This window comes from Equus quagga, chromosome 10 (genome assembly GCF_021613505.1).
Source record: "Equus quagga isolate Etosha38 chromosome 10, UCLA_HA_Equagga_1.0, whole genome shotgun sequence".
In the NCBI taxonomy this organism is placed as follows: domain Eukaryota; kingdom Metazoa; phylum Chordata; class Mammalia; order Perissodactyla; family Equidae; genus Equus; species Equus quagga.
In genome coordinates, this window is record NC_060276.1 from 83,260,911 (window position 1) to 83,329,595 (window position 68,685).

General features: G+C 49.8%; 4 protein-coding genes across 16 annotated transcripts; 3 read left to right on the plus strand and 1 right to left on the minus strand.

Annotated features, from left to right (window-relative positions):
- The first annotated feature begins 9,092 nt into the window (after positions 1-9,092).
- Positions 9,093-14,361, plus strand: WDR45 (WD repeat domain 45). 6 transcript variants are annotated; one of them, XM_046673869.1, is made up of 11 exons: positions 9,093-9,235; positions 10,564-10,757; positions 10,868-10,965; positions 11,055-11,159; positions 12,042-12,150; positions 12,269-12,363; positions 12,845-12,924; positions 13,037-13,245; positions 13,325-13,426; positions 13,510-13,655; positions 13,894-14,361. In XM_046673869.1, exons 3-11 carry the CDS (start codon positions 10,908-10,910, stop codon positions 14,001-14,003), a joined length of 1,014 nt encoding a protein of 337 aa, XP_046529825.1. In that variant the 5' UTR covers positions 9,093-9,235; positions 10,564-10,757; positions 10,868-10,907; the 3' UTR covers positions 14,004-14,361. The 6 variants fall into 6 exon arrangements, with proteins under 6 accessions (XP_046529825.1, XP_046529822.1, XP_046529824.1 ...); XM_046673866.1 differs by having other exon boundaries at positions 9,094-9,235; positions 10,891-10,965; XM_046673868.1 differs by having other exon boundaries at positions 9,094-9,235; positions 10,891-10,965; positions 12,045-12,150.
- A 152-nt stretch (positions 14,362-14,513) lies between these two features.
- On the plus strand, positions 14,514-17,711 carry PRAF2 (PRA1 domain family member 2). The gene is made up of 3 exons (XM_046673872.1): positions 14,514-15,015; positions 16,225-16,442; positions 16,866-17,711. Exons 1-3 carry the CDS (start codon positions 14,837-14,839, stop codon positions 17,003-17,005), a joined length of 537 nt encoding a protein of 178 aa, XP_046529828.1. The 5' UTR covers positions 14,514-14,836; the 3' UTR covers positions 17,006-17,711.
- Positions 17,712-18,140: 429 nt separating this feature from the next.
- Positions 18,141-33,324, minus strand: CCDC120 (coiled-coil domain containing 120). 7 transcript variants are annotated; one of them, XM_046673498.1, is made up of 11 exons: positions 27,790-30,446; positions 24,899-24,998; positions 24,677-24,731; positions 24,364-24,497; positions 23,597-23,737; positions 22,925-23,204; positions 22,510-22,572; positions 22,032-22,206; positions 21,809-21,907; positions 19,785-20,699; positions 18,141-19,288 (listed from the first exon to the last, which is right to left on the minus strand). In XM_046673498.1, the coding sequence occupies exons 3-11, from the start codon at positions 24,687-24,689 to the stop codon at positions 19,174-19,176; spliced, it is 1,935 nt and encodes a 644-aa protein (XP_046529454.1). In that variant the 5' UTR covers positions 24,690-24,731; positions 24,899-24,998; positions 27,790-30,446; the 3' UTR covers positions 18,141-19,173. The 7 variants fall into 7 exon arrangements, with proteins under 7 accessions (XP_046529454.1, XP_046529452.1, XP_046529448.1 ...); XM_046673496.1 differs by lacking the exon at positions 27,790-30,446 and adding an exon at positions 32,961-33,324 and having other exon boundaries at positions 18,141-20,699; positions 24,641-24,731; positions 24,956-24,998; XM_046673492.1 differs by lacking the exon at positions 27,790-30,446 and adding an exon at positions 32,961-33,324 and having other exon boundaries at positions 18,141-20,699; positions 24,641-24,731.
- A 7,917-nt stretch (positions 33,325-41,241) lies between these two features.
- On the plus strand, positions 41,242-53,125 carry TFE3 (transcription factor binding to IGHM enhancer 3). Of its 2 annotated transcripts, none has more exons than XM_046673584.1 (10): positions 41,242-41,555; positions 43,900-44,013; positions 45,067-45,370; positions 46,021-46,266; positions 46,348-46,452; positions 47,913-48,030; positions 48,386-48,442; positions 48,602-48,677; positions 49,838-49,985; positions 50,446-53,124. In XM_046673584.1, exons 1-10 carry the CDS (start codon positions 41,440-41,442, stop codon positions 50,887-50,889), a joined length of 1,728 nt encoding a protein of 575 aa, XP_046529540.1. In that variant the 5' UTR covers positions 41,242-41,439; the 3' UTR covers positions 50,890-53,124. The 2 variants fall into 2 exon arrangements, with proteins under 2 accessions (XP_046529540.1, XP_046529542.1); XM_046673586.1 differs by having other exon boundaries at positions 41,528-41,555; positions 45,132-45,370; positions 50,446-53,125.
- Positions 53,126-68,685: the final 15,560 nt, after the last annotated feature.

The following is a 68,685-nucleotide window of genomic DNA, read 5'->3' on the forward strand; positions in this document are numbered from 1 at the left end:
TTCTGTTTGATTCTTTTATAATTTCTGTGTCTTTATTGATACTCTCTATTTGGTGAGATAGTGTTATTATACTTCCCTTTAGTTCTTTAGACATGGTTTCCTTTAGTTCTTTGAGCATATTTATACTAGCAATTTAAAATCTTTGTCTAGTTTGTCCAATGTCTGGGGTTCCTTAGAGACAGTTTATATTTACAACTTTTTTTTCCTGCATATGTTCCATACTTTCTAGTTTCTTTGCAATTTTTTAATCCAGACATTTTAAATGATGTGGCAACTCTGGAATTCAGATTCTCTCCTCCCCAGGCTCTGTTGTGGCAGCTGTTTGTTGTTTTTGTTGCTGTTGTTCATTTAGTTACTTTTCTGAACTAATTCTGTAAAGTCTGTATTCTTTGTTGTGTGTGCTCACCAAAGTCTCTGTTTCATTAGCTTAGTGGTCAGCTAATGGTTAGGCAGAGATTTCCTTAAATGTTTTGAACCAATAAGTTTTCAGCCTTTGCCTAGAGTTTCTGTGTGTATGTTGGAACAGGCCTTGAACACTCCAGCAGGTAGTTTACAACTCTGCCTTAGCCTTCACTTTTGCTCACACAGAGCCTCAAGGTCACCCAGAGGTGAGGGCTTAGGGCCTTCTCAGTTATTTCACAGGTATTCTCACAGCCCTGTGCATGCACATGCATGTGACCTTCCAGATTCCCAGGAATATGTCAGAGCTTTTCAAAGCCCCCTTTGGACAACTCATTCCACAGCTTTTCCTTTCATGTTTTTGGGTCAACTTTTTTTTCCTCCAAGTGTTATCACCACCTCAGGCATCTGTAATGTTAAACAACTGACATCGATTGTTTTTGAAAGGCTATTCAAACTGAGAAAGCTCTGAGTCAGGTCAAACAAACACAAGCCCTGTAAGTGGGGGTTTCCAGGGAACTTCCATACAAGTCAAGAATGACAATTCTCTGGGCCTCACACCCATTAGGATGGCTACAATTTAAAAAAAGGAAAATAACAAGTGTTGGTGACGATGTAGAGAAATTGGAATCCTTGTGCACTATTGGTAGAAATGTAAAATGGTGCAGCTGCTATGGAAAAGAGTATGGCAGTTTCCAAAGAAATTAAAAACAAAATTACCATGTGATCCAGAAATTCCACCTCTGGATATATAACCAAGAGAACTGAAAGCACGGTATTGAAGAGATTTTGCACACCCATATTCATAGCAGCATTATTCACAAATAGCCAAAATGTGGAAGCAATCCAAGTGTCCATTGATGAATTAATTAATATGCAAAATGTAGTATATACATACAATGGAATATTATTCAGCCTTTTCTTTCTTTCTTCTTTTGAGGAAGATTGGCTCTGAGCTAACATCTATGCCCATCTTCCTCCATTTTATATGTGTGACACCTGCCACAGCATGGCTTGATAAGCAATGCACAGGTCCATGCCTGGGATCCAAACTGGCAAACCCCCAGCCACGGAAGTGGAACACATCAACCTAACCACTGCACCACCAGGCCAGACCCTTATTCAGCCTTAAAAAGGAAGGAAATTCTGACACATGCTACAACATGGATGAACCTTGAAAGCATTATGCTAAGTAAAATAAGCCCATGACAAAAAGACAGATATTGTATGATTTCACTTATATGAGGTATCTAGAGTAGTCAAGTTCATGGAAACAGAAAGTAGAACAGTGGTTGCCAGGGGCTAGGGGGAGAGGGAAATGAAGAGTTGTTGTTTGATGGTTATGGAGTTGCAGTTTTGCACAATGAAAATGTTTTGGAGGTCTGTTTCACAACTATGTGAATTTACTTAACACTACTGTACATTTAACAATGGTTAAGATGGTGAATTTTATGTTATGTTTTTTAACCATAATAAAAAAATTAACATAAAGTTAAGATGGCAGATTTTATGTCATGTGTATGTTACTACAATGAAAAGTATAAGAACGCCTACTATGTGCCTGGCCTTCTGGTTCATCTTTGTATGACCAGTGCCTGCACAGAGTGGGTGCTCCTCATCTTTCCCTCTCAGCAACATTTGGCAGCTGATGACTTCCTTCTTGAAATGCTTTTTCATTTGTCTTCCAGGAATCCTTTCTTTGTTCTCCTCCTGCCTCACTGGCTGTTCCTGCTCAGTCTTTGGTGGGTTCCTCCTCATTCCCCTGACCTCTGCACCTTGGAAAGGCCCAAGAGCCTAGGCCTCTGACCTCTTCATCTACATTCACTTCCTAGGTGATTTCCTCCAGTCTCATGGCTTTAAATAGCATTGACATTTTGATGGCTACTAAGTTTGTATCTCTAGCTTGTACCTCTCTCCTGCTTTTCAGTGTCTCTAACCACCTACTCAACATTTTTATGTGATATATGTAAGCATTTCAGACTTCAAAAAACAGAACCAAACTCCCAGTTTCCCCTCTCAAATCTGCTCCTCCCGCTGACTCACATCTTAATTCAAACCTTTTGAATCATTCTTAACTCCTATCTTTCTCACACCTTACATCTAATCCATCAACATATCCCTTCAGCTCTACCTTCAAAATAATTCCAGAATACCTCTTATCTCCTCCCAGTGTCCAAGCCACCAAACCCATTGCCCGATTTACTGCAATAGCCTCCTAACTGCCCTCCTTGCTTCCACTCCCCTGCTCCCTCCTTGGTCAATGCCTAGCGGCCAGAGCTCTTTTGAAAAGGCAAGTCTGGTCATGTCTCTCTCCTCTGCTCCAACCCCCCAAATGGCTCTCTAGCTCTCTCAAAATAAGGGCCAAACCCTTTCAAATGGCCTACAAGTTCCTGCAGGATCTGCCCCTACCCCATGCCTCTGTGCCCTCACCAACTCGAACTGCATTGCTATCCTTGTTGATCCTTCTGCCTGCAACACTTTTCCCCCAGATTTCCACATGACTCCCCGCCACCCCCCCTTCCCCCGCCCCCGTCTTCCTTCAGGTCTCTGCTCAAGTGTCACCTTATCACGGAAGCTTCTCTGACCGCCCCAAATAAAACGGCAACTCCTACCTCTACCTCAGTCCTTCCTCTCTGCTAATCCTTTTTCTCTTCATAGAAGTCTTAAATGTGTTCATCGCCTTTCTCCTCTGAGGACAAGGATACTGCCCTGCTTACTGTTCCATTCTGCACTTAGGACTGTGCGCCTCATGATGTGCTGTAGGTGCTCAATCAATGTTGAATAAATGAATGAATGAATGTCCAATGATTCGTTGTTAAATGAAGGTACATGGAAATCAGGATGCTACTTTTCAAAACATCAGAGTCAAACAATTCCTCAATTCACAAACAAGCCATTTTCCAGGATGCATTAGAGAAAGGAGATTCATTCAGGAGTCACACCCACAAGAGAAGGGGAAACCTTCCAAGGAGGGACTCTAATATTAAAGTTGGCCCAACTGGGTCTGAGCAGTTATGTTTAGCTTCAAGATTCATGCTTTGAGAGAGATTTTGACCGAGATGTAGATACTTACAACTCATTTCCACAAATCTGGAATGCCTGAACATTCATTCAATGTTCACATTTCTTTAACACATTACTTACTCATTGGAAATTGGTCCTTTTCAATCCTGACACTCTTCCTCATAACAACTTTGTATGACAAGAATGTGCACCATTCTTCATTCTCAGGCGACTGTCATTTTTTCGAGGAAGATTAGCCCTGAGCTAACATCTACTGCCAATCCTTCTCTTTTCTGCTGAGGAAGACTGGCCCTGAGCTAACATCCATGCCCATCTTCCTCTACTTTATATGTGGGACGCCTACCACAGCATGGCTTGCCAAGTGGTGCCATGTCCACACCCGGGATCCGAACCGGTGAACCCTGGGCCGCCGAAGCGGAACGTGCGCACTTAACCGCTGTGCCACTGGGTCGGCCCCTCAGGTGACTATCTTATTAATAGACAGCATTAAGTAAATAACCAGACCACTGGCTTGACAAGCAAGTTAAAAAGGATTTAAAGACTTAGGAACCCATCTTAATTCACATAAGCTGTTAAGCCCTACTTACTCCAGTGTAAAGTTGAGGTAAAACACTCATTGTGGAGGTGAGGGCAGGGTGGCACTTCCACAACCAGAAGCTTTAACAACTTTGATTAGTAGTTCTGAGTGTGGCCCAGGATCCCTGGGGGTCCCCAAGGCCCAAAGGGTCTGGAGGCCAGAAGTATTTTCACGATACTAAGACATGATCTGCCTTTTTCACACTCATTTTCTCACAGTGTACAGTAGAGTTTTCCAGAGGCGACATGACAACATGTGACATCACAAGAGATTGAATGCAGGAGCAGATATGAGAACCTACCTGTCTTCTATTAAACCAAACATTAAAGAGATTAGCAGAAATGTAAAACAATGCCACTCTTCTCACTAAATACTTTTTGTTTGTTTTGGGAAAATGTTATCATGTAATTAAAAAAAGCGAATGACAATGCTCTAGGAATGGAGCTTTTGGGGCAACTCCAAGTCCATTTTCCTCCCTCCATCCTGCAAGACTGTTGGTTTTCATTGGTACCAGGGAGATGGGGCATGCAGGATAGGAACAAGGCACACTAAAATGCCACAAAGCTCATTCTTACTGAGATTCAGCCATTTTTCGCAAGTAAATGCTCCTCGGATCGTTGCAGGCATTTGGCTAATTTCTAAAGTTCTCAAAAAGTTGATTTGGGCCCCCTGTTTTTTGGGGGGGTTTTGGGCCAGTGTTCTCATTGCTTTCATGTATGGAGGAATGGATTTTTGAAGTCCTTTACTCGGCTGTTCAGAAAATGTCATCCTCTTTCAGCACTTTAAAGATGTTGCTTTAGGGGCTGGCCCCGTGCCCCAGTGGTTAACTTCGCACACTCCACTTCAGCGGCCCAGGGTTTAGCTGGTTTGGATCCCGGGTGCGGACGTGGCACCGCTTGTCAGGCCACGTTGAGGCGGCGTCCCACATGCCACAACTAGAAGGACCCACAACTACAATATACACCTATGTACTGGGGGGACTTGGGGAGAAAAAGCAGAAAAAAAATAAAACATAAAAATAAAGATGTAGGGCCGGCCTGGTGGCACAGTGGATAACTTCGCATGTTCCACTTTGGTGGCCCAGGGTTCGCCAGTTCAGATCCCAGGTGTGGACATGGCACCACTTGTCAAGCCATGCTGTGGTAGGCATCCCACACATAAAACAGAGGAAGATGGGCGTGGATGTTAGCTCAGGGCCAGTCTTCCTCAGCAAAAAGAGGAGGATTGGCAGATGTTAGCTCAGGCCTAGTCTTCTTCAAAAAAAAAAAAAGAAAGAATAAAGATGTTGCTTTACTATCTTCTTGTTTGCATTGTTTTTGACAAGAAATCTGATGTCCTTCTTCTCTTTTTCTTCTTTATGTAACATGTCTTTTTTCTCTGGTTGCTTTTAACATTTTCTCTGTATTTTTGGTTTTGAGAAATTTTATTACAATGTGCCTTTGTGTAGTATTTTCCATGTTTCTTGTGCTGGGGTTCATTGAACTTCTTGAATCTTTGGGTTTATGGTTTTCGTTAATTTTGGAAAGCTTTAGGACCTTATTTCTTCATATACTTTTTCTGCCCCCTCTCCTCTCCTTTGGAGATTCTATTTCCCTGCATATTAGGGCTACTGGAAAGTGTCCCACAGCTCATTTATGCTCTTTTTATTTTTTATGTTTCTGATGTTTTCCTCTGTTTCATTTTGTTAGTTTCTATTGCTATGACTTCAAGTCACTAACGTTTTCTTCCACAGTGCCTAGTCCTTAATCCCAACCAGTGTGTCTTTCCTCTCAGACTCTCTATTTTTCATCTTTAGAAATTCAATTTGGGTATTTTTATAGCTTCCATGTCTCTGCTTAACTTTTTTAACATATGGAGTACAGTTTTAATAGGTTTTTCGGCATCATTCTCTCCTAATTCTAACATCTGTGTCCATTCTGGATCAGTTTCCATTGATTGATTATTATGGGTCATGTTTTCCTGCTTTTTAAAAAAATAACACCTTTATTGAGATATAATTCACATACCACATAATTTACCATCTAAAGTACACAATTCAGTGTTCTTTTTAGTATAGCTACAGAGTTGTCCAACCATCACCACAGTTTCAGAACTCATCTCCCCAAAAAGAAACCCCCTACCCCTTAGCAGTCACTGCCCTTTTCTCCCCAAGCACCTCCTCCCCGCCCCAGCCCTAGGCAACCACTAAGCTACTTTCTGTCTCTGTGGACTTGCCCATTCTGTACATCTCCTATATATGTCATCATACAACATGCGGTCCTTTATGACTGACTTCTTTCACTTAGCACATTATTTTCAACATTCTTCCATGTTGTAGTATGTACAACATACTGCTTCTTTTAATGCCTGGTCATCTTTGTTTGAGTAACAGACATTGGGTAAACAGACATGTTTAGGTGCTGGAGTTTTTATTATTATTATTATTCCTATAAATTTTCCTGACCTTTGTACTGAGATAGTTACTTGGAAGGTTTGATCTTTCAGGGTCTCCCTTTTATGATTTGTTAAGTAGATGTGGAGCAGTACTAAGTCTAGGGCTAATTATTTCCCACAACTGAGGCAAGACTTTCCTGTGTATTCTACGCCCTGTGAACTATGAGTTTTTCCAGTCTGGCTGGGGGGGTGCAGGCATTATCCGCTGCCTGTGTTCCGGGCCCTGTCCCTTCTAATCCGTTTGGTTGGCTGTTTCCCTGGCCTTGGGTAGTTTCCTCATTTGCACGCTCTGATCAGTACTCTGCTGAACCCTCGGGGGGGCCCTCTGCAGCTCTCTGTGGTTCTCTCTCTGTGTAGCTCTCTCCTAATACTCTGTCCTTTGAACTCTAGCTGCCCGTGTCTCTCTGGACTATCTCAATTTAGGGAGGCCACCATGCTCTGCCTCAGTCTCCCCTTCCTGTGCCATAGCATGGAAACTCTCCAAGCAGTAGACTGGGCAATTGTAGGGCTCATCTTGTTTCCCATCTCTCAGAGATCACTATCCTTCATTGCCTGATGTCTACGTCTTGAAAAACACCGTTTCATGTATTTTGTCTGGCCTTTGTTTTGGGGGGGGAGGGGTTGGTTGTTTCATGTGGGAGGGCAAATTTGGTCCCTGTTACTCCATCTTGGCTGAAAGTGCATGACTGAGGGGTTGTATTTGTGACACCTTTTGACAGTGGGACCAACAGAGTTTGCCAATGATAACGGAGAAGAACCAGCATGAAATATCTACTCTTTGACAGTGACAGACTGGGTATTACGGTGCCATTGGTTGAGGATGCGGGAGACAGGAGGGTTTTTGAGCCAGGGAAATTTGAGAGAATGAACATGTCAAACAGGCCATAACATATATGAATCTGGTGTTTAGGAAAGAGGTCAAAGTAGAGGCCTAAATTAGTGGATCTTTCAAATATTTGCAATAATGCAGGCTATAAGACAAGATGAAGTCATCTTTGTTGTTAGTGCCATCAAGTTGATTCCGACTCCTAGCGACCCTGCGTGCAGCAGAGTGGAACCATGCTCAGCCTTTTTGCACCATCCTCTCATCTTCCAGCGCTATATCAGACAATGCTCTGCTGCTACTCATAGGGTTTTCATGGACAATTTTTAAGTGGGCAGCCAGGTTCTTCTTCCTAGTCTGTCTTAGTCTGGAAGTTCCACTGAAACCTGTCCACATGGGTGACCCTGCTGATATTCGAAATATTGGTGGCACAGCTTTTCAGCATCACAGCAACATGCAGTGTCCACAGTATGACAACCGACAGATGGGTGATGTGGTTCCCTGACTAGGACATAGGTGGGCAGCAGCAGTGAGAGCGCCAAATCTTAACCGTTAAACCCCCAGTCACCTAGAGAGAGAATATTGGCTACAAAAGTAAAGGGGCCAGGATCATCAGGGGCCAAAGATACTCCAATATTTTGAAACTGAATAAAATTGGAGTAGACAGAGATGTAGGAGAAAAGGAAGAGTGTGACAGCAAGAAACTGTGGAATGTCGTGGGTGGTCATATGAGAGGGTAGAGAAGTGACTGCTGGTTTGGCAAGATTATTATTCATCAGTGATCCGGTTAAGAGCAGTCTCAGAGAGATGGGGTTGACAGAAGCCAAACTGAATTAAGTTAAATATGGTATAGGACATAAGGAAGTAGAGACTGAAGAAAGCCAGAAGATTGGCTTTACTGAGGAGCATAGCAATGGAGTCACGCCTAGAGCAATATATGGGGCCAAAATTCACAACTAAATATGTCCATGGATGTTGACAACATGAAACAACCTAGATGGCCATCACTAGGGGAACAGCTTAAAAACGCAACATTTATTCCACAGAATACCGTGAATCAGTTAAAAAGGATAAATTAAACAGATGTCCATTATATATCAATACATTTCTTTAGAGGCATCAAAAACAATACTTGAAAAAGGGTAAAGGATGGGTGGATTGCATCAACGTCAATATCCTGAATGCAATATTTTACTTTAGTTTCACAACGTTACCTTTGGGGAAAACCGTTAAAGTACATGGGATTTCTTTGTATTATTCCTCAAAACTACATGTGAATTCACAATTATTTCCAAATTTAAAGTTGAATTAAAAAATATTTCCAGTATGTACCTAAGTGGGGTCATTTTTTTCCCACAGTAAAACATTTATCCCTCTTGCCGTCAAAAAAACATTTTTCATTTTGTAAATAAAACAAAGAGGGGCGGGGGGGATTCCCACCCCTAGCTTCCCCTGGCCAAGAGGACAGTCTCGGCTGTCAAGCTCTCCAGGTCAGGCCCCGCCCCGAGGCTCCTCGGTCGCCTCTCCAGAAGTCTGGGAGGACTACGTATTGCTAACAAGGGCGGCCACTCTAGCCCACCTCGGAGGTCCAAGTCTTGTTAGCCCAGAAGGTTAACGCCCCCAGCTCTGCACGCAGAACCGAGTTGGGGAATCCTCGGCCCGTTTCCGCTCAGCGACGGGGAAGGCTCTCTCGCGCCCACCCGGCCGCAATTCCGTCAGTCATGCCTTTGCGGAACCCCTCCGCCCTGTCAGGATACCGGTGTCGCTCGCGTTTGCTCCCAAGGGCCGCAACCCGGGCGAGGAGGGCTGCGGCCGGGTCTTCCGGCCTGGATGAGTCATTTCCGGTCACAGGCTCCCTCCCCCGGAAGTGAGACCTGATGTAAACACCGGAGCCGGGCGTCAAGGCCCGCGAGGTCAGAAAGCCGGGCCGCGGGCGGCACCGAGAACCTGGGCGGAGATCCGGGACGCGCGGAGGTCAGGTGAGTGCGGGCGGCGCGGACTGGGGCATGATCCCAGAATTGGTTGGGATTTGGAGGAGGGTAGGAGGTCTTTTGAGCAGGAGTCTTGGTGGATGGGTGATCTAGGTCAGGGATCTTGAGTGGGTGCTGGCGTTGGGAGGAGTATGAGGGCGGTCTTGGACATGAGGAAGTGGCGGAGGGGGGCGGTCTGTGAGGCATCCCGGGGCAGGGCTCTTGGGTGGCGTGGGTCTTTGGAATGGGGGCGTGGGGTCCCATAAAAGGGATCTTGGGAGGTGGAGCTGTCTAAAGAATGGGGTCTTTGGGGAGTGAAGCGGTCCGGTGGAGGTGGTAGGAGGTTTGGCACTTGGAGGATGGGGCGGGGGTGTGCCTGGGCAAAGGTCTTGGAGAGATGGGGGTTTGAAGGAAGTGTGGAGGCTCTAGGACAGGAGTCTTAGAGGGGTCTGGCGCAGGCACCTTGGGGGAGTTGAGTTGTCCCAGGTAGGGGTTTGGGGAGTGTGTGTCTTGGGCAAGGTTCCTGAGGGGCTAGGGGCACCATGGGACAGGGTCTTGGGGAGAGGATGGGTGTTCTGGAGGAGGAATCTTAGGGGGATGGGATTCCTGGAGGTAGGTCCAAGCCAGCCCATGTTGGAAGCAGGGACAGCAGAGCACGTGGAAGGGGATGTCCCAGGGGTGGGGGATTTGGAGTGATAAGGGAATCTTGAGGTGGGGTCTACAGGGCATAAGGGGACCTGGGGGAGTGTCCAGGCGGGCCTTGGTTGGGCAGAAGTTAGCATGGCATGAGGAGGGGTCGTCCTGAGGTAGGCATGGGATCCTGAAGGGATTGGGGTAATCCTGTGAGGAGGGAAGGTGTGAGAGGGCTCTGAGGTGGTGGAATAGGTTGGGAGTGTCAGAAGCCGGTGAGGAAGGGAGTTCCTGTGGGGGATGCACCAGCCATAGCAGGTCTCGGGGCCAGGTCAGGGAGATGCAGGAAGAGGCGGGTGTCCTAGCCCCCTTTCCTCACTTATTGACGGGTGGAGTTGGGTGCTAGGTCCAAGTGTGAAGATGAGAAGTGGGTGGGGAGTGGTTTCAGGGTATGTTGGGCATTGGGGCCAGGATTGGCTGGGGGTAGGGAGGAGATATCACTGGGGTACCCCCTACCCCATTACCCCCTGACAAGCAGTCTGAGGGTCAGGGAGTAAGGAGGAGGTGGGGGGTCCAGGCCAGGGTAGGCCCGGAGCTGGGGTCAGCCAAGTGTGAGAAGATAGAGAGGTTCTTGGCCATGCTGTTTGAGGTCTTGGGAGCTTAGAGTGGGGACCCCAGGACTCTCCCTGTGTTTGTCTTCTTTGCAGTCCTGCTGGGGTTGGTAGGTAGCATTGTGAGGAGGAAGAAGAAATCAGTTGGGGACAGGAGTTCTAGGACTTGGAGGACAGACCCCAGGACTCTTTCCAGCTCTACCCCCATTTGCGTCCAGGAAAGCAATCCTGGACCATGACTCAGCAGCCACTTCGAGGAGTGACCAGCCTGCGTTTCAACCAAGACCAAAGTGAGAGACACTTTTGCCTGTACCCTCGTGGGAGGAAGGGAGGGAGGGAGTGAAAGGCCAGGGGTGGGTGTTGAGCCCTCAGCTTCCCACCTGGGCACCCTTTGAGGCAGCCCGGATTCCTCCCATCCCCCAGGCTGCTTCTGCTGTGCCATGGAGACAGGTGTGCGCATCTACAACGTGGAGCCGTTGATGGAGAAGGGGCATCTGGGTGAGCCGTCAGTCGGGGAGAGGCAATGGGGAGAAAGGATGGGCTAGGCATTGGCTCCCACCCCCAGTGACACCTTGGTCTTTGTCCAGACCATGAGCAGGTGGGCAGCATGGGCCTGGTGGAAATGCTGCACCGCTCCAACCTGCTGGCCCTGGTGGGCGGTGGTAGCAGCCCCAAGTTCTCAGAGATCTCAGGTAAGTGCCCTCATCCCATCCTGCCCTTGGCCTAGATTCCCTGGAATCCTGGCCTCTCGTAGGCACCTCAAGACACTGGCAGATGAAGATGTCAGAGCACCTCAGAGTCGCACAGCGAGGCCTACAGCTTGGAAGTCATGGATCTTACAGCTTGAGAAGCTTGGTGTTTTGTCTTCATTTAACAAACATTAATTGCATGCCTCCTGTATGCCATGTCTTTACCTATGGACCACTTGCTGTGAGCCTGGTACTGTTTAAGCACCTTGCATGTATTAACTTATTTAACCCTCTTAGTGACTCTGTATAGTAGGAAGTATCATTATCCTCATTTTTACAAATGAAGAAACAAAGGCCCAGAGAGGTTAAGTGACTTATCCAAGGTCACACAACCAATAGGTTCTAAAATCTTCGAGCTGTCTCTCCACCGCCATCTTGTTTTAAGAGTTTTTGTTGGTCCCATTGGGACTTGGCAAGAGACGCCATAGGCGAGTCACAGAGCCCTAGGATTCTGCTCAGAAATCTTCTGGGGGTATGGACTGGGGGTATGGACTTCTGCCTGGAGGAAGAAGTAGTTACTGACAGGAAGTTACAGGCCTGGGTGTGAGTCTCTACTTAATTGCTGATGGACTGTGAAGTCCTTGGCCAGATACTTAACCCCTTCAAGCCTCAGTTTCCTCATTATAAATGAGTATAACATTTCTAGAACCTCTTCTCTCAGGAATCATGTCCACAAGTGCTCATGGTCTGTGAGGCTCACATTAGGTGTTAGTAAAAGGTCAAGCGAGTGGGTTGAGGTCCTCTGGGGAATAGGGGTAGGTCTTGTGTCACCAGGGCTGCCCCTCACCCTAAACCTTGGCACCGACAACACACCCACCTGCCCAGCAGTGCTGATCTGGGACGATGCCCGGGAGGGCAAGGACTCCAAGGACAAGCTGGTGCTGGAGTTCACCTTCACCAAGCCAGTGCTGGCTGTGCGCATGCGCCATGACAAGTGAGCCTGAGGACTGGGGGTGGGGGAGGTAGGAGGTCCCCACAGCAGGCAAGAGGGTTAGTTCCGCCTGCGCATCCTGCCCTCCCCTCATGGCCATCCTGTGTTGTGATGCCCACAGAATCGTGATCGTGCTGAGGAACCGCATCTATGTGTACTCCTTCCCCAACAGTCCCCGAAAGCTGTTTGAGTTTGACACCCGGGACAACCCCAAGGGTGAGAGGACCCAGATATGCAGGTGTCAGGGCAGGAGGCAGTGGACGGGGCAGAGGGGCAGAAATGAGGAGAGGATGAAAGGGGCACACACAGAATCGGGAAGGAGGCAGGGAGACAGGCTTTGCAGAGAGATGCTCAGAAGGGCTGAGAGATGCTCCTATTCCCAGTCTAAGCATCTTTCCATCCCTTAGCCAGTTCTCTCTGCCCACCTTCGACCTCCCCAACTCCTGAGTAAGGACATGGGTGGGTATGTAAGGGATCCCTGGGGCCTCCTGGGGCTGCCGCAGCTGCATAGGGAGCAAGGGAATCTGCCTCGCTGGTGGGGAGCACAGCCAAGGACAAGCCCCCTGAGAGTTCTGTGGGTAACATGCATCATGGAAGGTCGAAATCTGGCCCTTATCCAGCCCCGTCCATTCTGAAACCCTGCCTGGCCCCTGCCTCCCCTTCACCAGCCTACTCCTGCTTCGTCCTAACACCCTAGGGCTCTGTGACCTCTGCCCCAGCCTGGAGAAGCAACTGCTAGTGTTCCCAGGACACAAGTGCGGGAGTCTGCAACTTGTGGTGAGCCATCCAGTGGTCAAAGAAGGGTAGGTGGGTGGGCTGGCTCCCCCTGTGGACTCTTGGCCCCTGCCCTCCATACTACCCCAAGCCCAAACTGCTCCTTCTACCGAAGGACCTGGCGAGCACAAAGCCCGGAACTTCATCTGCTCCGTTCACCATCAACGCACATCAGAGCGACGTGGCCTGCGTGTCTCTGAACCAGCCAGGCACTGTAGTGGCCTCGGCCTCCCAGAAGGGCACCCTTATTCGCCTTTTTGATACGCAGTCCAAGGAGAAACTGGTGGAACTGCGCAGAGGCACTGACCCCGCCACCCTCTACTGGTGAGTACAGGGTATGTGTGGCAGGCTGGTGACCCTATGCCTCGTGACATGTGGACATCACTGCTGGTCTGTCTTCCAGCATCAACTTCAGCCATGATTCCTCCTTCCTGTGCGCTTCCAGTGATAAGGGCACGGTCCATATCTTTGCTCTCAAGGATACCCGCCTCAACCGCCGCTCCGCGTGAGTACTCCCCGCCCCACCCTGCCGCATCCCCAGTCCCCTGCCCATGTACCACACCTGGGCTTAGCCAGTATTGCCTGCAGGCTGGCTCGTGTAGGCAAGGTGGGGCCTATGATTGGGCAGTACGTGGACTCTCAGTGGAGCCTGGCAAGCTTCACCGTGCCTGCTGAGTCAGCCTGCATCTGCGCCTTCGGTCGCAATACTTCCAAGAACGTCAACTCGGTCATTGGTGAGTGGGACTGGCCCTTGACTGGGTACTGCATAGGCAAAGGCCTGCGAGTTGGACCTGAAAAAATTTTAGGGCATGAGAAGCCTTCAGGAGCCAGAATGGGTAGCTCAGCTCCATCATCAGTAAGTGGGAGGGCACGTGGGCAAAAGCCTGGAGGTAGACCCTAGGCCATGGGACACCTGAGAGAACTGGAGTGTGTGGCTTCTAACCTCTTATGGATCCTCTCCCCCTCCTCCAGCCATCTGTGTAGATGGGACCTTCCACAAGTACGTCTTCACTCCTGATGGAAACTGCAACAGAGAGGCTTTCGATGTGTACCTTGACATCTGTGATGACGATGACTTTTAAGGACCCTGTGGGTTGTGCCAGGAGCCTGCAGTGGCAGATTGCAAAGCCTTTAGGGGGTTGGGAGTGCTGTGGAAGCCACTAGCCAGCAAGCATTAATGGGGCAGGTGCCCACTTTCTACTCAGCAGAGAGTGCCTAAACAGCTCTCTTCCCTCAAGCACTTCGTGAAGACTGTGTACCAGTAAGGCCAGGCCATGGACCCTGGACGGCAGCAGACCCCCTGAGGCTCCCAGCCTGGAGAAGACTGCTAGGCACCCAAAGGGAGTGCCCTAATCCAACCTGTGTGGGGGGGATTAAAAAACTTCCCTGAAAGAGACGATCTTTGATGTGATGAACATGAATAAAAGGCCCTTAATGGTGTTTATGGCTGGACCTCGGGGGGTCGGGTCTGGAGGAGGTGAGGCTGAAAAGGCCCTGCAGGAGTTTCCAGGAAAGGTGTGACGCTCTTGGTCCCTGACGGGATCCTGCTCGGACCCCTCTGACAGACCCTGCTGTCATCTCTGCATGTCCTCCAATGTCTGGGTACTGTGTGCATGAGCCAGCAGCTCGCCCGGAGTAGTCGCCGATGGCGCCCCCGCCCGGGAGCGGGTGGGACCGCCTCTCACCGCATCCGAGACTTGATTTCCCGGCAGCCCTTGCTGCCTTATAGTTCCGGCGTCTTGTTGGCGTTTCCTGTCACGTGTGTTGCTGCGCCTGCGCAGTCCACCTAGGTGGGAAGGGAAGCGTCCGCACGGCTCGGACTCCGTTTCCCAGTGTTCCCCGCGGTGGTGCGGGGGGTAACGGGTGTTGTAGTCCGGCCTCTCTTCTGGCTGGTCCAGCTACATCGACTGGCAGGATGTCGGAGGTGCGGCTGCCCCCGCTACGCGCCCTGGATGACTTCGTTTTGGGATCGGCGCGTCTGGCGGCCCCGGATCCATGCGACCCGCAGCGATGGTGCCACCGCGTCATCAACAACCTCCTCTACTACCAGACCAACTACCTTGTCTGCTTCGGCTTCGGTCTTGCTCTGGCCGGGTGAGGGAGGGCGGGAGGCGCTTGTTGGTCGGGGATGCCTGCAGGGCATGGAGGGTAGACCCGTGGGATTTTGAGGACCGGGAGGGGTAACCTGAGGGGAATGCAAGGCCTGGAAGGGCGAATTCAGTAGAGATGGAAAGCCTAAGGGGCATGGGAGGGGGCACTTGAAGGAAGTGGAACCTGGTTAGGAGGAGGGCCTGGGGCAGGATAGACCTAGGCTGAGGGGGCCCTGATGGGGATGGAAGGTGTGAAGGGAAGACCTGGGGAGGATGGAGAAAGTGTGGAACTGATGGGGAAACTGTGGGCAGGGAGGTGGACCTGGAGATAAGGAGGGTCTGAAAGTGGGACCTGAGTGTGCCCGGGGGGTGGCGGGGCGATGTGAGTGATGGGGCCAGATTAAGGCGGCCCTGGACGACTTAGGACGGGGACAGGGGCGTGGTCAAGTTGAAGGGTGTGGAGGGTAGACTTGTGGAGAATCTGTGCTTGTAGGGAAGCCTGGCTATGACTGGAACGCCCAGGAGCAGGTACCTGTTGGGGAACTTGAGCCAAGAGGGACGACGCAGAGATGGAAGGCCTGAGACAGGAGATGGATAGAGAACCTGGAGGAGGGACTTGGGCGGGGTTGGAAGTTAAGAGTGGGACCGAAAGCCTGGAAGGGGTTCTAGCAATGATGGAGGGGGAATCTATAGGGACATTGGAACCTGGAGGGGCAATTTGAAGGGGAGGAAGCCTGGAAGGAAGTCCTATAAGGACCCTGGCCTGGGGAGAGGGAAATGTATAGCGACAGAAGGCTTGGAAGAGGAATCGCAAGGGCTGGGCTTAAAGGGTGGGTTTGGGGGCAGATTCGGGGGGCGGGGGAGGCTGGAGAGGGGCCCCGCCCGGTAGGGTCGGAAGGAAAGGGCTGGGAGCCTGGGGGCATAGCGGGATGGGAGGGCCTGAAGCAGGAAATCTCAGGGAGATGGGACTGTAGGACTGATGAGAAAGAAATGAGGCTCCACGGAGAAGTGCAGGGCTCCTGGAGCTGGAAGCCCTGGAGGGTAGACTTGTTGGAGACAGGGCTGGTGGGAGTATTTGCCGGGCTGGAGTGTCCGGAGAGGGAGGACCAAAGCTCTTGGGGCCGGGGATCGGGTGGGCGGTGGTCCGGAATGCTCGGAGGCCGGGCGGCCCTCTCCCGCCTGCGCTGCTAGCTTAGTTCCATTGTCCTCGCAGGTACATGCGTCCGTTGCACACCCTCCTAAGCGCGCTGGTAGTGGCGGTGGCCCTTGGCGTACTGGTGTGGGCGGCTGAGACTCGCGCAGCCGTGCGCCGCTGCCGCCGCAGCCACCCTGCCGCCTGCCTGGCCGCAGTGCTGGCCGTCGGCCTCCTTGTTCTCTGGGCCGTGGGCGGCGCTGGGACTTTCCTGCTCAGCATCGCCGGGCCCGTTCTTGGTGAGTCTCCACTATCCTCAGATGGCCGGGGAAAAGGCCAGCGCGTGCGCACGGAGCCAGGCCTGCCCTGGTTCCCGGCCGAGAGGGGGCTGGGACACCCGGCGGGCCTGGCCACACCTCCTTTACAAAGCGCCTTCCCTGGCTTCACTCCCCTCTTCTGGGAATGCCTCGCTTACTACCGCCTTTCCAGGCCTCACTCGGTATTAAGTGCCTTCCACCAGCCACGTCCCCCTTACTGCACCCGCTCTAGCCACGGCCCTGTTGCAAAGCGTATTACTCAGCCGCACTTTCAGGATTAAAGGCGTCCTGGCCACTGACCACTCCATTGCCTGCCTGTGCTCCAGTTCCCCTGTGTGGGCCCCCATTGGTTAAAGGTTGATGTCCCATCTCACTGACCCCCCCTCCTCTCCGTATTGCCCACAGTGATCCTGGTGCACGCCTCGCTGCGCCTGCGCAACCTCAAGAACAAGATTGAGAACAAGATCGAGAGCATTGGTCTCAAGCGGACGCCAATGGGGCTGCTACTGGAGGCGCTGGGACAAGAGCAGGAGGCTGGGTCCTAGGGACCTGGGATCTGTACCCAAGACCTGGAGAATGCCATCCCCACCCTGGCCCGTACCCGGAACCCAGAGCCCTTTCCCAGCCCTTAAAATAGGAGCCCCTTCCCCAGTTCAAAAAGCAGGACATCTGTGACCCTCCCCCCAGGTCCAAAACTGGGCTATCCTTCATACCCAGCCCCCATCACCTAGAGGACACTCCAGTCCTGAACTTGGGACCCAGAGCCACCCACATCAGGCCAAAGCTGGGGCTTGGAGACCAGAGCATCCATGGCCACCTCAAACTCTGGGCCCAGATATTCCCCCCAACCCCAGGCTGGGACCCACCTGTCCCCCATGCTCAGCTCCAAAGCTGGGGTCTGGGACCAAGGCATTCTCCAATCTTGAACCCTGGACCAAGGCTTTTCCAGACCCCACCCCAGCTTTGAACCCAGGTCAAGGCATTGCCAAATCTTGAACCCAGGACCCAAGTGTTCCCAGCCCCCATCAGGGCAGAGGATTCAGGGATCCTGACCCTGTTGAACCCTTGCTCGCAGGTGACCCCACCACTCACCAGTCCCACTTGCCCCGCCCCCCCCTTAGGGATTCTTCCCCTCCCCCACCAAAGTTCCACAGTGGCGAGGACCAAAGGGTGGGGACAGCTCCAACTGGGAATGGGGCATATATATCAGTGTTGCTGCAACAATAAAAGCTGTTGCATCATTCAAGCCAATTTGGGTCTCCTGGGTCAAGTCTGCATGTTTCAATGGCCAGAAGTAGCCTTGTGCTTTTCAGTTCTGCTAGAGACTCTTGACTGGGTCTCTCTGTCAAATGCGTGGACTGAAGTGGTGAGCTCTCAGTTCCTTCCTTGAACCTGTTACCTCTGGAGCAACATTAATGCAGAAGGTAGTTAAGGGCACGGAGTATTTCCTACTCTTTGTGTTACTTAGGGCTCTTGTTCAGGGTTGGCTAGGAATTTGAACACAGACGGGCAAAGAACTTACCCCACATCATAAAGCAAGTAAAGCCAAAGCAGATGACATTATCACAGGCTGTTTCCACAATGCTCTACTGTTTATAAAATGGTGTTATAAAAATATATGTGGTCTTAACTATAGGTGTGGGCTCCTATGGCAAAGCAGATAGAAGAGCAACACATGGGTTCAGTTTACACATTTATTATAGAAATCCCCTTCCAGTGTGGGTAGTGTCTTGGGCCCAGATCCATTGGTACAAAAAAAAGTTTAACACCAGGTAAAGGGGGCAGGGGAACCCCCAGCTCCAGAAAGTCACAGACAGGTATCATAGAAAACACAGGTTGTGTGGATTTGTTTAAAAAGTGGTGGATGGAAAGAAAGCCAAGGAAGACGTGACGTAGCCCATGGCCAGACGTCACCTGAGGATTTTACTGGCATCTACCAGACGCCAGGTTCCACCACCGCAGCATCCCAGGACACAACACATCCGATGGCTCTGCCCTTTGGCCCTCCTGCGGGGCCTCCTGATCGGGGATAGACAGGGCGGAGGCTGCCGCCAAAGGCTGGGCTATCTCACCCTGTGGGCAGAGGCAGCGGGCACAGACAGGCAGACAGGGACTGGGGCTCCTTCAGGCACCCCTGAGGGTGGGAAAATGAACCCAAGCCCCCCACCCAGACTTCAGTCCTTCCAAATGTGGGCAGAGAGCCCACCTCCCCAAGAACTGCCCTGGCGAGGGGTGGCAGGGAGTTCTGTTCACACCGGAGTATCCTGGCTGCCCCAAACAGGGCCCTGAGACCCTATGTGGTCCATTTTGTGGAGGGGGTTCCTAAATGGAACAGGCTGGGCACGGGGACGGGAATGAACCCAACCAGGACGAGATCACAGTTTCCCTTTCATAAAACGTCTAGTGTTGGGGGAAGACAGTGAATACCTAAGTCACAACTGTAAACAGAAATGGAGGAAGGGGCTTGGAGTCCCCATTACACCATCCCCCCCTCTTTTAAGCTAGCTGAGGGCCCTCAGTCCCCAGCACAGTGTGAGAGAAGCAGGGTGTCAGACACCTTCATGGACCCACAGGGAGCTAGGGGCCTTGGAAGATCTGATTGGCGCCCCGACCCAGGACTGAGAACAACCCCACCCCAGGGCTCAGCGAGGTCAGCTGTGTGCTCCCCAGACTGGAGTCATGCCCAGACCAACGAGGGGCATATCAGAAGGGGTCAGACCAGTGTCCCTGGGGTCTGGGGGTCAGAACTGGAGGACTGCTCCCCCTCTAGCGTCAGGTCACTTAAACGAGCGCTCAGCTCCGGGGGGTACAGGAAGTCCGCGTAGTATCTTTAGAAGGGGTAGCAGGAGTCCGGAGGACAGGGCGGGAAGACAGAGAAGAGAGGAAAAGACAGACAAGACACAGAAAGAGAGGAAAAGAGGCTCGTTAAAGAGGCGGAGGCAGGCACAGGACAGCACCTTTAGGCTCGCAAGGGTGGGGCATGGTGAAAAGAGGAAGAGAAAGGCAAGGCACACGGGATGTCCCTTCCTGCCAGCACCCTGGTTTCAAGGCTCATTTTCAGCTGACATGCACTGGCTGTTAAAATATTAAAATTCTTCTATAGCTTTGTAAAAAACTACTGCTACCAGGGCCCAAGATACCCCTCCACCGAGACCCCGTGGACTAAGGCAGCTCAGGCAGGGCCCAGAGACCCTGGGCCAAGGCTGCAGCTAGTTCTCTTGTGGTCCAAGTCATTAGCTATCACGACCAGCTGCTCTCTGGCCTGGATGCCTTTGCCATATGCCTCAAGAGACCCCTACCCATCAGTAAAAGCACCCCCCATACCTGCCGGAGACAGGGGGCGCCGTGAAACTCCTTGAGTGTGGGAGCGGCGCCTGGCTGGGGGCCCCATACAGCGCCTGGCCCACCTCATAGCAGCGGGCATGGAGGAAGGGTGGGTGTTGCGGGCCCATGTGGGGGAGCACAGGCCGGCGCTGGGGCCCCGAGGCCAGTCCCGAGTTCCGGATGTACCAGTCCCGCAGCCCCTCCAGGGCAAGGTTCTTGTGGCCGCTGCGCTCACCAGCTGGGGGGATACGGGTGGGCGGCGGCATCCACAGCAGAGGGTTTGGATGCACCTCTGGACCCTCAGTGGCCTCCAGGGGCAGGCCACAGGGCTTGGTGCGGGTGGCACGGGTGTGGGGGTCCTTGCTGCGGAGGAGGGGGCTGCTGCCGTCAGCTGCATACACAGGTGGTGGGCCTGGGAGCATGGCGAGGAGCCCATCCCGGCGGGAGAGGGGTCCTGGGACCTCAGCTGCGGGCAGCAGCTCCCCCCAGCCTGCCCCGCCGCCACCACGGGGCAGGCCCCGGTCCAGGGAGTAGTCCAAGAGGAAGTCTCCGCACACAGGTGGGAGCCGGGGGGCCCCGCGGGAGGCAGGGGCTGCTGAGCTAGGCCGGGCAGCCCGGGGAGGGTCTGGGGGGCCTGTTGTGCGGGAGGAGAAGGCAGGGGTTGGTTGGGGGCGCTCATACAGCACCTCACTGCTCTTACAGACCGGGGGGCCAGTGGCAGGGGGAACCAGAGGTGCAGGTGGGGAGCTGGCTCCCCCACCACCTGCCCGGTCCACTAGCAGGGCCTCGGAGCTGTTGCTGCGGCGGGTGCGAGCTGCAAAGAGGGAGGCGCGGTCGGAGGCAGGGTCCGCCCGTGGGAAGCCCATCTGGGAGTCCTGGCTGCCGGACCACTGGCGAGAATGGAGGCCTTCGGGTCTAGGGGCGCAGAGGCGGGGGTAATGGGAGGAGGGTCAGAAATATCAGGCAGACGGGCTGAGTGCCCTCCCTACCCCACCTCTTTCCAAGCCTTCGCTTCCACATCTCCAAAAGGGGCCCAGGATTAGCAACTGTGTGTATAAAGGTGTCAGGTGGTGGCATGTAAAGGACAGCAGAGGTTCTGTCCCTGCCTGGGGGGCCCAGGGCTTGAAAAGGAATGGGAGGGCCTGGGGCTGTCAGCTCCGAGGGAGAGGTGAGTGTGTGCGGGGCTGAAGCGGAAACGCCAGCAGAGGAGGGGCCCAGCAGAGGGCTCTTCCTAACACCCGGACCCCTCACCCCTGCTAAGGCACTTCTCACAGCTCCCCACCTCCTCCACCATGAGGCCCTAACCCTCAGGCCTGGAATTCAAGACCCTTCCTGAAGTCTCCGAGGCCCCGTGCGTATGAACCACCCAAAACTATCATTCCAACAGCCCCATTCACAGGACACAGTGCCGCAAGGATGGGGACTTTGTGTTGTTCACAGTCCAGGAAAAGGGGGCACCCAGGGAGTGTTTGTTTAAGCAGCAGTAAGGTACAGTGACTAAAAGCACCAACTCTGGAGTCGCACTTGCCTGGGTTCAAATACCAGGTCTTCAGTTTACTAACAAGTCACTTGACCTCTCTGGGCCTCAGTTTCCTCATCTATAAAATGGGACTAACTGTAGCACCTACCTCACAGGGATCTTGTGACAATTAAATGGGTTGACACCAGGCAAAGCCCTGATTCCTAGCAGGCAGCAGGCACTCAGTGCATGTCAACCAGAACTTATTATGCCTACAGTGTCTCTCAGAGGCACGTATTATGATGCCCATTTCACAAATGAGGAGACAAAGATTCAGAGAAGGGAAATGACTTGTCTAAAATGCACAGAAAAGCCCACACTCAAATTCTGATGCTTCTGCCCCAAATTCCCACCCCCTTCTTCTCCACCAAGACAAATCCTATTCACCTTTCAAAACCCAGCCTCTCACGTCCCACACCCTTTGAGAATGCTCTCCCCAACACCCCCAGTTAGAACTGACGGTTCCCTCCTCTGGTCCTCAAAGCCACCCTCAGAGTCCCCTTACTTGCAAAGCTGGGGGCCAGCGCCCCGGGTGAGGACAGGGGTGGCAGGCACACTTCGCCCCTCAAAACTGGAGGCACTCCTGGGCAGCGAGCGTGTGGGGCTAGACAGAGACGAGCAGGCCCAGGTGGGGGTCCAGGTTAGAGACCGTACCCACTAGGAGGCCCTCCTGCCAGCCCAGGCTCAAGATCCCGCTCCTGGCTCCTGGAGAAGGGGCTCACCCTCACCTGGTGGGGCTAGCCACAGAGTTCCGCCGGCTCTTCAGATCCCCATAAAGATCTGATGGGGGTGGTTTCCACGGGGTTCGTCGCTCAGGGCTGCCCCCAGACACCGCCCGCAGCTGGTCCCAGGCTTTGGGTGGCGAGGGACGCTCGGCCAAAGGGAAGCAGCCACGGGGCTCCTCTGGGTGGAAGGGAGAAAGTGGGGGAGAATTCAATGAGAGGGTCGCAACAGGTTGTAGGCAAAGCAAAGGGCAGGGGCTAGGGAGGCAGGGAGGGGCAGAGGGCTGGGCAGGGCTGAGCCAGCTGAGGAAGAGCTAAGAGATGAGGCAGGAACTGAGGCAAGAACTGGGGCAGGCGGGGTGGGGTGAGTCGAAGAAGATGAGGAAGCCACAGGAGGATGGGGCGTGGCTGAGGAGGAGCTAAAGAGGGAGAGGAGGGGCTGAGCCCCAAAGGATGGGTGGGTTTGGGGGATAGGGGTCCTCACCATTATCATGGCTGGCCCCAGACTCTGAGAGGGAGCTGCTCTCCGAGTGCAGAACTACATCCTCTAGGGGCAAGAAGGGGGAGACCGGGGCCTATCAATGCACGGCCTGGGTGCTGTCCCCTTACACCACTGGACAGCCTCCTCCTCACCCTGCTCCCTTCCCCAGAGCCCACCTTTACCTGGATTCAAGACCACCAGAGGCTTGGCTCCTCACTTTCCCGGAGCCTCGTGGTCAGTTCCCAGTGGCCTCACCCTTGCCCAGCCAATTTATCACAACTTCCCTTAGTGGTCGGTCCTTTAAGTTCTGTCTGCCTCCCACTTTTCACTGCCTGTTCGCCCACCCCACCCCTCCCACGTCCCCTAGCCAGTGCCCACTCTCCCACTTTCACTGGTGAGGTGATGGGGCCTGGCTCACCTTGGCTGAGCTGAGCGAGGCGCGTGCCCAGGCACACTCCCTGGGTGGTGATAACTGGCCCCGTGGACAGTGGCGGGAGCACTGGGAGGCCAAGGCGGGCCCGGACGTCCCCGAGCTGCTCCTCCAGCTCATGCAGCCTCCGCAGCGCGTCTGCCTGCACCTGGCGCCGGCGTCGGCGCTGCTCGGCACTCAGCTCAGGGGCCAAGGCCAGGCGGCGGGCAGCGGCCGCAATCTGCTGCTGCACTGACACCTCACGCTCCAGGGCCTCAAGAGCCAGCTCCTACAGGGCCCACCCAACAGGGGCGGACAGGACCAAATGTTGGAAGTGGCACAGGGACCAGGCCACCGGTGGCAGAGCTACACTGGAGACGGGGCCTGCTCTTCCTGGGGACAGCCTATTCCGGGGTGGACCTTATTCCTTCTGGGAGCAGGGTCTGTCTTGATTAGGAGCTGGGCCTATTCATCCTCCAGAGGGTGAGAGGCTTATCCTGATGGTTAGGGACCAGCATCCTCCCTCAGACCCAGAACCCACCTCCCTCCAGCCCGGTCCCTTCTCACCTTAGCCTCTCCTTCCCCTGGACGCAACCCCCACTCTGCCCACGGCTTCCTCCAGGCTCCTCCTCCTCTGGACCCATCTCGCCCCCATCTTGCTCTCCATGCCCATCTGCTCACCTCAGTAGGGCACAAGGAGTGGTGTGCTGGGTTGGGGTGCAGTGGAGGGTAGGCTCGGGCTGCAGGGGGCCGCCGGCGGACCAACTGAGGCCGTTCACCTGGCTCCAGTGGGCACTCAGGGGGCAGTTGGCCAGTCAGCTCCTGGGCGGTGGGAGGCAGGGATCAGAGACCACCAAGCGTTAGTTGGAGGGATGGGGCAAAGCAGTAATGACCCAGAAGCTAGAGAAGCCCTCTGAGGAGCCCAGTGCTGCTGAGCGCCCATGCCTATTAGTTCTCTTTCTCCTCCCAATTCTCCACTGGGCAGATGCGCAGCCCCCCGATGGCCCAAATCCCCAGGGCGGTGGCCATGGGAGGCAGGGGGGGGCATATAAAGGTGACACAGTCTATGCGCTGCATATTCTATAACACTCCCTTCAGGGCCTGGGGCTGCAGGCTCTGAACCACATTATTATTTCTGGCAAACTGTGGACATTTACACCAAGAGGGGAAAATCAAAACCATAAATCACCTCATGTCAGTTCAGGTCTGGTTTTACTGCCGAATTTTGGAACTAACTATTGTTTTTTGAGGTTTTTTTGCATTTCCAATTGTTGATAGGGGATTGTGGACCTGCCCTGCCATATTTTATTGATTCCAAGACATCTAGTTGAGCTGTGAGGAGCTGGAGGGTGACAGGGAGTCCACAGCTCAGCACCCCCCGCCAGGCTGCCTGCCTAGGGGCCCCGGCTCCTCACCCCCTCCCCGAGGCTCTAAGGGCCAGGCCTCACCGCCTCCTGGAGACACACTTTGCGCAGCTCCTGAAGTTTCAGGCTCAGGGCCTCCTGCAGGGCCCGCTGCCGGTCAAGCAGCCCCCGCAGACGCTCTGACTTCACCTGGGGGGCGGCCTCTCCAAACAGGGCAGCTGGACACACAGGGAGTAAAGATCAATGGAGCAGCCAGGACATCCTGGAGCAGCTGTGAAGCCAGGGGCCAACCCTTCCCAAACGGACATGCGGTGACTCAGAGCAGAGGAGGAGGCAGCGGGAGGGGAAAGCAGCCACCGACCTGAGGCATTGAAGGTGGGAGAGCTGATCAGCTGACCTTTGACTTCCATCCTGGTGCTGTCAAGAGGCCGGGGCTGATGGCTGGACAAGGCCTGGTAGCGATGCACGGGAGCCATTAAGGAAGCACATCCCTCAACCGCCCCCCTTACCCAGCTTCCCACACCCCGGCTGGGAATACGGGGTACCCTGACCCCACCCGCCTGCTTGGCCTGTCCTCTCAGAATCGGTGCCAATGTCTGGACCCACTTGGCCCTGGTACCTTGGTTCCCTTCCCATTGAGTGGGAGTACAGCAAGTGGGAAGCCGGGCGGACTTACAACGCCTCCTCAGAGGCCCATGGGTCACCGTCAGGAGTCTTGCCTGGGGAGGGAGAAGTAATGGTACAGATTCATCCAAGTATAACAACAGTGGGCATTTATTAAGCACCTGGCTGCCTGGAACAGTCACCTTCTATGCCATATTGAATCCTCACGACCACCCTGTGACAGGTCTGTGATGATTATTACCCCCATTTTAGAGATGAGGAGAACAAGGCTCAGAGAGGGGAGGGAGCCTGCACACCACTAAGGATGCAGCCCGGGCCGCCCCTTTGGTCCAACACTCTCCCTCACTAGAGCTGCTCCAACTCCCACAATTCCTCAGGAGCGCCCAGGCCTCAGGGCCTTTGCCCAGGCTGTGGCTGCTGACTGGAGTGCTCTTTTCCCCTCTCACCACTCCAGTCCCTGGTTCTCACTCTGGGGCTTAAATGTCACTTCCAGAGGGGGCTCCAGCATTACATCCCCTCATAACTGCTGTCCAACAAGAGACTGTGCCTTCTTCATACATTCACAAGGACAGGAAATGCATCTGTCCCGTTTTCATCAGTATTTCTGGCACTTCTAACACTTCTGTGCACATAGCACGTGCTCAATGAACGTCTGCTAGGTGCATGAAAGAATGACAAGGGAGGGCCGGCGCGGTGGCACAGCGGTTAAGTTTGCACGTTACGCTTCGGTGGCCTGGGTTTCGCTGGTTCGGATCCCAGGTGCAGACATGGCACCACTTGGCAAGCCATGCTGTGGTAGGCGTCCCACATATAAAGCAGAGGAAGATGGGCAAGGATGTTAGCTCAGGGCTAGTCTTCCTCAGCAAAAAGAAAGAGGAGGATTGGCCACAGATATTAGCTCAGGGCTAATCTTCCCCCCCCAAAAAAAAGAATGACAAGGGAGCTGAGCCAGGGATCAAGCCCAGATCCGTGGGTCTGTTATCCCAACTCCAGCCTGTGGTCCTGTGCGGCAGGGAGACTGTTCCCTTGGCCCCGGACCCTTCTGGCCCCTCAGGACCCAAGCCTCAGCACCCCAGGGAAGTCACCCTGCCGGGACTGTGAGTGGCAAAGTCCGCAGCTACAGATAACAAGCTGCCTGCCTTCTGCATCCTTCTCTGCCCCCAGACGCCCTGGCTGACCATGGAGCCTGCCTTGGCTGGCCGCCAGCCCTGCCCTCGTCCCCTCCTCTGGAGTTTGCTCCTGCCCTCCTACATCCTGCTCGGTCCCCAGCTGGGCCACCAGGTGACATCACCTCCCGCCACCTGGCCTGACTTCAGTAGCAGGCAACAAGGAAGGCCTCATGAGGCTACAGAGGTCCCAGTCTCACCTACCTTGAAATCCCCAGTTTGTCATGTCACGGTGGCTAGGTGTGGGGAAGACCCAGGCAACCGAGGATGCACGGGTTCAAGCCCCGTCCCCATCTATACATTGGGGATGTGGCCAAGCAGCCAATATGCTGCTACCAGTTTCTCGGCAGTCCTCCTACCCGTCCCACAGGGCCTGAACCGCCCCCGCAAAGCAGTGGCTCCCCGTCCTCAACATCAGGGCTGGAGACCAGTCCAAGCCCTTGCACACGCCCAGGCAGCAGTGTGGGCTTTGCAGAGGCACTCACACGCCCACCCTCCAAAGTCTGACAGTGCCCAGTGTGGCAGGGTTTACTCGAGGACCCAGCTCAGCCTCCTCTGCCCCTCGGCTCCTGGGGCCCCTTCTTCCCCAGTCCCCATTTTGGTTTGAGGAACTCTCCCAGGGCTCCCCTAAACCTTCCTCTGCCCCCACAGGAACCTCAACTCTGCCCTAGGGGGCCCGTTCACCAGGAGTGGTCCCATATCCAGCACTGGGCTGCCTTGAGCCTTCCTTCTCTGGGAGCTCACGGCATCCTGGAAGTCAACACGGGGTCCAAACAGGAACCCCGACTCCACCCTGGCAGTCTGACCTCGGGGACATAGCTAGGGCCTGAGTCATGGGGTCACTGGGCAGGCTAGACACAGGGTCAACGCCCCACACCCCCACACTCGGCTCCCAAATCTGCCTCCGCTCAGCTGCCCTCTGCACATTTGCCCTGGGGCCTGGGGCTGCCCCATCCCCACCTGGAGATGGTGAGAAGGGGGACCCCAGCAGCCCCCTGCCCAACACACCCCCACACGAGCCCCTGGGGCTCCCCACTGGTGACCCTGTGCCCTGTCCTGTCCCAGGATGGGCTGCAGCAGGAGAGCTGTGGAGGGCACCCCCCACACCCAGAGGCGGGCCCAGCAGGTTTTTCAGGTCTGCCCTTCTGACACCACAGCCGAGAAAGAAATTCCTGGCTGTAATGACTGTTTACAACCAAGACGCTTCACCTGGGTGGCACCCCAACACCCTCAGTGGGACCCCCATTTCCACATCCTGCCATGGTTTGAGCAAATGCAAACTCCCCCTGTCTGGGATGCTTCCCTACGCTGCCCTAGAGGCCCCCTGCCCCCACTCTAGGTGAACAGGTCGGAGGCTGGCAGGCAGGTACTGGCAAGTAGTTTCTCCATAGCCCAGTCTGGGCTCTCCTGGGGACTGGGCTGAGGGAGGGCAGAGGCTATTCATGCAGGGGAGGACGGAGGAGAGGAAGGGCGGGGAACAGAGAAGGGGGATTCTGGCTTCTCTTTTCCCCCATCCCTTCTCCTCGTCCATTTCCGGCAAGAAATCAGCTTCATGCCAGGAAAGGAAATGGGATGTTTTGGGCTTCACCCCTCTCCTCGGGGCCCCCTTCCTTGCTGTCCCTCTTCATAGACCTGGCTCTCTCCTGCAGGGAACTTCAGTATACCCTAGCCCCTCCTCCCACACCCCCCGCCCCTGGACCCACTGCTCCCAGGTGCTCACCAATGCCAGAGACGTGCTGTGGGGTGGCCTTGGGTACCTCAAAAAAACAGTTGTCTTGACCAGGCCCTGCTCCGGCTGGTAGTGGCAGTGAGCGGGGAGTGCAGTGGCGGATGCCTAGGCCGCCTCCCACTAGGCAATGGCCCAGCCTACCTGGCCAGGGACTGGGCAGGCCCATACCTTTTAACCCTTGCCTGCCTGCCTGCCACCAGGGCTCGGGCTACCCTCAGGGGCAGTCTGGAAGCCAGGTCCCCTCAGGGTGTCCAACATGGCCAAGACCTGGACCTCCCCCCTCACTGCCTAGCAGAGGACTGAGGAAGAAGGGCTAAGGGTCGTGGCAGCGGCAGCTGACTCTGGTGCCGCTCAAGTTCCCAGATCAGACTTGGCCCAGCCAAGGGTACTACCTAGGAGCTGGGGGACAGAGAGCCGGGGAGCTGCTAGGCACACAGGAGGTCTTGGGTGTAAATTGGGTGTGTGTCTCTTGGCAGCACACATCACATTCCTGAGGCCCCTACCCTTCCCTCCCGGGGCAAGGCAGGGCTGGGAGAAGGTCTTAGGTCTTAGAGCAAGTCCCACCCTCACTGGGATGATTATTGCCCAAGTTGGGAGAGAGGGGGTCAACTTTTCTAAGGAGAGACCAGGTCTCAAGACTCTACCACCTTCTGCAGCTCCAGAAGAAATCATCCTAGCAAACCAACAACACACACATGTGGTTCAAGCCCTCCAGATCCCTACAAACCTGGGAGGAAGGCACCAACCCAGCTCCTCAGAGCCAGCCTGTAGATGTGGAAGCTGCGGCTCGGGGAGGTGAAGAGGCCTGATTCTGATCACAGAGGCATAAGAGCAGGTAGAAGCAGAAGTCGGGGGGCTGGCTCCTGCGGTGGAGGCCGACAGAGGCTCCTCCCGCAAGGGAGGAGGAGTGGGAAAGGGGGCTCACGCTTCTTCACGACCAGGCTGGGTCTCCCCCATCCACCCCCCTGCCCCGAGGCATTTCTGGACAGATGCCAAGGAAACTGAGGGCTCTGAGTCCCCCTGAGGTACTGTCTTCCCCACACCGCCACCCGAGCTCTGGGCCTGTCCCGGCATACACCACACAGCCTGTACTCCATTTGGGACCATCTACTTTGTGACCTCAGGGCCCAAGCCCAAGCCAGGCCCCTGCGGCAGCCCACGCCATGATGTGAAAGCAGAGTGAGGAAAGCTCCCTCTCTGCTTGGCAGGCGGGCCAAGTCCGGAGAGGAGCTCACTGGATCAGCAACGCCCCACATACACGCTATTGTGGCCTCCCGCCACCCTGCCCACCTTTCTTCCTGGGTGTGAGATTTCTGGCATGGGACACAAAGGCCCCTTTCATCACCCCCCTTCTCCCCCCGCTTCACTGCCTGGGGCTGGTGGAGGCGGTAGCCATAAGGTGGGCAGCTGGGTGTTGGTGGGGAGTGTCCTCTCAGCCATGGCCTCTCCTGCCTCCTGTGGGACACCAAGGATGTTGGGAAGAGGGATGTTTATAAAATCAGAGCCGAGAGGGACAAGGGCATCAGGCTGGCAATGAAGATTAAGTCTCAAGTTTTCTTCATCTGTAAAACGGGTACACGGTGGTTTCAGAGTGGTTTCAGAGCCGACAGAGGCGAAAGGAACTTTGGAAGGCATTTCAAAGTGCATGGTAACTCGCACCACGTCATTAATGACTGTTAATGACGACAATAATAAACTCACGCAGGTGGAGGGCGCGGGAGTGAGGAGAGGAGAGTAAGGGCCCCTCGGGCCAGGCAGACAGATGGGGCAGAGGCACCCACACACACCACTGCCCTGGCCCACGACTTTTAACAGCCTAGAAGACAGCCAACCTCTAAGCCCCACCCCAGCCAGGACCTGAGCCTCACCCGGCCTCATGTAGGGGTAGCAAGTGGTGGGTCAGGGATTCAACCTAGCTCTGCCACCTACTGGCTGTGTGACTGCTTGGACAAATCACTTAACCTCTGTGCCTGAATGTCCGCATCTGTAAAATGGGGGTGACGATAAGAATATGTACCTCACAGAGCTGCTGTGAGCATGAGTTAATACATTTAAAGCTTGCTTAGGACCATGCCTGGCCTGCAGTAAATGCTCAGTATGTACTGGCTTTCATAATTACAAATATTTCTCCATATGTATATGTATATTTTTGAGAGACAGCTGGTATCCCTCAGCCTCCAAACCCTCCCTACTTGCTACCCAGACATGGAACCCTCCCTACTCGTCAAACCAAACATATTTGAAACAAGGCTGTTTTCCCTCATTATCCAACCTCTCCCTACTCAACATCAAAAACATGGGAACCTGGGGCTGGCCTGGCGGCATGGTGGTTACGTTCACAGGCTCTGCTTCAGTGGCCTGGGGTTCACAGGTCCGGATCCCGGGCGCCGACCTACACACTGCTCATCAAGCCATACTGCTGTGGTGTCCCACACACAAAACAGAGGAAGACTGGCATAGACGTTGGCTCAGCGACAATCTTCCTCACCAAAAATAAAATGCAGGAACCAAATATATTCAGGTAAATTGTCCAAACTCTCACTATCCAAATACAGAAACTGAATGGATTTGGATACATTTTTGAGGAAGAACTGTATCCCTCACTCTCTGAGCTTTCCTTACTCACCAGGCAAAATGCAGAAACCAAATCTGTTTACACAACACAGTACCCTTACTATCTCAACTCTTGCCACTGGAGCTCAGGAGAATGAGTAGATTTGAATATATATATATATATATATATATATATATATGTATATATATTTTTTTTAAGAAAGATTAACCCTGAGCTAACATCTGCTGTCAATCCTCCTTTTTTTTTTTTTTTTTTTTGCTGAGGAAGACTGGCCCTGAGCTAACATCTGTGCCCATCCTCCTCTACTTTACATGTGGGACACCTGTGACAGGATGGCTTGATAAGCAGTACATAGATCTGCACCTGGGATCCAAACCAGCGAACCCTGGGCCACCAAAGCAGAACATGCGAACTTAACCACTGCACCACCAGGCCGGCCCTAAATACATTTTTGAGTTACAGCCATTATCCCTCATTATCTGAACTCTCCCTACTCACTGTGTAAAATGCAAAATCAAAATACCTTCAGATAACTTGGTATCTTTCACCGTCTGAACTATCTGAACTCTCCTACTCAGAACTTGGGTACCAAATACATTGTGACAGTGAGGGATGCTTGTGTTGTTATTAATAGATTTGGATAAATGTTTTAGATAAATGAGACAGGTCTGGGATCTCATTATTCAAACTCTCACTACTCTCTATGAGAAATGCAGGAACAAAACATAATTGAATAATGTGTTTCCTCCTCGCTAGTCAAATTCTCCCTGTCCACCTCAGAATCAAGGAGATTCAGACAGTGAGACAATCTCGTATTATCCTTGTTGTTGTTATTGTCACTACTGGATGGGCGTGATTCTTACATGCAGTGACACTCCCCCTCCCCCCGACCCCAGATCTGTCCCACAGAGGCGGGATGGACTTAACACCAAGATTTGTATTGCTTCCTGCTGAGAGAAGGGGGATAAACCTCGCCCCCATCCCACCCCACCAAGCCCTGAAGTCTCCAGCCTAGAATGGGGTTTTTCCAGGCCAGGAAAGCAGGGAGCACGCACCCAGGATCAAGAGCAGGAGATGGGGGTAACGTGACCTAGAAGATTCACACGTAGCCGAGTCCCCCACCCCCACATATTTGCTCACCACCCCCGCACCCGGGACATGGGGTAGCCCCCAACCTAGCGAGGCGGAAACATGACCCAGACCTCACAGACTCCCAGGGAGTCACTGAATAATTTAGGGTGTTCTTTCACACCCGGGGAGGGCGGGGGGCACAAGAACAGCTCCATGCCCTCCTGGGGCAGGGAGAGACATGCAGGCTCTGTGTGAGATCACCGAGGGGGGGGCGGGGCAGGGGGAACACACAAAAAACCCTCAGCTACACAGGGCCCATAAAGCTACTCGCTCTTGCTCATGCTAAGAGCAGCATTTAGAATGAACTTCAGAGATAATGAGAACAGCGGAACCGCCAAATTCAGGGGCAGGGTACAACGGGACCCCTGTCCTTCTGGGCTCAGAGGAGATGGAAAGTGGGCGTTAGGAAGGAGGGAACTCTGAACAGAGTGGGGGGATATGGTAAGGAGTAGGACAGGGGCCTGGGGTTGGGACGGAACGAAGGGACAGGACAGGAAGGAGTGTAGGGGACAAGACAGTGTCAGACTTGTCGTAGGATGGAGGTCAGGAGGCAGGACAGAGAAGGAGCCAGGACACTGGCCAGGGGATGGGATGGAGTGAGGTTCGGGACAAGAGTCAGAGAAAAAGTAGGGGACAGCAGAGGACAAAAGAGCAGGGCAGGGGTCAGGGTCAGTATAGAACAGTAGTCAGAACATGTGACCCAGAACAGGTCAAGACAGGGGTCAAGGGAGGGGATAGGGAAAAGAGCAGGTTCAGGATGGAGGTAAGGCACAGGAAAAGATAGGGACAGAATGAGGATAGAAATGAGGACAGTGATGGGACAAGAGAAGATGGGGAAACAGCACAGAGTTGGGGGCAGGAGATGGGGCACCATCTAAAGGTGGTGAGCCAGGACAGAGATCAGGAGCTGGGAAGGGGGCCGGGGGACAGCACAGGGTGGGATGAAAGTACAGAAGTCAGAGGTCAGGAATTAGAACAGCTCTGGATCAGACTTGGGTTAGGGGGACAAGACATGACTGGGAAGGGGTTCAGGGACTGGACCAGAGTTTAGGGAACAGACAGGTCAAGCATCAGGACAGAAACTGGTGTGATAAGGACAAGGCAAGATGAGCTTCAGAGATGGAACAGGGTCAGGCAAAGATCTGTGATCAGGCTAAGGATCCTGAGACCAGAACTGGATGGGGTTTGGGGTCAGGACTGAGTGTAGGACAAAACAGGGGTTGAGGATCACGCCAGGCCAGAATATGGTTAGGTCAGGGGTCAGACCAGAAGTCCTGGAGCCAAGACTGGCCAGGGCTCGAGGCTAAAACAAGATGTAGTCAGGTCAGCAGGGGTCCCGAGTGAGACCACGGGGTCAGAGGTCGCGGGTGCGCGCGCGGGTTCGGCCCCCGTCGGCGTTTCCGGGCCCTCACCCCGCCCTGTCTCCTCCCTTCTTCCCGTGGCGGGCGTTACTCACCGAGGGTCCCCGCGGCGGTGGAGGCGGGGTCGGTGGAGGCCGGGACGGAGGTGGGCGCGCCGCGCCCTCGCTGCCCCCGCTCGTCCCCGGGCTCGCGCCTACTCCGCCCTGCCCGTGGGCCGCGGTCGGCCGCGCCACTGTTAGCTGTGGGGGCCAGACGGGGGGCGCGGGGAGGGTGGGAGAGGAGAGCCGGCTCGGCCGCGGGCGGTGGACCCCGGCCCCCCACCTTCAACTCGGGTCCGTCCGCTCCCGGCGGCGCCGCCGCCGCCGCCGCCGCGGAGCGCGAGCTTGGGGTGGGGGATGAGGGGGGACAGGGGCGGGGCGCGAGACCACAGCAGCGGCGAAGCCCGAGTGCGCAGGCGCCAGTTCGGGTCTTCGATTTTCCTGCCCTGGGAGCGCCAGGAGCGAACCAGCTGGGAGCGCGTGCGCACACGCTTTCTCGAGGGTGGCGGAGCGCCCCCTACCGAGGCCACGCCCCCTCAGTGATCAGACTGGCACCCCTCAACCTCCAACAGAACCCCAAAAATACCCCGAACTGCCTTCTGTCAGCTGCCGCCACACCTGTAAATTCCCCCAACTACCCTCCATGCCCCAAATGCACCCCAAACAACCATCATCCCCCAAATTGTATCCCCAAATTATTGTCCGTTGATCCCAAGCAGTACCCCTAATCCATCCTCCATGGACACCCAAGCTGTACGAATAAACTAGCCTCCACTACCTCCAAGTAGTTCCCCCAAACCATCTGCAATCAGCCCTGAAACCGTTCACCTCCAAAGAGCACTTCCAAATCACCCTCTGTCTACTCCCAATATGCACCCAAAACACCCTCCACTGACCCCGAACCACTCCCCATGTACCATCTTAACCATACTCTATGGATACCCAAATGGTTCTCCAAGAGCCCTCAACACCGCCCCAAACATTCTCAACCACCTTTGGCGTGGCCCCCACCTACGCCCCAAATCAATTCCAACAGTCACCTGCTCTACCTCCAAACCGTGTTCCATGAACCCTCCCACCAAAGCTTCCATGACCAACCCCACCCCCTGCAAAACTACCTTCCAACAGCCCCTATCACTGTCCCGTATACTCCCAACTACTCAATGTGTGATCCTCCAACTGCACCTCAGACTACCCTCCAACACCTCTCCACCGCCGAACCACGCTCCACTGATCCAAACTCCATCCCCAAAGCACCGGCCAACAGTCCTCAACTGTACCTCCAAATAACCCCTAACTGAACCCACAAATCATACTCCAGTGGCCCAAAATGTGTCCCTCAAACCCTCCAATGACTCTTACCTTCACCCCAAATCATACTTCAGTGGCCCAAATATATTACAAAGCACCCTCCAATGATCTTTTCTTAAAACAACTTAATTGAGACATAATTTACATACTGTAAAAGTCACCCATTTTAAGCATGCAATTCAATTATTTTAGTAAATTTACCAAAGTGTGCAACAACCATCATAATCCAGTTTTAGAGCATTTTCATCCTCCCAGTAAGATCCTCATGCCTGAATACAGTTAGTCCCCATTCCCATTCCCAGCCCCAGGTGAACACTAATCTACTTTCTGTCTCTATAGATTTGCCTTTTCTGGGCACTTCATATAAATGCAGTATGTGGACTTTTGGTGTTTGGCTTCTTTCACTGAGCATAATCAGCCATGTAGTAGCATGTATCAGTGGTTCTTTTTACTGCTGAATAGTATTCCATCCAATGATCTTTAACTACTCCCCAAAAAACTCACTAATAGCTCCCCAACTATAGCTCATAATAGCCCTCTGACACCCAGACCTCAAAACAGGCCCCCAAACAGCATCCCAGACTATACCCACCAGCCCTCAATTATATCCCAAAACCACGCTATTGATCCTCAAACTTCATCACTAAACTACCCTTCCAGAGCCTCACCTTCATCCCCAAACCTCCTTCTAACAGCCCCCACTCTACCCTCAAACTGCCCTTTAACTCCCAACAATATCCCCAAAGTGCCCTTTCAAGGATGCCCAGCTCTAACCCCAAACTACTCTCAATTACAAACCTCACCCCTAAAATTCCCCTTCCAAGAGCCCCCATCTCTACCTCTAAATAACCCTTAACTGCCTTCCCTTTGTCCCACAGCTGCAGCCCCAAACTATACCTCCAAATCACTCTTCAATGACTACTATACCGAACTTGTCTTCAATTACATGCAACTACACCCACAAAACATCTTCTAATTGTTCCCAACCATACCACCCAAACCACCCTCCAAGAACTCCCGACTACACCCTAAAGTGCCCTATAATAGCCCCCAATGCTATCTGTAAACATCCCCCATTTATCTTCCCACAGTTTCCAACTACACCTCCAAACCACCCTCCAGTGACCCCTCAACCCCACCTCAATCTTCCCTTTGATGACTCCAACTGTACTCAAACACTTCCCGGTGGCCTCTAATTATGTCCTCAAACTGTCCTCAATAACCCCCAAGCATACCCCTAAGTCCCTCCTACAGCCCCCAAATCTACCCCCAAGCCATCTGTATTAGCTTCCTGAGGCTTCTGCGGCAAATTACCACAAACTCAGTGGCTTAAAACAGAAGAAATTTATTCTCTCATAGTTCTGGGGGCCAGAAGACCGAAATCAGGGTGCCAGCAGGGCTGTACTCCCTCCAGAGGCTCTAGAGGAGAATCTGTTTCCTCTTCCTCTTTTGCTGGCTGTCAGCATTCCTTGGCTTGTGGCCACATCACTACAATCTCTGCTTCCTTGGTTGCATTGCCTTCTTTTCTGTCAAATCTGCCTCTGTCTCCCTCTTATAGGGACACTTGTGATTACAGTTAGGGTCCCCTGGATAATCCAGGACAATCTTCCCATCTCAAAATCCTTGCCTTAATCATATCTGCAAACTGAAAAGTCCTTTTTCTCTTCTTCTTCTTCTTTTTATTTATTTATTTATTTGCCATCTAAGGTACCTTCACAGGTTCCAGGAATTAGGATGTACATATCCCAATCTGGGGAGGGCATCATTCAGCCTACAACAGTACACTCTTTGGCCCCCCAAATAGCTGCATCCACTCCACATGCAAAACACATGTACCTCATCCCAATACCCCCAGAAGTTTCAACCCATTACAGCATCAACTCAAGTTCAAAATCTCACTTTAATATCATCAGCTCAATAGTTCCAAATCTCATCATCTAAATAATCTAAATCAGATATGAATGAGACTCTGAGTGTAACCTACCCTGAGGCAAAATTCTTCTCCGTCTCTGGACCTGTGAAACTAGAAAACAAGTTATCTGTTCCCAAGATGCAGTGGTGGGACAGGCATAGGATAAGAGTTATAGACATTCCTATTCCAAAAGGAAGGGAAAAAGGTGTCACTGGTTCCAAGTAATTTTGAAATCCAGCAGGGCAGTTTCCATTAGGTTTCAAGGCCTGGGAAGAATCCACTATCACTTGAGGCTCCACCTCTGGCTCCACAGCTCTGCCCTCAGAGTTATTCTTCCTTCCTCTTGAAGGGTAGCACATATTTGCAGCTGAGTAGTTTTAGCCTATATCCTTCCAGCAGAATTTTGGGAGTCCAATATCCTTCATTTCATCCTGTCTCTGTTTCTTTCAAGCCAAATGGGCAGTATTTGTGGCAGTATAACATTCTCAAAAACCTTGTGGGTCTCCCATGGAATTCACAGGGACTCATACCATTAGACAAGAGGATCATCCACAAATCTTCTCTGGATAATCCTATCTCTAGTCCTGACTTCTGCTGAGATGGTTGATAGGATCCATGAGTAACAGCCACACCCTTGGCTTTCTCTCCAGAGCATACTTTCCTGACATTGAATCTCTTAAATCTTGTATCTTTTGCAATCTAGACAGCCTGAGAATTTCCAAAATCATCAAATCCTGGATCCATTTTCCTTAACAGTTCTTTCCTCAATTTATTTCTTTCCTTTCACATTTTACTATAAGCAACAAGAAGAAGCCAGGCAACACTTTCCTTGGACATCTCCTCAGTTAAATACCCAGATCCATCACTTAGAAGCTCTGCTTTCCACACAACTGTAGGACACAATTCAGCTAAGTTTTCTGCCTCTATATAACAAGGCTCTTGTTGTCCGGTTTCCAATGACATGTTCCTCATTTCCTTCTGAGCCCTCACCAGCAGCATCTTTAATATTCATATTTCTACAAACATTCTGTTTATGATGACATATGTATTCTCTAAGACAATGTAGGTTTTTTCTACTGTGCTCCTCATTTCCTTCTGAGCCTTCACCAGCAGTGCTTTTAACATTCATATTTCTACCAACAGTCTGTTCAAAGCAGTCTAGGCTTTTTCTATCATGTGCCTCAAAATTCTTCCAGCCTCTACCCACTAGCCAATTCCAAAGCCACTTCAACATTTTTAGGTATTGTTACCATATGTTATGAACTGAATTGTATCTCCCCCTCCAAATCTCTATGTTGAAGCCCTTACCCTCAATATGACTGTATTTGGAAATAGGGTCTTTAAGGAGGTAACTAAGGTTAAATGAGGTCATAAGGGTGGGGCCCTGATCCAATAGGACTGGGGTCCTTATAAGAGGAAGAGATACCAGGAGTACATGTGCACAAAGGAAAGGCCAGGTGAGGACACAGCAAGAAGCAGCCATCCGCAAGTCAGGAAGACAGCTCCCATCAGAAACCAACCCAGACGGCACCTTGATCTTGGACTTCTAGCCTACAGAACTGTGAGAAATAAATGTCTCTCTTTTAATGTATCCAGTCTGTGGTACTCTGTTATGGCAGCCCAAGCAGCATCTAAGACGCAGCAGCATCTCACATCTAGGTACCAAAATCTGTATTGGTTTTCTGTGGCTGCTGTAACTAATTACCACAAATTTGGTGGCTTAAAATATAAGAAATCTATTCTTTCACAGTTCCGGGGGCCAGAAGTCCAAAATCAGCTTCGTTGAGCCAAAATCAAGGTGCCAGCAGGGCGGTACTCTCCCTGGAGGCTCTAGAGGAGAATCTGCTTGTTGCCTCTTCCAGCTTCTGGTGGCTGGCAGCTTTCCTTGGCTTGTAGCCACATCACTACAATCTCTGCCTCCATGGTCACATTGCCTTCTCCTTTTCTGTCTGTCAAATCTGCCTCTGTCTTCCTCTTGTAAGGACACTTGTGATTACAATTAGGTTCCATTCAGATAATCCAGGCTAATCTCCTCAGCTCAAAATCCTTAATTGAATTACATCTTCGATCTTCTTTTATTTTTGCCACATAAGGTAACACCCACAGGTCCCAGGGATTAGGATACAAACATCTTTTGGGGACCCATTAGTTAGCCTACCACACCATCTTGTGACGGTTAATAGCTCTACTCCTTAAATTATCTTACAGAAGACCAAACTCTGTCTCTAAACACTCACTATCTTCCCATAGTCACTCCAACTGCACCCCAAACCATCTTCCAACCCCCCACCTGTACTCCCACTTTACCCTCCAATTGCTCCCACCTGCACTTTTAATCTGTCCTCTAGAAGCCCCATCCCTCCTGAAGACCTGCGTGTGAGCCTTTAGTTGCATGCACACTGTCCTGTAAAAGACCTCAACCTCAGCCACCCTCAATCACTATTCAATCTACCCCAAAGCATCCCCAACTTCACCATCCAACTGCCCTGTCTCTTCCTCCCTCCATATCTCCCATTCACCCCACCCTGCGGTTGCCTCGTAATAAAACCCCAGCTGTGAGAGAGAGAGAGCACTGTTGAAAAAGTTGTGAAGTTGTGAGCAACAGATTAAGAGAGAGAGACTGAGAGGGATGGAGGATATTGTGCAGGGTATGTGATGGGGAAGCATTGGCATGGAGATATTCGGGATGCGCGTATGAAACTGGTGTTTGTAGGAATGGAGTGTGTGACAGGATAATTAATTAATGGGTGCAATGCTGTAAATTTGTTTCCCCAGGCTTCCGCAAGTCTTTAACTTTGTTTGTAACATCTCTCATCAGATTATAGTTTTATATTTTGATGTGGTCAAACCCGAGAGATGCTGGAGCATGGTGGTAAGAGTGCCTGGGTTCCAATCCCAGGCTTTACAAACGGGGGCAACCTAGGGCAAGTGGCCTAGCCTTGCTGTACCTCCTGGTGTATAGGTTGGGCTAATAAATGGAACCTGCCTCAGAAGTCTGTTGTGAGGATCCAAATGAGCTAATGCATATAAAGTGCCAAGAAGGACCAGGAAATGTTGCATGGCGTTGCTTTTTTTTGTATCTTTTGCTCTTTGTATCTTGTTTAAGAAGGCCTTTTTTTTGCCAAAGTCTTAAACATATTCTCCAAAAATATTTTGTTCTGATATGTTTTATAGATTTTTTTTTTATGTTTCGGTCTTTAACCAATCTGGAATTAATTTTTCTGAATTGTGTAAATTAGGAATCTAATCCCTCCCCCCAAAAGATAGTTATTTCTCCCCAAACCATTGTAGTAAACAGTCCATCTCTCCTCCAGTGACTTGAAATATCATTTTTGTCATTTACTAATTCCTGCAAATACCTAGGTCAATTTTTTAAAGATTTTTATTTTTCCTTTTTCTCCCCAAAGCCTCCTGGTACATAGTTGTGTATTTTTAGTTGTGGGTCCTTCTAGTTGTGGCATGTGGGATGCTGCCCCAGCATGGCCTGATGAGTGGTGCCATGTCCGTGCCCAGGATCCGAACTGGTGAAACTCTGGGCCGCCGAAGCGGAGCGCACGAACTTAACCAGTGGCCACGGGGCTGGCCCCCTAGGTCAATTTTTAAATTCTTTTTCTCTTTACCATTGATCTAGTTTTCTATTCCTACTCCCAGATCACAATGTTTTAATTACTAGAGCTTTGTAATATATTTTGAATCTGGTAAGACGATGCCCTCCTCTTTCTCCTTCTTTTATAAAATTAGATATCCTTACATATTTAAGGCACCAGAGGAATTTTAACATCAGGTCTACAAGTTCCTTTTCGGAACTTTTACTGGTAATGTACTGATTTTTTAAAGATTGATTTGAGGAAGAATTGTCATCTTTATTATGTGGATAATGGCTGTATGTGAGCCTGTGGGGCTTTGCGTGTTTCCGAAGCCAACTTGGGAAACAAGGGTGCCAATACAGGAAGGTGCAGGGCAAACGGGAGCACAGTGAAGTTCCTGGAGGCCCAAATGCTGGGCAGGGTCTCGGGATGTTGGGAAGGAGGAAGGGAAGGCTGCAGGTCCAGTGTTTTGTGAGCTGACCATGCACCTGAAGGTATGGGTGGGACCCTCTGCTGTGTGCAAGCTGGCTTGCATGTATCTGGCACACAAAGGAGCTCAATAAATGTTTGTTGGACCAGTGCACAAATGAGTGAATCAATTAGTTTTTGGAGAGCTTATTCTATGCCAAGTGACCTGCTATCACTTTTCATAAACTATCTCTAATTCTCGTAACAACCCTGTTAGACAGGTATTATGACCCCCATTTGACAGGCCAAGAAAGCTGAGGCTCAGAGAAGGGAAGTGCTTTGCCCATATCCAAACCCGGGTCTTTACGATTCCAGAGGCCATTCACTGAAGGGACCAGATCTAATTTCCATCCTTCCACTCATTCATCTATCTGTAAAGTATTTATTAAGCAGCACAACGACCTAGCGCAACAACTGCTCTAGATGACATAGAGGAGCTGGAGCGCTCCCGGGAAGACCAGCTGGGCAGCTGGACTGTGGGTACCGAAAGGGCGGGGTTTCTGGGGCGCGCCTCCAGGGAATGGAGCCGCCAGGGCCTCAGAGCTATGGCTTTGGCTGAGAAGGAGGTACGGCTAGATCCAGATTGGAGCGCGGCCTAGGGAGCAGATAGTACGAATATTGGCCGGGAGGGGGCGCGGTTGCGCAGCTAGAAGCCTGGCCTGGAGATCGTCGGCGCGCCGACTGGCCATCGGTGCGCAGGCGCAGAGGACCCAAGGAGCGGCTTAATAGCCTGAGGAGGGATAATTTGCGAAGAGGAGGCGGAGCTCAATCAAATTACCTTTTGCTGATTTGCCTCTGTCCCTGAGGGCGTGGCCTAGGTGCCCCCTTCTCCGAACGAAGGTTGGCCGAATCTAGTTTTCCCTCCGCGTCGGAGGCGTGGCTTAGGGCGGGTCCTTGAATCGCGCCCCTGAACGATTGGTCGCCTCACTCAGGGGGCGTGGCCCGGCGAGCCGTCCATCCTCCATGCGGTCACTTCCTGTGGAGTTTCCCCAGCCCAGGGAGGAGGGGGAAGAGGACGAGGGGGAGGAGGGCGGTCGTCCGGGGTTAGGGTAGGGGGGGGGGGGGGTGTTGGTCCGTTCAGGGCGGGGGATGACTCACGGCCCATCCCATCTCCCCGACGCCGCCCGCCCGCGCAGAGCTCACTCCATGGCTTAGCGGAGGAGGCGGTGGCGAGCGGGGGGAGGGGGACTCTTATTTTGTTAGGGGGACCGGGCCGAGGCCCGACTGGCCTGGCAGGGCTCGCCCGGGGCCGGGCGTCATGTCTCATGCGGCCGAGCCAGCTCGGGACGGCGTAGAGGCCAGCGCAGAGGGCCCTCGAGCCGTGTTCGTGCTGTTGGAGGAGCGCAGGCCGGCCGACTCGGCCCAGCTGCTCAGGTGCGGAGCGGCCTGGGGCCGGTAGTGCTGACTGGGATTCCTGGGGGTCCGATCGCCGGGCAGCGGGGGCCCCGGACTGGGATTGGAGGCCCTCGGCCTAGCTTGGAGGACGTCGGGGCGCCCGTCTTGGGGGGGGCATCTAAGGAAGCTGGCGGTGGCCTGCTTGGACTGGGGCTTAAAGGAGTCGTGGAAGTGCATTAAGGGAGGCCTGGTTCAGATTTGGGGGGCCCTTGACTGGATCTAGAGGAGCAGATTCTGTTGTGTCCGGAAACTGGTCTAGGGTAGCTGAACTTGGGAGACTGAGACTCTGATTAGAGGCTGAATTTGGGACCCTTGAGTCAGGCGTGAGGGGGATGAATTTGAGGGAGCACTCTGTAGGTGAGGCACTGATTTTAAGGGACTTTTTCCCTTAGTGTCAGAGTCTTGAGAGACAGAGGTGCTGTCTTGGGAGCTTGGTGACTCGCAGTGGCTGGTTGCTGGAGGCTGTGTTTCGGGATAACACGGATCTGGAGGGATTTGGGGGTTTCTCAGATATGCTGCGTGGGAGCAGCCCTGTGAGTGTGTGTGAGTGAGCAAGAAAAGCAACATTCATCAAGACTTGACCAGAATAATCCCTCCACCCCTGCCCACCCACCCGGCTGGGTCAGATCCCAGGGAGAGTGGAAAAGCCCTCTTCCCACACCCCCACAGGGGCTTGAATGGGAGACAGGCAGACAGAGGCCATGGACGTGATGCTCCCTCTTAGCTCAGAGAAAAAGGTCTCGGACCTTATTTGGGGACCCAGAGGAGGGTCTTGTTTCTGCTGCCACTTGTCCTGCCTAGCCTCTCAGCCCACCCTGCTCGCCCCTTCCACACACACACACGTTCTTTCTATCTCCCCCCTCCAGTCTGTTTCTCAGGCCTGGAGAGAATCTCGAATCTGCCCCTAGAGCTGGAATGAGCACCAATTGCACCATCCCTGCCTGGGTGGGTCCTGTCTGGCCTCTTAACCTCACTCCCATCAGCGGGCTTGGAAGCCCTAGCCCTCTCTGTCCACACCCTGCCCACCCCAGTGTCCATCTGTGCCAACTTCTGTGCCATGGGGGTGTGAGCATGGGAGGGGGCTTTGCCTACTTTCTGCCTGGGATTGTGCTGAGCTCAGCGGCTCCCCAAGCTTCCTCTTCCCGACTTCCTGGGTGGTTTTAGGGCTCCATCGGAGGGTGAGGAAAGGAAGGAAGCCAGATCCTTGGGGAGGGGAGAGAATTCTTGTCAAGTGAAGTCACCCACAGTCTCTCAGGATTCTAAATCTTTGAGTAAATTCCAGGATGCATATCCATCCGCGTGCATGTTAATGTCCCCTACACACCGGGGTCTCGCACCCCGCATAGAGGGCTAAGCCTTTCCATATATCCATTCACCATCTCCCAGTGACTTTATGACAACCTAGATCATCACGGTAGTGGGAATAGTTGAAAGGGAGGGGTGTACATGGCTTCGTATTTTGTGTGTCCGTGGGTGTTGGTACTGGAGGCGTGTGTGTGTTTTGATCTATCCAAAAAAACAGGAGAACGCTGGGCAGGCTCCTCCAGCCAAGAAAAGAATGCTGTATAAAGCGGATCATCCACCCAAATTCTCCTTGTAAATCCAGATTGGTGGAATGAGGGGCGCCTTTGATATTTCCATTTTGTATTTGAATGTGTTGGCATCCCATGAACTCTAGGTGGGGAGTGGGGGAGGGGCTCATTTGCAAAGTGGTGGATCCTTCTGTAAGGTGAATCATCGACCCCAGTTCTCTTTGTGATGCGTTCGCTTTGGGTTACAATGGACTGTTAAGCTGAGGGATGCCCCTACCGTGCTCTGTGTGTGGACAAACGTGGGCTCACATTCAGCTGCCGGGAAGACAGTAGGGGGTGTGGGGGCTGGGACAACTCTTGAATGCAAAGTCAGGAACCCTGCAAAGTGAATTGTCATTCCTAAATTCGTTTCTGTTTTCCTCAAACCCAGGTGGTTGTTACACGTGATTGTTAGAGCGGGGAGTTGGGATCCAGGCACTCATTATCTTGAATCTTAAGGGACTATGGATAACAAAGCGAAAGAGAGTGGGGAGGGGGGAGAAGATGTGGGAATTCATGGTGAGGGTACCCAGTGGCTGAATGTGAGGGATACACTCTGTTCCCCTCCCTCCTAGTGCCTCTTTCTCTCCCTCGCTCGCGCTCTCGCGCTCTCTCTCTCTCTCTCCCTCCCTCTCTCTCTCTCTCTCTGTCTCTCTCTCTCTCTCTCTGTCTCTCTCTCTCTCTCTCTCTCTCTCAGAGGGGCGTGAGGTCTCCACTCACTGACTACTACCCCTACCTCCCCCCACTCTCAGCCTGAACTCTTTGCTTCCGGAGTCCGGGATTGTTGCTGACATTGAATTAGAAAACATCCTTGATCCTGACAGCTTCTACGAGCTCAAAAGCCAACCCCTATCACTTCGCTCAAGGTATGTCTCCTCTGTCTGATTCCGCTCCCAATTCCTCAGGCCCCTCCGTCCCCTCTGGATGGACAGAGGCCTGCAGTGCCAGCCCAACCCATTCTCTCGCCACCTTGCATTTTCCAGACAGTAAAATTAGGGGCCAGAAAGAGCGTGTCACACAGGAAAGCAGGTGGCCAGGCTACGATTCCAGTACCTTGGACGTGACCTCCCCAACACTACCTGCATGCCTATTAATACACAGATATTGCAAGTTGCCCTGAGTGCCCAGCGATAGGGCGTGATCTGCTCAAGCTCCGCCTCCAGGTGGGCGGAGCCAACCCACAACCCCTGCTCAAACCCTGCCCCACTCAACAAACTCACCCACCCCCAGCTTTTGAGGAACCCCTGCTGGTCTCCTTTCCCCAAGCTTGGAAGTCTAAATGTGCTGAGTCATCGGCCTGGGCTCTAAGAGAGGGGAGGGGACCTGGAAGAGGGGCAGGAAGAGAGGATTGTGAAATCTCTGAGATTTTCAAGACTGACTAGCTCCTGGAACTGGAGGCCCAGGCAAGGGAGGAAGAAGGGCGTGCAGTTGCCCTTATAACTTGATGTTTAACCCCGGGAGCTCAGAGAGCATCTCCAGCCCCCAATTGAGCTTAAGAGCCCTCTGTATCTGCATCTTCTGCTGCCTTTCACTGTCCTTTAAATAGGATAAACCCCCTCTCCCAGAGCCAAGCAATGGCATCTCCACTCAAATATGAACAGGCCCAAATCCAGGCTTCTTCATCAGGACTCAGGGCTAAAATTCCGCCCCCCCAGACCGTGACCCCTGAGAGCTGGGGCTCGGTCTGGTTCCAGTGTCTTCCCTGCCAGACCGTGACCCCTGAGAGCTGGGGCTCGGTCTGGTTCCAGTGTCTCCCCTATCAGACTGACCAGGCCTGGTGCCTGTGTCTGCCCCTCCACACTAGCCTCTGAAGGCAGAGAACAGGCCTGGCTCCTGTGATGACTCCATCACGCTCTGACTCCTTAGGCTCGGCATGAGACTTTTAGCTTACCTGTGGCCCCATATTTCCCATTCCACAGCCTCCCAATATCACTGCAGGCCACACCAGCCACCCCAGCTACACTCTCTGCATCATCTTCTGCAGGGGGCTCCAGGACCCCTGCCATGTCGTCCTCTTCCTCCTCGCGGGTCTTGCTGCGGCAGCAGCTAATGCGGGCCCAGGCCCAGGAGCAGGAGAGGCGTGAGCGCCGGGAACAGGCTGCAGCCTCTTCCTTCCCCAGTCCTGCACCTGCCTCTCCTGCCATCTCTGTGGTCGGCGTCTCTGCTGGGGGCCACGCATTGGGCCGCCCTCCCCCTGCTCAGGTGCCCAGGGAGGTGCTCAAGGTAAGGTCACAGCCAGAGGCCCTGGGAGGGGCCTCCTGGTGACTGAGGAGTGGTCCTGGTGGCTTTTGGGTGAGGTGCTAGGGGCTGTAAGGAAAGTCCTCAGTGCTGTTCAAATAGACTGTGCTAGTGTCCCGTTGTGTTGAGGGTTTCCAAGGGGTTCTTGTGGAGTTGTGAGGGGTTCTCGGGGGCTATAGGTTGTCTTGGCGGACCATGGAGGGTCGTGAGGGCCCCGAGCAGGCCCTGGGGTCTGGGAAGCGGCTTCGGAGGCCGAGCTTCAGGTATGTGTGGTGCAGCAGGAGTCTTCTGGCCATTGGGGTGTCTTGGGAAGCCGTGTGTAGTTCCCAGGTCTGTTAGGTGGCCGCAGAGACTAGAGGAGAGTCTGGGGGACTGTAACAGGGTGCTCCAGAAACTGTAAGGGGTTCTGCCAGCCCTAGGTGGATCTTGGGGGCTGTGAGGGATTTCCGAGAAAGGGAGTTTGGGTCCTGGGGGAGACTTACCAGTAATTTGGGAGGGGTTCTCAGATTCTGGGCCCAGTTTGCCGGCCTAAGCCTAGGAACAGATGACTTCTGAGGGTCAGCCTGAGGCTCAGTCACTCCTCTGAGCCCTGTTCTACCTTGTCCCCACCCGCCCTCCTCCCCCTTATCCCACAGGTGCAAACCCATCTGGAGAACCCAACGCGCTACCACCTGCAGCAGGCGCGCCGGCAGCAAGTGAAGCAGTACCTGTCCACCACCCTTGGGCCCAAGCTGGCTTCCCAGGCCCTCACCCCACCGCCGGGGGCTGCCAGTGCCCAGCCGCTCCCTGCCCCCGAGGCTGCCCACACTGCTGGCCCCACAGGCAGTGCTCCCAACAGCCCCATGGCACTGCTCACCATCGGGTCCAGCTCAGAAAAGGAGGTAAGTGGCTGCAGACAACCCTCCCCTGCTCCCCGCCTCCAACTTCTTCTGACCCTCTTCCATATTTACCTCTTCCTCCAGATTGATGATGTCATTGATGAGATCATCAGCCTGGAGTCCAGTTACAACGATGAGATGCTCAGCTATCTGCCCGGAGGCACCGCTGGGCTGCAGCTCCCCAGCACGGTGAGGCCCTGAGATGGGAGGGGGCGCTGAAAATGAGCGCCTCCCTCTATCACTGAGACTACAGCCATGCTGGCTGTGTGTGTAAGAGACCCTCGCCCTGGATTGTAGTAAGATGGAAGGGGGGCTGTATGATGAGAATGGGGCATACCAGCGCTGGTGTTGAACCGCATGGGGAGGTGGACCTTGTAGCTTTTGATATCTATAGGGCGGGGACTTCGTGGAGATATTAGGGCATACCGAGGTGTTCGAGCCTCACTGTGGGAGGGGCCAAGAGGTAGGACTCTTACAGCATTTTGAATGTACTGAGAGATTCAGGTCATTGGGACAAACCCCGACCATGCAGTGATGAGAACATACCAAAAGTCTCAAAACGTGGTGTGGTTGGACTTGGAAGCAAATGGAATGTACCAGACTCCTGCAGTAAACGGTGCCAAGAGGCTAGGTCCTTGTAGAGAGTGGATAAAACTTTCTAGAGCAAAGGATGTACCAGTAAATTGTAACATTCTGGTTCTGGAACCTTCCAAGAGTCCCCTAACTTGCTTTGGGACATACCAAGTGGCTGTAGCTTTGCCCCGTTCCAACATATCGAGAGGATAGAAGCATGTATAGAAATGGTACCAGGTAGATTTGGACACAGCTAGAGATTGGGGCCTTATATTAGATGGATCCAGCAGACTGGCAGGGGTTTCAGGAGATGAAAATTCATCAAGAGGTGAGACTGGTTCCTTATGGATTAGTGTGTTGATATGTTAGAGTATATCCAGCAGAGTGTGAAGGAGAGAAAAAAATCAAGGCTGACATAAAAGCAGTGCGAGTTGAGTAGTTGGACAAGAAATTCTGAGAGATCAGAATGTGCGGGAAGATACTTAAGTCAGGGCCTTGGTACATGGCAGCTGGAGACCTTGTATGTAAGGTGGTGCGACGCGATCACAGCAAAAGACTGGAGATTGGGCTGGAACTCTCCAGAAGGCCAGATTTTGGATGAAATGTTGCTATGACAGTTTCCTAAGGTCTGAGAAGATTGGGTTGGAGTATTCTAAGAATGCTAAATTGGAATGTTGTGCTAGGAGGTGCTAACGGCCTGAAATATTGCATTGGAGTGGACAAAGACCGAGAAGGGTGACTTGCCAGCATCTCTTTTCAGAGCCAGCCCCCAGGTGTGGGAGAGGGGCCTCAGAGGTCACTGAGGGATTTAGGAGCTGCAGGGGCGCGATGAACAGGCCAGGCAGGCTCTAGTTCCCTGGCAAAGCAGTCTAGGTCCACTCGACCTTGTCCTCCCTGTTGAGTTGCCATGTCGAATTCCCTTGAGGGAGAAGCAAGGGTTCCCGTGCTGTGTCAGCCAATCCTTGCATTAGGGGTCCATCTTTGGAGTGTGTGGAGGGTTGGGAGCCTGGTTCTGAGAAGGAGCCAAGTGTGGGGTCTGTTTCCAACCGTCGTTTCTCTGCCCTCCCTGCCCCCAGCTGCCTGTGTCAGGGAATCTGCTTGATGTGTACAGTAGTCAGGGTGTGGCCACACCAGCCATCACCGTCAGCAACTCCTGCCCAGCTGAGCTGCCCAACATCAAACGGGAGATCTCTGGTAAGGGCCGGGGTCGTGGCCCCGAGCATCCATCTTGTACCCCAGGCTGAGCCCACATCTCCCAGGTCTGGAGGTGGGCCTGATTCTGGGGGAAGGGGTTTAAGCAGACAGAAATGGGGGGTATTTGCCCTCTTTTTTCCATATGGCCATGGTCCTGCTTCTACCCCTCTTCCTCTCATCTGGAATTTAACAAATGGCCTGTCACCATGGCTTCCTAAAAAATAGTAAAGAGTGGCGCATTTTTAAAAAGTCACTTCCTCTGCCTGCACCCGCCAAAGCCTGCCTCAGCCACTGCACACGCTGCCCTCCGTCTTTCCCGTGCCCAAAGGCCCTGAGCACCTCTCCTCTCTTCCAGAGACAGAGGCCAAGGCCCTTTTGAAGGAGCGACAGAAGAAAGACAATCACAACCTCAGTGAGTGGCAGCGCGTGCCCTTGCCAACATGTCATGCGCCCCTGCCTTCCTTGGGGGGGGCCTCTCCCTGCAACAACCTCCCAACTCCCGTTTCTCCTCTTCCCTCTTCGGCCCATTGATGACTCTGCCACTCTTTCTTTCTCTCCTCCACCTCCAAAGTTGAGCGTCGCAGGCGATTCAACATTAACGACAGGATCAAGGAGCTGGGCACCCTCATCCCCAAGTCCAGTGACCCGTGAGTCTGAGCTGGGAGCCCAGAAGGTGGGGGGGGGGTCCTGTTCCCCTAAAGTCATTCCTGAATGGGAACCACCTGGCAGTTCTGCTCCTCTGACCCTTTCCCACCCACCTTTCCTCACCCTGAGCAGGGTTGCGGCCCCTCACCACATCCTCACCTAAGATTTTAGGTGCATGATGTTATGGTCCCCGTGCCTTGTCTGGTCCCTGTAGGACACAGGCGCTTCATTCTGTGTTCGTTTAGCACTTGCTTTATTTACTCAAGAAATGTCTTGAGGGCCGGCTCCGTGGCCGAGTGGTTAAGTTTGCGCGCTCCGCTGTGGCAGCCCAGGGTTCGGATCCTGGGCACAGACATGGCACCACTCGTCAGGCCACGTTGAGGCGGTGTCCCACATCCCACAACTAGAAGGACCTGCAACTAAGATATACAACTGTGTACGGGGGGGTTTGGAGAGATAAAGCAGGGAAAAAAAAAAAAAGAAATGTCTTGAGCTTCAGCTTTGTGCCAGGTACCGTGCTAGGCCTGAGGATACCAGAGGGAACAAAACAAAAATCCCCAAGCTCGTGGAACTGATGTTCTAGTGGAGGCAGACAGACAGCAAACAGGATAAACAAGTAAAATCCAGACGATTATGATGAATATTGTGGAGAAGACTAAAGAATGGAAGGAAGATGGCAGAATGCTGAGGAGAGTTGCAGTTTGGGGTGAGGAGGGTGGGGACAGGGCAGGCTCCACTGACAAGGAAGCATTTGAAGAAAGAGCCTAAGGAGGTGAGGCAGGAGCCATCTGGGTGTCTGGGGGAAGAGTATTCAAGGTGGAGAGCACAGCTGGGCCAGAGGCCTTGAGGTGGGAATGGTTCTCCATGTTCTTGGAGCATGGAGAAGCCAGTGTGGCTGTCGTGGGGTGAATCAGAGGGACATGGGTGAGAGGAGCAGTAAGGGATTGGGTCAGAGAGGGCTTCCTGGGTTCAGGGTGTGATGAGGCATCGCTGGAAGGTTCCAGGCAGGGGGTTTCATTTGAGCATTCCATGCCCCTGATGTACCCCCACCTCAACTTTGCGGCAGGGGGTGGGTGCTCCGTCTACCTGGTGCAATCCTCTGCTCAGCTCCTGAGACTCCATGTGCAGTGCTCCCTTCTGTCCTCCCCCTCGGGCCCCACAGGGAGATGCGCTGGAACAAGGGCACCATCCTCAAAGCCTCTGTGGATTACATCCGCAAGTTGCAGAAGGAGCAACAGCGCTCCAAAGACCTGGAGAGCCGGCAGCGATCCCTGGAGCAAGCCAACCGCAGCCTGCAGCTCCGAATTCAGGTCTGGAAGGAGGAGGCAGGGGCAGGGGTGAGGGGGGCTTCCTGCAGGCAGAGGCAGAGGAAGAACAGGCCAGGATTTCCCTTCCTGGCATACTTGGGGGATTGCCAGGCTTCCCGACTCACATGATGATGACGATAAGTAGCAAGCATAACAATAACAAGAATAATAACGTTAGCTAGTGTGCATGGCGTTGATCTTGTGCCATGCACTGACAGGAGCCTTATCTCCATTTACTAAATTAATCCTCACAACAACCCTATGGGACCATTAGTATACCCATTTTACAGATTGGGACTCTGAGGCTCATAGACATTAAGCAACTTGCCTAAAGTTCTGCAAACTAGTGAGTGGCAGAGACTGAATTCGAACCCAGGCAGCCTGCCCTTTTAACTGTTACACTCCTCTGCCTCTGAGGGACTCTGAACCCCATCTTATCCCCCCCCCCCCGACTGTTTTGCAGGAGCTAGAACTGCAGGCTCAGATCCATGGTCTGCCGGTACCTCCCACCCCAGGGCTGCTCTCCCTGGCCACAACTTCAGCCTCTGACAGCCTCAAGCCAGAGCAGCTGGATGTTGAGGAGGAGGGCAGGCCAGGCACAGCAACGTTTCATGCAGGGGGGGGACCTGCCCAGGGTGCTCCCCATCAGCAGCCCCCAGCGCCCCCCTCGGATGCCCTTCTGGACCTGCACTTTCCCAGCGACCACCTGGGGGATCTGGGGGACCCCTTCCACCTGGGGCTGGAGGACATTCTGATGGAGGAGGAGGAAGGGGTGGTGGGAGGACTGTCGGGGGGTGCCCTGTCCCCACTGCGGGCTGCCTCTGATCCCCTGCTCTCTTCGGTATCCCCCGCTGTCTCCAAGGCCAGCAGTCGCCGCAGTAGCTTCAGCATGGAGGAGGAGTCCTGATCAGGCCTCACCCCTCCCCTGGGACTTCCCCACCCAGGAAAGGAGGACAAGTCAGGATGAGGCCCCGCCTTTTCCCCTACCCTCCCATGAGACTGCCCTGCCCAGGTGTTCTGGGGGAAGAGATGTGATAAGGCCCCACCCCTGTAACCAGGCAAGGAGGAGGAGTCAGATGAGGCCCTGCCCCTTTCCCACAGGACCTGCCAGTGCAGGTACTTCAGACATGGAGAAGGCAGTGACATCAGGGCCTGTCCCATAGAGATCACAGCCTCGCCCCTGCCCCGTGGGACCCACCCTTGCCCAGGTGAAGGAAGGAGACAGGATGAGGTCGGCCCCTGTCCTCTAGGGACTGTCCTAGCCAGGTCTCTTGGGATTAGGAGGTGTCAGGATACTGCTCCAGCCCCTCTCTGGAAACCACCAGTCTAGTCCATCCTGGCGAGGAAGAGGAGTCAAAATAATGGAGGTCCCACCCTCGAGGTTTAAGCCCCGCCTCTTCCCCATGAGCCCTACCCTGCCCAGGCAGGAACAGAAGTGAGGATGAGAGCCGGCCCCTTCACCTGGGAACTTAGTCCTGGCCCTCTGGCAGTGGAGGAGCCAGGCCCTGCCCCTTCCCAATAGGAACAGCCCAGCGCAGGTGTTTTAGGTGTGGAGGAGTCAGTAAGATCAGGCCACCGAGTGGAGATACCAGCCCTTGTCCCTTAGCAACATCCCATCCCACCTGAGCATTCCACACTGCAGGGAAGAGTGGTACTTAAGCTCCCCTGCCTTCACCTGGGACCAACGGGACTTAACCTAGGAGGACTCTGAGCCGACCTTGCCCTTGGAGAAGGGGGCAGATCTTGAAATCTTGTGGATTGACATTCCAGACCTGGATCAGGAGTTAGACCCGCGCTTGGGCAGAGTCTTGCCTCCTTGCCTGAAGGGCAGTTTGGGGAGGTGATGGGGATTAGGGGGTACTGAGTCCGGGTTCCCAGAACCAGCACCCCAGTACTCTTCTTCAACGTGTAGAGGAACAGGATGAAGGAAAGGGCCTTTCTGGGGACTTCCTCAGCACAAGAAAAAGTGGAAGCCTGTCCCACCAAGGCAGAGGCTTGGAGGGAGGGTTGCAAAAGCATATGTACCCCCTCTTTTGTTTATCTGATTTTTTACTGACGCCCTACTCAGAAGCTAAGTCACCCCCGACCTCCAGCCTCCACCCAGTTCTCCATTTGGAGGAATCCTCCCCACTTCAGAGTTATCAAGAGGCGTTCCCCACCCATCCCCACCCCTCCTACCACATAGACTCAAGGTCATCAGCTTTGGATTGTTGGGGTCAAGCCCCAAGGAGGGTGTACTGAGAGGTCTGTAGGTTTGTGATTAAAATAATAAATGCTAGGCGTGTTTGATGCGCTTTTAACTTTGGCAAAGAGTCTCCTGTCCTTGCTTTGACTGTGCAGCAAACCTCCACGCAGGCTGGGAGGAAGAAAGGTTCTCGGAAGAAACAGATTGCAGAGGGATCGATAAAAGAATGAGAGAGGCCGGAGGAAAACAACCTGCACACGAAACCCATCCGTTCTCAGCTGCCCGCCGGTGCCTCCTGACTGCTGCGAGCGCTCCACCTCATCGAGGCTGAGGGATGTTCATCAAGAAAGTACGCGGCCCCATTCCCATTTCCTCTTTGAAGAAGCCGAGGAATAGAATTTAAGTAACTGTCTGAGATGTGCAGCTAGTAAAGATGAAGAGCTGAACGGTAAAGTTAGCTGAGTGAGGGCTCCAGTTTGAAAAATGTCACTGAGGGCAGAGGAGGCAAAGAAGATTTTCTTGCAAGTTGGCGTCTGGAAGTGTATGCAGATGTCTCCCAGCAGACAGTAGAGGTACTCCAGACGGTGGAAAGCGCAAAGACAAACACCATGAAGGCAGAGGAACAGGCAGGCAACTCGATTTTGGAACAGATGTTGACTGTTGGGGAGAGTTTAAAAGGAGGGAAACAGACACAAGTGTCTTCTTTGTTGAAGGCTGGGGAAAAATATTAGGCCTGGGATTCCTCAGCCAGACTGGCTCCTGGGCCAGGCCAGGCTTCAGGCCTGCTCCTGGGTTTCCCCCAGCAGACTGTGACCACTACACTTGCTACTCCATTCTAGCCTACCACACTGTGACCCCTGACGCCTGGTTGCTGAGTCTGCCACCAAATTGATGGCTCCTTGATTTCTTTATTTTTTTTCTCCTCAAATTTTCTATATTCTCATCTTTATTTTATAAACATAACATGTAATACCCAGGAGTGTTGTTTTTTAAAGTTTGTAGTGTGAAAGAATTTTAGATTTACCGAAGAGTCACAAAGACTTGAGCAAATTCCCACACCCATCACCCAGCTCCCCCTAATGTTAACATCTTACATAACCATGGCACATTTATCAATACTAACAAAATGACATTGGCACAGTACTAGGAACTCAGCTGCAGACTTAGTTTGGACTTCACTGCTTTTTCCACAACTGCCTTTCTCTTGTTCTAGAATTCAAATAAGGGTACTGTATTTGTTACCTCTTTCTGTGTGACAAATTACCACAATCTTAGTGTGTGAAAATACATGCTTTCATTATCTCCCACTTTTTGTGGGTCAGGAATCCAGGCTGGCTTAGCTGGTCCTCTGCCCCAGTGGCTCTCCTGAGGGTGCGATTAGGGAAGGTGTCGAGTGGGATTGAGGACTCATCTGAAGGCAGGACTGGGGAAGAATCTGCTCCACACTCAAGTGGTTTTGGGCAAAATACAGTTCTCTGCAGCCTGTTGAACTGAGGGCCTCAGTTCCTTGCTGGCTGTCAGCCAGAGGTGCCCTCAGTCCTTGCCATGTGTCCCTTTCCTTTCATGAGGCAGCTCACAGCATGGTAGTTTGCTTCATCAAAGCCAGAAGAGAGAGTCTGCTGGCAAAACAGAAGTCACAATTTCTTGTAGTCCAATCACGGAAGTTACAGCCCCTCAATGTTGAGGCATTCTGTTGGTTAGAATCATTACTCAAGGGAGAGAATTACACAAGACCATGAATATCAGTAGACAAGGACGGCTGGAAGGCCATCTGAGAAGCTCCCTACCCCAGATAGCTTGTTGGGTTTAGCTGTCATACCTTCTTGGTCTCCTCTAACAGCTTCTCAATCTGTCCCCTGAGAAGGCCCAGACATTGTGCTATTCTAGAAGCAATGACCACATCTAGTTCCCAGATCTTGGTTTCTAAATGCCATTCTTCAGTGAAAGGAAGCAGGGCTCCTTGGAGAAATGGCTGATTTTAAGGCCGGGGTAGGGAAACACAAGATGAGCCTGGAGCATTGTGTTGTGCCAGAAAGTAAGGAAGTACCTAAAAAAAAGAAAAAAGATGGGAACGTGTCATAAGAATGCAGGAGCCAACCTGAAAGAGGTCCCAGTGGCCAGAGCTGGAACAATTTGAGCAAGAAAAAGATAATAGTATTGGTTTATAGTCCAAAAATACAACAAATCTCAATGATACCATACTTATATAAATAAGTGATATGATTGAATAAATAAATAAATGCCAGAGATGAGACAACTCTTCCTTACATAGAACTTCCAAATAATAAATATAGAGGAAATGAGGGAGATAGAAAATTACCATCAGAATACCACAGTAATAATTGCTGCAGACCTGATCCACTAAATGCTAAAATTAGTAGGCAAAGCTTTAAGGTGAGCACAATAGTTGTGCAGCCTTTTTTTTCAATAAGCCAGTTTTCTTTTTAAAGGTATGTGCTTTTGTGTGCGTGTGTGTGTGAGGAAGATTGGCCCTGAGCTAACATCTGTTGCCAATCTTCCTCTTGTTTTTTTTTCTCCCCAAAGCCCCAGTACATAGTTGTATATCCTAGTTGTAGGTCATTTTATTTCCTTCATGTGGGACGCCACCACAGCATGGCTTAATGAGCAGTGCGTAGGTCCACTCCCAGGATCCCAACCAGCGAACCCCAGGCCACTGAAGCAAAGCGTACGAAATGAAGCACTCAGCCACGGGGCCCACCCCCTGCACAGCCTTTAAGTATTGCATCTAAAATATTTATTAAATATTTGATTCTCCCCTCTCCAAGAGTTGGAGCTTAATTTCCCTTCTCCTCTTGAGTATGAGCTGGACTGAGTGACAGGCTTCTAATGATAAGAGTATGGAAAGTGAAAAATGGTAACTTTGCAGTGGAGAAGCCTGGCAGACACCACTGTAACCAAGAGATGAATGTTAACATCGCCAGTAATAAGACACATTGCTGTCATGTATCCCCTGATGTGATGCAATGAGGACATTTCACTTTCATAGTATTTGTCCCCCCAAACCCCATAATCCCAGTGTAATCATGAGAAAATAGCAGAGAAATCCGAATTGAAGGACATCCTACAAAATACATAATAGCTTTCAAAAGTGTCACAAAAGACAAGGAAAGACTGGTTGTATATTTAAGAAAACACAGCAGTTTTGCCTCCATCTGTCAATTCTGGATTTTTTTTTTTTTTTTTTTGGTCATGAGACCAAAGCTGGTGTCATTGTGCAGATGTTTATCAAGGCTACCCGGCATGCTACACTTTGCTGGATGGAGCATGATGGCCAAGACAACACGCATTGAGCCTGGGATGCACCTTTCACTCTGCCTGAGTCAGTTTCAGGAGCCCCCTCTAGGGAAGTGGAGCCCGGGCAGAGAATGGCAACATAGCTGAGCTGGGGAGGAGAAATCAGATTTCCGGACCTCCGTCTAGCAGGCACGGTACTGGAGCAAGGGAGCTTTGTAGAGATGGACTTCCACAAATCACCATAGGCATTGCTTTAGGTCTTTGGCCAAATCCTAGGCTGTGCAGGCTTAGAGCGTGACACTGCAAGGCCAAGCAGAGATCAGTCCTGGGCTTACATGAACTGAATGGTGCTTGCCCAGTTCTGGGAAACATAGGTATTTTGAACGGCCAGAGTGGAGGAGAGCCCTCACCTAATATCCCACTGAGAGCAGACACCCTGGAAAGTCCATGCCTTGAGAGTAGGCCACTGCAGCTCTAGAGTAAGGGTTCCTGTGGATCCCCTCTAGAATATCCTAAAAACATGCCTCAGAAGGATCAAGCTGAACTGTGGGACTCAGACTGTATGTAGATATAATATACATACCAATAACACAAAGGTCAGGACTGGGAAAATGAAACTATTCTGTTAAAAGGTTTTTCCATCTCATATGAAATGGTACAATATTAACTTTAAGTTGACGGTGATTGAGAATGCATTTTGTAATCACCAGGGCAACCTCTAAAGAGAATGAAAACAAGTACAGCTGAAAAGCCAATAGAAGAATTAACAGTTAAATACTAAAATATATTTGGTTAGAAAGGGGTACTTAGGCCCGTGTGTGGGGGTGGACTGTAATTAGTCTTTGGGTGGTGAACATGATGTAATCTACACAGAAAATGAAATATGATGTACACCTTGAATTTATATAATGTTATAAACCAATGTTACCGCAATAACTAAATAAATTTTTTAAAATTAAAAAAATGTATATTTGGTTATCTCAAAAGAAGGTGGGAAAGGAGAAACAGATGGTCAAAAGCTGGAAGGAGCAAATAGAAAATTTACAACGATGTGCTAGAGCTTACTCTGACCATATCAATAATTCCCTAAAATGTAAACGACTAAAAGCTCCCATGAAAGGCAAGGATTTTAAGACCAGAAAAATGAAAAACAAGACCCAACCAGAGCTGGGATTAGGATGAGGCAAGCGAGGCACTTGCCTTGGGTGCAAACTTGAAAGGGATGCCAAAAAACTCAGTCATCGGGAAAAATAAAATTTTAATGCAATGTTGAAAAAGATAAAAATTAATACAAAGCAATCCACGATGCACAAAACATCAAAATTTTATATCACGGCAGGATTCCACCCTATGCTTGCACTATGCCGAGAATCATGCAAGTTGCAAGGAGAGCGGGTAGGCTCCAAGACAAAAAAAAATCTCTCTCTGGCAATTTCTTTTGAAGGTCATTGTTCTATCCTGAGGAGAGTTGACAAGGTTTTTCCACTGTTTAGAGTTGCAGTCTACACTTCTACGAGTTAAAAGGGAAAGTTTCATGTTATTACAGATATGTTTGTGTGGTTTTTTAAATATTAAGAGCATGTAGGTAAGTGATACAAATTTCATTTATTAATATATTTGACTTTTCACAAATGAAATCTGATCAAATATCAAACATTTTCTGAATAAATTATTTTTTTACCAGGAAATGTTTATACTTTATTCATTTAAAACAATGATAGTTTGCTATTATTAAATTCTTTTATAAAAAATTATTCACTACTTGTTTTCCACCAAATTTGTCTGGAAATCTGGTGCATAGTTTTCTGCTGTTTGTAATTATTGATTTTTGTATTTTTGATACAAATTGTTATGCACACCTATTTTATTAAATATTATAATTTCTGTGAATCTTAATTCATACAAATTAAGCACATATTATGTATATTTACTCTAACTAAATATTGTATTAATGAAAAATAAATATATTTTAAATTTATACTAAAAAATTTCTAGGGCCGGCCCGGTGGCACAGCAGTTAAGTTCGCAGTTCCACTTCTCGGCAGCCCAGGGTTCGTTGATTTGGATCCCGGGTGCACACATGGCACTGCTTGGCACACCATGCTGTGGTAGGCATCCCACATATAAAGTAGAGGAAGATGGGCACAATGTTAGCTCAGGGCCAGTCTTCCTCAGCAAAAAGAGGAGGACTGGCAGTAGTTAGCTCAGGGCTAATCTTCCCCCCCCGCAAAAAAAATTCTAGACAAATATGGCATCTAAAAAGTCATGTGGTGGGGCCGGCCCCGTGGCCAAGTGGTAAAGTTCACACACTCCACTTCGGCAGTCCGGGGTTTCGCCAGTTCAGATCCTGGGCACGGACATGGCATCCCTCATTGGGCCATGCTGAGGTGGCGCCCCACATGGCACAACCAGAAGGACCTACAACTGGAATATACAACTATGTACTGGGCAGCTTTGGCGAGAAGAAAAAGAAAAAGGAAAAAAAAGCCAAGTGGTCCAATGTTCAGGAAAAAAGAAAAATATGTGCAGAAATGAATCAAAATTACAGGGAGTAGTTACAATTTTTGCTATAAAAACTCATTATTCTAGCTACTGAAGATGATCAAATTTCTTTTTTAATTGTAATTTTTTTCCAGTTTTATTGAGAGATTATTGGCATATAACATTGTGTGAATTTAAGGTGTACAACACGATGGTTTGATACATGTATATACTGTGAGATGATCTGTGAATTCAAGTAGCAGATGGAATATTCTTATGTCTGCCTTAAAAACTACATTTAAAAAATGTACAGATACCCAACGGGCACCAAGATCAAGTACAATCAAGGCATTTTGCTTACAAATCAAAAATGTTTATTATATATTAAAATCTATAATATGAAACGACAAAATACTTTATCCTGAAACCAAAAGCATCTTGCAAAAATAGATTGCAAATTTGTATGCGACTCATTTGTGTGGGGTGATATTTTGAACCAAGTGGGAAAAGTGAATAAAGCTCTACAATAAAAAAAAAAATGATTATATAAAAAGCTGCATGCTTAACAGAAGGCCTATTCCTCTGCTTGCAGCAAATAAGAGAATGTAACTTTGAAAGAAATTTTGCTGAATATACAACTTTAGCACAGGATATGAATATACTTATCAAATTTTAAAATAAACTAAAAAGAAGAGTACAGAAATTGGAAGTGTATGAATCACTGTTCGAGATTATCACTTATTACAGGAAAAGTACACATCAAACAGAAACTAAGGAGATCACAGATACTCTAATTTCACGTTGAAAATGGAGATATGAAAAATTAAAGTATCTTCAGATTTTGGATTTTTAGCCAGAGATAAGTTATTTTCTACAAGCACATGCAATTTACAAAAGGCAGCCACTAACTTAGCTCTTAAATATTCTGATTTACGTCCTACAGATAGTTATCTGAAATAGTTTTAAGCAGGATATCCTATCAATAATTTGTAATATAAATTCAGCATTGCATTCGGATCTTCTAAAACTAATTTACCAATTTTGCTTAGTGCAATCTTATCCAAATTTTGAAGTGGCCTTAAGAATATTTTAACGATACCGGTCACAGTGCTGTCCTGCAAAAGAAGTTTCTGTAAGCTGAAGTTAATTAAAAATTATTTCAGATTGTCACTTGGTCAAGAGAAATTGTCAAACATGGCAGTTCTCTCAACGGAAAACAAGATAAGCAAAGAAGTACATTTTGAAAGTATTATTGGTGAGTTTGCTTCTATTAAAGCAAGGAAAGCAAAATTATAATAAATTCTATTTTGGGTATAAATAAAATATTTAAACTTAAAAATGTGAGTTTTAATACATCTATTTCTCAATTTGTCAGTATTTTTTTCATGACTGTAATGTCTGAAACAAATTTAACCATTAAAAATCACCTTAAGGGGCCTGCTAAGCGGCGCAGCCGCTAAGTTCACACATTCTGCTTCAGTGGCCAGGGGTTCGCCGATTTGGATCCCAGGTGCGGACCTAGCACCGCTTGGCAAGCCATGCTGTGGCAGGCGTCCCACATATAAAGTAGAGGAAGATGGGCACGGATATTAGCTCAGGGCCAGTCTTCCTAAGCAAAAAGAGGAGGATTGGTGGCAGATGTTAGCTCAGGGCTAATCTTCCTCAAAAAGAAAAAAAAATCACATTAAAAAAATATAGGGACACACAGTTTTCCTTCTGCCTCAGGCTCCGATGTGACTTGCCATGGCACTAGACCCAATATATGCTGTCTACAGGAGCAACACATCAGATAAAAAGACACAGATAGGGGCCAACCAAGTGGCATAGTGGATAAGTTGGCATGCTCTGCTTCAGCAGCCCGGTGTTCACTGGTTCGGATCCCAGGCACGGACCCAGCACTGCTCCTCAAGCCATTGCTGTGGCAGCATCCCACATACAAAAAAATAGAGGAAGATTGGCACAGATGTTAGCTCAAGGACAATCTTCCTCAAGCAAAAAGAGGAAGACTGGCAACAGATGTTAGCTCAGGGCCAATCTTTCTCCCCCAAAAAAAAAAAAAAAAAAAAAAAGATAGTTTGAAAGTTAAAGCACACAAAAATATATACTGTGCAAACACTAAACTTAAGAAAGCTGGAATGGCTATATTAATAACAGATAAAATACATTTTGAGACTGTATTACCAGAGATGAAGAGAGACGTTTTGTAATAAAAGAATGAATTCATCAGGAAGACATAACATCATAAAAGTGTAAGACAACTCATAACAGAATTTTCAAATGCATGACACAAACCCAAGAGAAATAAAGGGAGAAACACACAAGTCCACAATCATGATCTGAGATTTTAACACCCCTGGTTTGGTAGTGGATAGAATTACAAGATTAGCAAAATAATAGGGAGATTGCCACTTCCAAACAAGATAAAGTAATAGGCACCAAATTTACCTTCCTGCATGAAACAAGTAAAAATTTAGACAAAATATATGAAACAACAAATCTCAAGATATTGGACATCAGGCAATGAAAGAAAGTGATCCCTGAGAGATGGGAAATAAACAAGGTAAGCCTTATGATTGCCCAGCTTACTGCCTGGAGATAGAGAGGGCCAATTCAGGCAAAACCTAGAAGTCTGCCTGTGTTGAGAAGACAGAGCAGAGACTGTTGTGAAAGACTATGCAGTTAGAGTTAGCAGGGCAGAGTATCGGAGTATAGAGAGATTTGCAGAGAGACAACTCCAGAGACCTTCAGAGGGTTTCCATTGGTATTTAGCTGAGTGTTAATCAGCACAGGCTTGTGAGGAAACTACCCAAGGCCAGGGAAAAATACATGAAAAGATTAAACGGAACAATAGTTGGAATTCACACTGGGCAGGAAATAATGCCTTTTCCCAAAAGCTGGAGAGGAAAACCTCATAATTCATGGATCATTGGGTAGAGTACTAAGAAGGGTCTTGCCTTAGCAGTGGGGAAAATTAACCCTACTCTGAACGCTACTCTGGTTCTGCCTAACAAAGCTTAAAAGCAGTACCTGAAAGTAACAAAGTGTTTCCAAGTAACTTAATCACATCCCAAAACAAAGTTCAAGAATAGTTAGAGGAATACAGAAATATCCAGTACCCAACAACATAAGAGTCACAATGTCTGGCATCCAATAAAAAATTACCAGGTATGCAAAGAAGCAGGAAAATACAACCCACGATGAAAAGAAAACAATTAATAGAAACAGACCCAGAAATGACACAATGAAAGAATTAATAGATAAGGCCATTAAAAGAGTTATTGTGACTGTATTCCATACGTGCAAGAAGCTAGAGAAAAGAGTGGACATGTTAAGTAGAAATATGGAACATATATAAAAGACTCAAACTGAACTTCCAGAAGTGAAAACAATGCCTGATTTTAAAAGTACACTGGATGGGATTAATGGTAGATTAGACTTTCTGAAAGAAGAGATTAGTGAATTTGAAGATGTAATGATAGAAACTATCCAAAATGAAACACACAGAGGAAAAAAAAAGACCTTAAGAATGATTATTTATAATAGCCAAAAAGTGAAAACAATCCAAATGTCCGTCAACTGATGAATGGGTAAATCAAATGTGGTATATTCATACAACGAATATTATTCAGCAATAAAAATGAATAGAGTACTGATACATGCTACAACATAGATAAACCTCGAAAACATTATGCTAAGTGAATGAAGCCAGTCACAAAAGACCACATGTTGTGTGATTCCATTTATATGACATGTCCAGAATAGGCAAATCTATAGAAATAGGAAAGTAGCTTAGTGGTTGCCTAGAGTTGGAGGGAAATGGGGAGTGGCTGCCAGTGGGTGTAGTTTCTTTTGGGATGGTAAAAATGTCCTAAAATTGTGGTGATAGTTGCACAATCCTGTGAATATACTAAAAAAAACATTGAATCATACACTTTAAATAGGTGAATTATATGAGATGTGAATTACATGTCATTATAGCTGTTTAAGAAATTTTAAAAATTAAAAAAAATTTTAAGATGTTAGCAGATAATTTTGCTGATAAGGAGTTTAAAATAAAAGCTACCTAGGGGCCGGCCCCATAATCGAGTGGTTAAGTTTGCATGCTCTGCTTTGGCAGCACATGGTTTTGCTGGTTTGGATCCTGGGAGCAGACATGGCACCGCTCATCAAGCCGTGCTGAGGTGGCGTCCCGTATAGCACAACCAGAAGGACCTACAACTAGAATATACAACTATGTACTGGGGGGCTTTGGGGAGAAGAAGAAGAAGAAGAAAACAGATTAGCAACAGATGGTAGCTCAGGTGCCAATCTTTAAAAATAAATAAATAAAAGGTGGGGGAGATACCTAAATATGGAAGGAAAAAAATAAAAAACTGAAGAAGTTAATCACCACTAGACCTGCAGGACAAGAAACATTAAAAGAAGTCTTTCGGGCAGAAGGAAAATCATACCAGATGGAAACCTAGAGCTACAAAAGGGATGATAAGCACCAGAATTGGTGACTACATGGCTAAACATAAAGACTTTTTTCTTATTATTTAATTATCTTTAAAAGACAACATAGTGTTTAAAGCAAGAGAGAGAGAGGAAGAACACCATATTGTGAGGTTTATAACACATGTAGAAATAAAATGTATGGCCAACAATAGCACAAATGTCAGGAAAGGAGAAACGGAAATATACTGTTATAAGTTTCTTATACTACATGTGAAACAGTACACTATCATTGGGATGGTGGACTGTAATAAGTTAAAGAATAATAAGGTAAAGTTAAACCCTCAAGCAACTACTAAAATGAGACAAAGAGTTATAAGTAATAAATCAAAAAAGGAGACAGAATGGTATCATAAAAAATACTCAATAAATCCAAAATAAGGCAAAAAAGAGATAACAGGGAAACCAACAACAGATAAGACAAATAGAAAACAAATAGTAAGATGGTAGATTTAAACCCAGCTATGTCAATGATCTAATAACAGAGCTTCAAAATAAATGAAGCAAAAACTGACAGGATTGAAAGGAGAAATAGACAAAGTCATGCATAAAGTCAGAGATTTCAGCACTCTTTTCTCAATAACTGATAGAACAATCAGACAGAAAATCAGTAAGGATGTAGGAGATTTGACCAGAACTATCAACCAACTCAACTTGACTGACATTTATAGAAGACTCCGCCCAGAAAATGCAGAAAATACATGCTTTTCAGGTATAATATTTACCAAGATAGACCATATTCTGGGCCATGAAACAAGTCTGAAGAAATGTAAAAGGATTCAAGCCATACTGTGTTCTCTGACCAAAATGGATTTAAATTAGAAAGCAGTAACAGAAATAGATCTGGAAAGTCCCCAAATATCTGGAAACTAAATAATATATTTCTAAATACCCCATGAGTCAAAGAGGAAATCAAAAGGGATATTATAAAGGGAAATTATAAAATGAATGTAATAAATGCAAACATAATATATCAGAATTTGTGTGATTCAGCCAAAGCAATAGTTAGAGGAAAATTTATAGTACCACATCACCTGAATTAAAGAGAGGTTTAAAATCAATTACCCCAGCTTCCACCTTAAAGAATTGGAAAAATAATAGAAAAATAAGCAAAAGGAATAAAATAATAAAGATCAGAGTGGAAATCAGTGACATAGAAGACAGAAAAACAAAATAGAAAATCAATGAAACCACAATGGAACAGAATTGAAAGCTCAGAAATAAAACCACACATCTATGGACAGCTAATCTTCGACAAAGGAGCTGAGGGCCTACCATGGAGAAAAGAAAGTCTTTTCAACAAATGGTACTGGGAAAACTGGAAAGCCACACGTAAAAGAATGAAAATTGACCATTCTTTCTCACCATTCACCAAAATAAACTCAAAATGGATCAAAGACCTAAAGCTGAGACCTGAAACCATAAGGCTTCTAGAAGAAAATGTAGGCAGTACACTCTTTGACATCAGTATTAAAAGGATCTTTTCGGACACCACGTCTTCCCAGAGAAGGGAAACAATAGAAAGAATAAACAAATCAGACTAAAGAGCTTCTTCAAGGCAAATGAAAACAGGATTGAAACAAGAAAACAACCCACCAACTGGGAAAAAACATTTGCAAGTAATACATCTGACAAAGGCTTAATATCCATAATATATAAAGGACTCACACAACTCACCAACAAAAATTCAAACAACCCGATCAAAAAATGGGCAGGAAACATAAACAGACATTTCTCCAAAGAAGATATACGGATGGCCAATAGGCATATGAAAAGATGTTCATTATCGCTGATCATCAGGGAAATGCAAATCAAAACTACACTAAGATATCACCTTACACCCATTAGAATGACAAAAATATCTAAAACTAATAGTAACAAATGTTGGAGAGGTTGTGGAGAAAAAGGAACCCTCATACACTGCTGGTGGGCATGCAAACTGGTGCAGCCACTATGGAAAACAGTATGGAGATTCCTCAAAAAATTAAAAATAGAACTACCATACGACCAAGCTATCCCACTACTGGGTATCTATCCAAAGAACTTGAAGTCAGCAATCCCAAAAGTCCCATGCACCCCAATGTTCATTGCAGCATTATTTACAATAGCCAAGACGTGGAAGCAACCTAAGTGTCCATCAACAAATGATTGGATAAAGAAGATGTGGTATATATATACCATGGAATACTACTCAGCCACAAAAAAGAACAAAACCGTCCCATTTGTAACAACATGGATGGACCTTGAGGGAATTATGTTAAGTGAAATAAGCCAGATAGAGAAGGACAATCTCTGTATGACTCCACTCATATGAGGAATTTAAAAATGTAGACAAAGAGAACAGATTAGTGGCTATCAGTGGAAAGGTGGGGGGTGGGCACAAAGGGTGAAGGGGTGCACCTACAACACGACTGACACACAATAATGTACAACTGAAATTTCACAAGATTGTAACTTATCATTAACAATAAAAATTTAAAAGAAAATCAATGAAACCAATACTACTGAGAAGATCGGTAAAACTGATAAACTTCTAGACAGATTGATCAGGAAAAAAAAAGAGAGACGACACAAATGAGCAATATCAGGAATGAGAGAAGTGACATCACCACAGGTTCTAAAGATATTAAAAGGATAACAGGGGATACTTATACACCAACATTCATAGCAGCACTATCCACAATAGCTACAAGGTGGAAACAACCCAAGCGTCCATCACCAGATGAATGGATAAAGAAAATGTGGCATATGGATATCATGGAATATTATTTGCCCATAAAAAGGAATGAAATTCTAACACATGCTATAATATGAATGAACCTTGAGGACACTATGCTAAGTAAAATAAGCCAGGCACAAAAGGACAAATATTGTACGATTCCACTTTTATGAGGTATCTAGAGTAGGCAAATTCCCAGAGACAGAAAGTAGAATAGAAGTTACCAGGGGTTGGGGGTTGGGGGTTGGGGGTTGGGGAGAATGGAGAGTTATTGCTTATGGGTACAGAGTTTCTGTTTGAGATGATGGAAAAGATTTGTAAATACAGAGTGGTGATGGTTACACAACATTGTGAATGTAGTTAGTACTACTGAATAACCCTGTATTTATTAAAGTTGAATTATCTTCCCATAAAGGAAATTCCAGGCCCAGATGGCTTCCTTGGGGAATTCTACCAAATACTTAAGGAAGAAATACTATCAATTCTACATAAACTCTTTCAGAAGGTTTAAGAGAAGGGGCTACTTCCCAACTCATTCTATGAGACTAGCATTACTCTGATACTAAACCAGAGAACAGCATTCTAAGGAAACTATACACAACTATCCTTCGTGAACAGAGATGCTAAAGTTCTTAACAACATTTTAGTAAATCAAATCCAACTATATATACAAAAGCTAATACATCAAGACAAAGTAGAATTTACTCCAGGAAGGCGAGAAAAACCACCGAATCATCTCAACAGATACAGTTTTTCTGTATTTGACAAAATCCATCATCCATTCCTGACTTTTAAAAACTCAGAAAACTAGAGATAAAAGGTAATATTTCCTCAATATGATAGAGAGCATTTACAAAAAACCTATAATTAACACCAAACTTAATGGCAAAAGACTGAATGCCTTTCCCCCTAAGATCAGGAACAAAGCAAGGATGTCCACTGTCATCACTTCAATTCAACATTGTACTGGAGGTTCTAACTAGTGCAACAAGGCAGGAAAGAAATAAAAGTCATACAGATTGGAAAGGAAGAAATGAAGGTGTCGGAGCCGGCCTGGTGGCGCAGCGGTTAAGTTCGCATGTTACGCTTCAGCGGCCCAGGGTTCTGCCGGTTCGGATCCCGGGCGTGGACATGGCACCGCTTGGCACGGCATGCTGTGGTAGGCGTCCCACATAGAAAGTAGAGGAAGATGGGCATGGATGTTAGCTCAGGGCCAGTCTTCCTCAGCAAAAAGAGGAGGATTGGCAGCAGTTAGCTCAGGGCTAATCTTCGTCAAAAGAAAAAAAGAAAAAAAGAGAAAAAGAAATGAAGTTGTCTTTGGAGATAACATGATCCTCTATGTAAAAAATTGTATGGAATCTACAAAAAACTGACTAGAACTAATAAGTGACTTTAGCAAGATTGCAGGATACAAGATCAATATACTACACTTAATTGTATTTCCCGATACTAGCAATGACCCATAGGAAATTGAAATTTTAAAATACCATTCATGGGGTTGGCCCCGTGGCCAAGTGGTTAAGTTCCCACACTCCGCTTTGGCGGCCCGGGGTTCACCGGTTCAGATCCCAGGTGCGGACCTAGCACCACTCATCAAGCCGTGCTGTGGCAGGTGTCCCATATATAAAGTAGAGAAGGTGGGCACGGATGTTAGCTCAGGGCTAATCTTTCTTAAAAACAAATAAAAATAAAATAAAATACCATTCATAATAGCATCAAAAACAAGAAAGTACATGTGAAAGACCTGTACACTGAGTACCAAACATAGCTGAGAGAAATTAAAGGTCTAAATAAATGGAGAGATACACCATGTTCATGAATCAGAATACTCAATATTATTAAGATGTCAATTTTCCTGAGCTTGCTATAGATTTAATGCAATCTCAGTAGCGCTTTTTTGTTGTCGTTGTTGTTTTAGAATTGAAAAATGGATTCTAAAATTCATATGGAAATGCATGCAACGGACCAAAACAACTTTGAAAAGCAAGAAAAAATTTGGAGGACTTGCACTTCCTGACTTCAAGACTTATTGTAAAGCTATAATAATTAAGACATTGTGGTATTGGTTTCAAGACAGGAAAATAGGGAGGTGGGGGTATTGGATGAAGGTGTCAAGAGGCACAAACTTGCAGTTATAAGATAAGTACTGGGGGTGTAATGCACCATATGATGACTATAGTTACCACCGCTGTATGATATATTTGAAGTTGCTAAGAGAGTAGATCCTGAGAGTTCTCATCACAAGGAAAAAAACACATTTTTTCTTTTTTTTTGTATCTGTATGAGATGATGGATGTTAACTAAACTTATTGTGTTAATCATTTCATAATATATGTAAGTCAAGTCATTATGCTGTCTACCTTAAACTTATACAGTGTTGTATGTCAATTATATCTCAAAAAGCTAGAAAAAAAAGACAGCTAAATATATCAATGAAAGAGAATAGAAACTCCAGAAATAGACCCACACATATATGGTCAATTGATTTTTGAAAAAGGTGCAAAGCCAGCGCAGAATGGATAATCCTTTTGACAAATGGTGTTGGAACAATTGGATATCCACATGCCAAAAGAAAAAAAAAAAAAGCAAAACAGTGATTGCCCCATGGGGGAGGGGATTGACTGGGAAAGGGTAGGAGGGAACTTCCTGGGGGTGATGTAAATATTCTATATGTTGATAGGGGTATGGGCTACTTGAGTATATTCATTATTTGTCAGGATGCTATGAATTTTGATTTGTGAATTTACTGTATGTAAACTTTACCTTTAAATTCCTGTAAACTAATATTGAACTCTAGTAAGGAGATTTGCTTTTGCAGAGGTATAGGTTATCAGTTGTGGGATTCTGAAACAATTAAGGGATTCTGAAAATCCCTTTTGTGTAATCTAGACTTGAGGAAACAAGTAAATATATTAGGAATAGTGGGAGCCAGGTTACTTACTAAAGGAGTTGCAAACATAAAGGAAGTTACAAATACGGGTGGAGGAAGAAAAGAATGAACCCTAAAGTGCTGAACTGGAATTGGAGGTATCAAGATCTCATGGTTTTAGGTAAGACAGTCAGAGAAGGAGAACTTTGTGTGTGCATGCGTGTGTGTGTGTGTGTGAGAGTGTGTGTGTGTGTGTTTCCCATATCTGTTCACTGAGAGGACCTAGAAGCAGATATACCTCTAGCAACAAGCAATGAGCCATTTTTAAATTTTTATTTTGAAATAATTTTAGATTTATAGAAAAGTTGCAAAATAACAATTCCTATATCCCCTTCATTCAGATGCTCCTATGTCAACATTTTGCCACCTTTTGTTTATCCTTCTCTGTCTCTCTGCCTCTGTCTCTGTCTCTGTCTCTCTCTGTGGTATGTGTGTGTATTTGTGTCATGGGTCCCCAACACCATCCCCAGGTTTGGTGATTCAGTAGGAGGATTCAAAGAATTCAACATATAGTTGTACTCATAGCTAAGATTTATTACGGTGAAAGGATAGATACATGATAGGATTAACAAGAAAACAAAGACAGGTGGGATCTGGAGAAATCCATACACAGGCTTCCTCACGTTCTCTAACTCCTTTG

Excerpts from the sequence above, each read along its gene's own strand:
- WDR45 (XM_046673866.1), top strand. The coding sequence starts at position 10,703 with ATGACTCAGCAGCCACTTCGAGGAGTGACCAGCCTGCGTTTCAACCAA. Across the intron at positions 12,925-13,036 it reads GCGGGAGTCTGCAACTTGTG|GACCTGGCGAGCACAAAGCC; the intron begins GTGAGCCATCCA and ends CTTCTACCGAAG. Across the intron at positions 13,656-13,893 it reads GAACGTCAACTCGGTCATTG|CCATCTGTGTAGATGGGACC; the intron begins GTGAGTGGGACT and ends CCCCTCCTCCAG.
- TFE3 (XM_046673584.1), top strand. The coding sequence starts at position 41,440 with ATGTCTCATGCGGCCGAGCCAGCTCGGGACGGCGTAGAGGCCAGCGCA. Across the intron at positions 45,371-46,020 it reads TGCCCAGGGAGGTGCTCAAG|GTGCAAACCCATCTGGAGAA; the intron begins GTAAGGTCACAG and ends CTTATCCCACAG. Across the intron at positions 49,986-50,445 it reads GCCTGCAGCTCCGAATTCAG|GAGCTAGAACTGCAGGCTCA; the intron begins GTCTGGAAGGAG and ends ACTGTTTTGCAG.
- PRAF2 (XM_046673872.1), top strand. The coding sequence starts at position 14,837 with ATGTCGGAGGTGCGGCTGCCCCCGCTACGCGCCCTGGATGACTTCGTT. Across the intron at positions 15,016-16,224 it reads TTCGGTCTTGCTCTGGCCGG|GTACATGCGTCCGTTGCACA; the intron begins GTGAGGGAGGGC and ends TTGTCCTCGCAG. Across the intron at positions 16,443-16,865 it reads CATCGCCGGGCCCGTTCTTG|TGATCCTGGTGCACGCCTCG; the intron begins GTGAGTCTCCAC and ends TATTGCCCACAG.
- CCDC120 (XM_046673498.1), bottom strand. Across the intron at positions 22,207-22,509 it reads TGGGGCCAGCCATGATAATG|AGGAGCCCCGTGGCTGCTTC; the intron begins GTGAGGACCCCT and ends CCTTCCACCCAG. Across the intron at positions 21,908-22,031 it reads TCTGTGGCTAGCCCCACCAG|CCCCACACGCTCGCTGCCCA; the intron begins GTGAGGGTGAGC and ends GTCTCTGTCTAG.